This window comes from Rhipicephalus microplus, chromosome 6 (assembly GCF_043290135.1).
Source record: "Rhipicephalus microplus isolate Deutch F79 chromosome 6, USDA_Rmic, whole genome shotgun sequence".
Taxonomy (NCBI): domain Eukaryota; kingdom Metazoa; phylum Arthropoda; class Arachnida; order Ixodida; family Ixodidae; genus Rhipicephalus; species Rhipicephalus microplus.
Window position 1 is genome coordinate 159,428,754 of NC_134705.1, and position 71,942 is coordinate 159,500,695.

Below are 71,942 nucleotides of genomic sequence, written 5' to 3' on the forward strand. Positions count from 1 at the left end.
CTAGTGAGATAGATCGTTTTGTAAAGATGCAAATGCGATGGTTAGGTTAGGTTATGTTAGGTTAAGAAGCGTCATAAAACCGCACGAAACGGTGTCAGCAATCGCTAGATGGAGCTGTCACTTTCTCATTAGAAAGGCTAATTTTGTTAACGTCGAAGTGTGTGCTCTCATGACTTCTTTCTTGATCTATTCCTTTTACCCCCTGCAGCATCTCCTCACGTGTGGAATAACAAAGCGGACGTAGTCTAGTTAGCATCTCTGGTTCTCTTTTTTGTGTTTGTGTGGGGGGAGGGGGTTGCATGCGTAACGCGTACACCGACAATAGAGCACTATTAACGTTTTGCATCTGAATTTCTCGTCCTCCCAACTACGTCCCGATAACGTGGATGTCGATAAGCCCGTCAAAGTTACTTTGCATTCAGTGCATGTAAGCTGCCTGGGACGCGCCTGTAACGTTTTTCGTGTAGTGTTTTTGTTCACCGCATTCGTGAAGACAATTATGAACAATTGAATTATTATTCGCTGTTCCAAACACAAAGGCCGAAGTTTAAATGACCGTAGCAGTAAGCAAACGAGCAGGTCAAGCAGTCAATCTTGGTCTGTCATACTCGCGATGTACTTGATTGAGAGACATCCTTACAAGCACAGGTACTTGTTTCACTAGAATCGTTAACGTGCTTTTAAAATTGCAGCGTTAAAACCTGTTTCTCACTATTTCAGAAAAAACCTTACTGTCAATTGGCAAGAAGGAGATTCCCCTGACCGCCCCACCTACTATATCGACAATGGTAAGCTCACACTGGCCGTAAGATCTATCTACAGCTGTCAACACCATTGTGTTAGTGTGGACGTGTCACCATGAGATGTGTAGAAGTGTACAAGGGGATGCTCTTTTTATAGCGTGATATTGCGCTTTGTAGTCGTGCAAAAACGTTCTCCTTTTGAGCGGGGAGGATGGTAATATTCAGTTCTGAAGTGCTGAACATAGTGCGCGAAGTGAAATATAAGTGTTCATTTTTTTCCCGGTGACACGCAACATCGCTATTAGTTGCTTATCTGTGCATGTCCATGCTAGAATGTCCATGCTAGAAAGATATCGCCTCTTGCCTAGGCATGTGCAGATCACTGTCTGTGTCTACCTTCCTTTCTGCTGCTTTGTGCCCTTTTTGTTTCAGTTGTTAGCCGGCGTTTGTGGCTGTTGTCTTCTCTCTTGCGTACGTGTATCCAGGCTCGGTCTCTATCAAATTAACCTTTGCGTGGCAGACCAGGAACAAGATAAGCGATAATCTTAGTGAAGGAGGAGTAAAAAAAATCACACAATCTCCCACTAAAGGGAACCATGTGGGTGTGCGAAGCAGCGCTGGTGTGTTAAATTGTGTTTCTGTTTGTTGTTTCCATTTGTATTTTTCCGCGTATGCTTCATTTGTGTGCGGATAGTTTTGTATATGTTGTGTATCGCTTATATTATTTCTCCTGCCATTTGTGTGGATCACCATGTGTGTGCCGCAAAGTGATTGTCTAGCGCTGCTTCGCGTCCTCACATAGCCCCCTTCAGTGGGCGATGGTGTAATTATTAGGTTCTTATTATTAGAACACAAAAGCTGGTAGTACATGTTGCTGTTGCGTCTTTATTTTAGAGGCCGTCGCCAACGTGGACATCAAAAGTACCATTTTTAAGGAGAGTGCAATGGGAGCGAGCGTTACACCGCATTACATGCTAGCGCCGAGCTGTGGCGCAGAGAGAAAAACGGGAGAGGAGAAACGAAGCGTATGCAGTGATCACGCCACTTTCTCCACCCTGCCTTCTCGCACTCACGCGAGGAGAGAAGGAAGAGTTGGGGCATGCGCTGTGGGTGAAAGGACGGTCGCCGAGGGACTGACACTGCCCCAAGCAAAAGCTGCTTCGCATATAAAATAGGAGCCTTGCAGCCGCCTCACGTAGATGGTTGGGCAAATCCATATTGTCTTTATAAAGAATTGTTTGCTTAAATTCCCGGCTGAGATATGGCTGCCTGAAAGACAGCAATGCAAACGAAACATTATCCACTCATATCACAGGAGGACAATAACAACAAGACAGAAGGCAGGGAGGTTAACCAGGCGGATGCCCGGTTTGCTACCCTACGCTGGGGGAACGGGAAGGGGGCATAAAGATGAGAGAGAGAGGAAAGATAAGAGAAAGAGATATAGAAAAAAGGATTGTCAATGTGCTGACGCGTACGCAGCGATATCTATGGCGTGAATGGTTATGATCGAGCGAAGCAGTGTGCATCAGACCATGAATCATGGCCTTCTCTTTTGTCGTGGGTTATTGCTCTTCTAAGCATTTATATGTTGTTTCTTTTGATTGATGGGTGGCTGCGTGTCGGTGTTTCTATGGTGTTGTGGCCTTTTATTTTGTTTGTTCTGCTTAACAGCCTTCTCAAAACTTTTTTCTTGTTCACAGATGTTTTCGTTGGTTCGCATTCACGAGTGCTACGTCTTCTTTAGACTATAGCAGCCAGATAAAGATTGTGAGGTGTTGAGGTGCTTCGCCCCTAAAAGGACATAATGGTCACGTCGTTATCTATAGGTCGCACTCGGTTATCTATCGACTGGCATTCTAACAGGGACGCCTACGTGAACTCTCTATAATTATTTGTTAGACACAGCTCATTGATGTTAATAACGAATTTTCTTTCTGAAAATTTTCACTTCTTAGCCATGGCGTAGAAATCGGCCTATATTTCGTATTATATGCCTTGAGACATGAAGTCGCAATACCTGGCCCCGCCGTGGTGGTCTAGTGGCTAAGGTACTCGGCTGCTGACCCGCAGGTCACGGGTTCTATTCCCGGCTGCGGCGGCTGCATTTCCGATGGAGGCGGAAATGTTGTAGGCCCGTGTGCTCAGATTTGGGTGCACGTTAAAGAACCCCAGGTGGTCGAAATTTCCGGAGCCCTCCACTACGGCGCCTCTCATAATCATATGGTGGTTTTGGGACGATAAACCCCACAAATCAATCAATCAGCAATACCTGTTATTTTATTGTCTTGGAGACCTTGATAACCGGTATGTCTGCTTGCATTTCAGATCCGACGCACCATCACGTTGGTCATTGCCTCTACACCGACTACGACACATGTTTGGTGCTGAAAATGTTTGTCCTTGACTATGATCGTAAGCTGACTTTCTACAGAGCCCTACCTACAGTGCTTGATTAATCATATATCAATTCTTCCGATTATTTTTTTCGATGTATCGGTAAATCTTTTTATGTACTGTTATTGGGGAGTTTTCAAATGACGTACGCCAGTCTTATCCGCTGTGCCCGTCGCTGTGCATGCGTCATAACACTATAACTACCGCTTTCATTCGCAGTGTGCCCACAAAAAAATGAAAGAGCGTACGGCCCGCAATGCCCACAAAGCCGATTTTTGGTGACTCGAGCGTGCGTACGCGTTTGCGAAAACAAACACTATTAGAAAACTCATATGGTACCCATACGCAATCACCACACCCACAACATCCTCCAACTTAGCGTACTACTTATTATAGCACTGTAGAGCGTGGTAAGACTTCGATATATAGCATGGTGACTAAAAGGGGTTTCCGTAGAACCTAGTGGTTCCACAGGCACTTCTTCGGGGATCCGCAAGTCATTGATACGTTTTCACTGGTTACGCGCTAAGAAAGGCACGATCTGCGCAACAAATGTCACCTGCTGTTTGTATCCAGTCCGACTCCGAAAACGAGCCGCGTACTTATGTTATGACGCAGAATCTCGGAGGTCCTATTTTGTCTACTTTCACATTTTTCCTGCTTGGAGCGTGGAGCCATAGATGAGACATTGGACATGCTACAATCACTTTCAAGAGCATATACTTGTGAACAGGCATTCCCGACACTAGCCTATCTGAAAAACGAGCTCACGAGTTGGCTGAATCTAGCAGCCGACATGTGGCTGGTCCTGTGTAATAATGGGTCTCGCATTGACTTTTTTTTGTGCAAGAAATGTGAGTTCAGCCATACATTAGTAAATATTTTATTAAATCTCCTCCCTTTGCAATCATTGGTGAATGTATCGCGAACCGAATGAAAACTGTTTTCATGAGAGGGGGTAGAAGGTAGATAGAGCTTATCTGGTTTCCCTGTAACCAACAGGCCAACATGCTTGAGAATCCCAGATCTACAAACGACACTTCAGTTCACTCGAGCTCGATATGAGGAGGCTTGGCTGTAACTGAAAACGTTAAGATGGTATAACCAACCAGCGCTCAAAAAGTACTTGCGACGCTAGTGAACCCGCAATGCCATGTAAACAGTAAGTACTCTTGAGCTTCGAGCTATTAGCAGTTCTTCCTAAAGTAATGAATGTGCGAGCGCATCGGAGCACACTAACCATTCGTGTTAAACGCTCTCTTTTAATATGAGCAATCATTTGAATTAGGTTTTTTTTTCCTGCATAAAACTAACACAGGGAAGCCTGCAAGTTGCTAGCATAATCAGGGAGGGGGGTACCCAAGAATATAGAATTGAAAAACTACAGCTAACGTGAAGATTTACTTTGTTCGCATTTTTACCAGAAGAGCTTTCATTTTTAAATGCAAATAATACTATTAAGTGCGGCTATGCGTGAAGTTGTTTGATAAGGGCCATTTCGCACTTGTGTTTAAATGGCTGGCTTCGGTGTCGGCCCCGAGCGAAAGGTCCTTCCAGACAGGAGCAACCTGTACTTAACTATGCCGTTTCACAGCATTTGTTTTGTTTTTTTTGAGTAATCACTGTCTCACCACATTTCACAGCGTCTTCCAGAACTCACGTGTGCATTTTTGTTTTCATTTGCTTCTTCTTTCAGAGTGCATGCTGTGGGTAAAGCCCGAAGTCGTTGATGAAATTCCTCGACACTGCCGTCAAAACTACAAACGGTACTGCCACGTCAGACACGCGACGTACAACCGAGAACTGTGCGAGGACAACCAATAAAGACGAAAATGCCGTCCAAGCTGAACTTGAGTGTGCCTGCAAGTGTATTACGGTCGTTGTTTACGAGCATTTTATACAGGCCTAACTGCCGTGACGTCTGCCTTGTTCTCTTCGTCCCCATTCACTCACACACTAAAGTCTTTGTTTTTTGTTATTATTTCTGGGCGGTGCAGACATAAAAAGAGAACGTCAGAACAGCCATTGTCAGTTAAGTAAAGAAAAATAAGGAAACCTTTGGGCTTCGCTCAAGGAGCAAAATCATTTTTTTTTTTTCGCGTGTTAGTAGAGTCCAATTTTACAAACCCGAAAACACCACTTTTAGCGCGATATAACATTTTATAAGCGAGAAAAAGCGCGAAAAAAAAACTACGGCGGAGACGCCATTTTGAGATTCCTGCACCAAACACTGTGACGTAGGAAATTTTGAAGCCCTCTACTGGGTCTTGCGTAGCTTCTAATCAATGAAATCGAAGCACAATGTAATTTGTGGTTGCGGTAGGCTTAGCCTAAGAAGTTTCAGAAAATTTCGTCGAACCAATGTCCAGAAAATGCGAAGAACACATTGTGGAATTTTTCTTGCCCTGTGAGGAAATTGCGGAGCAAAATTTAAAAATTAAACTTCAACCTTGATTTTCTTTCCTAACTACGGACTTAAGAAAATGATACGACATAAGAGTTCAGTTTACCAATCTCAAACAAGTAATTGTTTTCCTTTGGTGTCCATTTAAGGATTGAACGTTATTGGGATATCATATCCCTATTGCGTACTTCAAAAACTTTGTGCGTGCTCTTTATTGTATAATGTTACTCAAAAAGTTTAAATCGTAGTTTCGATAAAGTTTAATGTGACTTGGGTCAGTAAAGCTTTCGCACGGGGCTGCATTTTCTGTAACAAGTAGCATGCTTTAAACGACGAGCTATTCAGCGCGTGAAATGTTTTGACTTTTCTATGCACTCACTAGGTGGCCTTGTGGGTATACGCGCAGTAATATGTGTGTGTTTTCTAACGGTTGGCTGGCTTGAAACCATGAAGTCAGTATGACAAGCACATGTTCTGACGCCCGATGGCAATGTGCGCTTGTACCGGGCAATATTAAGGCGATATGACATGTGGTATTGCAAAGCCTGCATGCAGGGTGCGCGTGTTTGCAAAGTAAAGCATGAGAGTTATTTTCGTTGCGTTTCTAAGCCTACAGAGACGGACGCGCGAAAGCTTCAGCCGTCGTCGTTTCACTGCGTTTCTAAGCGGAGAAAGTTATATTCACTGCATTTCCGAGAAGACGATTGGCTGCGTGGTAGAACAGCTGCTTGCTTTTTTGACATCTCACAATGAAGAATGCTTGCCACTCAAACGGCCTTGGTTCGATCCTCACTCGTACCCGGAAATATTTATTATTTATGATTTATTATTATCACTCTCGATTTTCCGTCATGGACCAGGTGATTGTCTTTCGCTCGCAACCAACAACGCCTACGCCAACATCGACGGCGGAATTTCCGCAAAACGAGCTCTTCAACATTATGGCTTTTATACCTTATACAAGCTTGCGCACTCTTACTGAACAGTGCACAGAGCGATCTACATGCGGCTGCAGAACTACGCTCTCCGAATAGCTTCATTTTTTGAGGCTGTAGTTTATGCAAATAGGCTTGTTGTCATTGCTATATCTTCTTGGCCTCAGCCGACGAAAACGTTTGAAACCTGAAACAAACAAAAAAGAAACACTCGCCTCCGTACCTTTGTGCGTGTAAACCTTTTGACAGGAAAGTGTTCCTTTCTGAACGTTGCTAATCACCTGCTGTAGTTGGGAGAGTTTGAGTCTGTTGTGTCTTTCTGGCAATAGAAGCGTTATTTTTCGTCGTAGTTGTCGTTATTGATTCATCCTGTGGCATCACTTGAGGCATGTTTATGAACTTCAGACGTTTCCGACTTGAAGCATTTTTTTTCATCAATCAATACGTTTTCACAGCGTTTTGCTATCTATCTATCTATCTATCTATCTATCTATCTATCTATCTATCTATCTATCTATCTATTTAGCCACCTACGTGAGGACGCTAAGCCGAGGAGGACATAAGTGTACGACAAACGCGATTATGTCGTTCCATGGAAATAATTCGGCAAATCCCACGTGCCTTGGGAATCGACGTTAGGCGAAGCATACGGAAGGAAGGTGCAATCTTTTTGAGGAACCATCATGAAATGACGCTAAGTTTACGTACGAATGTTGCACGCAGAGAAATAAGTTGGAGACTCGCAGATGTTTATACAACCAGTTGTTTGCACTTGCGCAAGGATACCAACAAGAACATAAGCATCAGCCACACCAAAAGCGATCAGCTGATATGAAGGGATGGTGCTTCGAGGATGGTAAGCCTGGACACTGCTACATCAATCAACTTCAACGCACGTATACTTGGCTACAATTGACGTTATCCCGACGTGACAGCTGTACCACAGCCCATAGGAGTACATATATAATGTTGTTTATAAAATTGGATAGCCAGCACGGAAACCAGAATTGACGTTCCACAAAAATTCGGGCCTATTAGAAAAGTAGTTCCGAGACCTGGCCTAGCTCTTTGGTAGAATACTGGACAGCGACGCGGAATGCTTGAATTTGATTCCAGCTGGAACCCTGACATTTATTCCTTGCATTCGTTGAACCAACGTTATCGATATCTGGTTCTTAACGCTCAGGCGTTAAAATTATCCATGTGTGTTCTGATCGTTTCTGGGTAGATACTAAGTGTCAATCATCTCTGGCACATACCCGCATATTAGTAGCGCATACCCGCCGCAAACAGGTATGTGCCACTATCTGGCGAGTAGTGTTTGACGACGTGCACAAGAGGATTGTGACATTAGTGATGTCTTGATCAGCGCATCATATTTGTCATAGCATCTTACCTTCCCATATTAATTTTTTGGTTCACGCCAAGTTAAGAGTGCGATCACGAGAGCTTCCCAGACGTAAGCTGCTAGATAGATAGATAGATAGATAGATAGATAGATAGATAGATAGATAGATAGATAGATAGATAGATAGATAGATAGATAGATAGATAGATAGATAGATAGATAGATAGATAGATAGATAGATAGATAGATAGATAGATAGATAGATAGATAGATAGATAGATAGATAGATAGATAGATAGATAGATAGATAGATAGATAGATAGATAGATAGATAGATAGATAGATAGATAGATAGATAGATAGATAGATAGATAGATAGATAGATAGATAGATAGATAGATAGATAGATAGATAGATAGATAGATAGATAGATAGATAGATAGATAGATAGATAGATAGATAGATAGATAGATAGATAGATAGATAGATAGATAGATAGATAGGTGTTATAAAATCAATTACCGGTATCATAAAATAGTATCTTAAAATCAATTCTCTCAATAACGCATAACACCTAACCGCACGTAAAGGCCTACCAAATGCGGGTATGCGCCACAGGTGATTCATAGCTTATCTCTATCAAGCAGCAGTGAAAACAGACCTCTGAGAATCAAAGAGAGAGAGAGAGAGAAAGCAACAATATTTATCCCATGCCATAGAAAAGGGCGATGAGAAGAAGGCGGAGTATCCTACTCGTGGTAGGCCTCGTCGGCCCACCTTAGCCCAACTCATTATACACTGCTGAAGTGCATGCTTGTAGCTGCGCATAGCAACTTCCCGCAGTTTCCGATATGTGTAGGTTTGGGGCAGGTGAGTGACAGTTGCACTACCAAATAACTTGGTTTAGGCCCACTTTGCTGATCCAACAAATTTGTATTAATAATAATAATAATATTTACTGGCGTTTAACGTTCCAAAACAGTGATATATGTATCACAGACGCCGTAGCGTAGGGCTCCGGAAATTTCGACCACGTGGAGCCCTTTAACGTGAACCTAATATAAGCACACGGAGTTCAAGCATCTTCGTCTCCATTGGAATTGCTGCCAACGCTGCCGGTATTTGATCCCGCGACCTTCGGGTTAACCGTCGAGCGCCATAACTCCTAGGAATGCCGTGGCGGGTTAACAGAAGAAGAAAACTTGCAGGCCGAGCAAGCCTACGAGTTATACACTTTGGAAGCCTTCACACGGTAGTTTTTTTTTTTTTTGTTCCTTTTCTTACGATGCAGCCAACCACTGTTACAACCTAATCCGAACGTTCTCGAAGATGCCCTACTGGCCGAAAAAAAACAGCTTCCCCCCGCACACAGAGCTGCTTCAAGAAATTCGTGTCACACCACTCCGCTATTTGTGCTGCGTCACCTATAACAGCTGCCGGCGCACCTTTCAGTGAGAGGTTGTGCGAACGAAGAAGCTTTCACAACAGAGGGTACGCGGAGAAGGGCGAACACGTTGTCTATTTATGGGAATTAAGGCAGGAATGAGAATGAGATCTATAAATACTCGTGTGTATGCCGAAACACCTAGTGATGAAGTGCTTTTGCCCGTGAATAAACAGTGAGACCTTGCGCTCTCCGCCGTACTCGCTCATGTGACCATATTTCTATTCCTCTTAGCTTTATTCTTTTCTTCTCCTTTCCCCCTCCCCCGTATAGGGTAGCAAAGCGGGTGCGACTTGGTTTGCTTCCCTGATTTTCCTTTTGCCTCTCTCAATCACTCTCTAATTGATCATGCTTTTGATTACCAATATGCATAGCCCACAGTACGCTCTCAAGCTACAGATTACTATCGAGCGTAGACATGTATTGGCACAGGGTAATTTACTAAGACCAGCAAATAAGACTTCATGCGCATGCATTCTTTCACACGGTCCACAAGCTCGTGGTATATCAAACAAAAAAATTGTTTAATATTTTGTGAAGATTTTTTCAACGCTTTGTACAGAAGAATGTGTCAAAATCAAGCGTAGGCATGCACAAAGTATCCTATAGTGAAGCACACATCTGCCTTTATTGGAATCGTAGAATAAGCGAGTTCGAAAAAGTACGTAGTCCTCAGAATACCTTCTAATGTTCTCTTGTGCAGGCCATGTCTCTCCTTTGAGCTTAGCGCCTTATTGTACGCTGGCAACGCAAAGGCAGCCTCGCTGAAAATAATAGCTTTTACTGATTGAGAATTCCTTACACTTCCACCACATCGCTTCATTTTAGGAAGCTGCGAAGGTGCCCCCAACAGTATGCGAAATGTCACTATCACTTCGCCACCAGGTTTACCATAGAGACGGACTACTTTCTCTCTCACGACGCCAGCCATCCTCATGAAGTCGTCGATGCTACAGAGACGGAAGCGTGTGACGGCTTCGGCGATCCTTTCTTGCGCCTGGCCCCTCGGGCCAGCAGCACGTTTCCGGATGATTCGAAGGTCATCCGGATGGTTGTACATCTGTTCGAAGGCTCGTGCTCCGTTCACGGAGTCTTGATCGCCGAGAACAAACTCTACCGCCGCCTGAACCAGGGATACGATCTTTGCGACGCATTCCTGCATGTATTGAAATGCCAAGAAGAGAAAGGTAACGATATAAACTCAATGTGCTGTAATCATCACTACCAGAGCACACACTTCAGATGAAGACGCCGAAAAGAGCACAACACTCCTAACATATCGTATACGTTCGACTGGCCGTTTTCGAGTGCTCCAGAACACCCTGGCAACGCGCGTTAAGAGTGGCTGGTTTAAATCAAGCGCTTCTGACACGTTGGCTTGGTTCTTTCACAGGACCGCGCTCCAACTCGGAGCGCTCAGAGGCGCTCTCACATTGACCTCGAAGCACGAGCGAGATCTGATTACGTGATCATCACGCTACATCTGCTTGCAACATAATATACGGTGACGTGTTTCCTCTTCCGTCATCAGCTCACCCTTGCGAGCTGCTCCATGATCGGCTCAGACCCGTGTTCTCCGGCTCATACCAATACAGCGGGATGCGCATTGTTGCAATCTGACTTTGAAAGCACTGACAACCAACCAAAGTACCGCTAAAGTAAGTGTTGTGTTGTTTTCCATGTCTCCGTATTGCGTGCATCCTCTTCAGTAATAACGGGCACGTACCAGCTGGCCCACATTTCTCCTTTTTAACTTCCTCTGATTTTCCATCAACAAGTTTAAGGGTCTTAAACAGGACCTATTATGTAGACAATAAGGCTAGTTGCTTTCGGTTAGAGCTATGTAACATAGCGGTGGCAAACAAGGACAGGTTTGAATAGGAGACATCAACAATGTCAGTGGGTGTCTGCTTTCGTTGTTGTCGTCTTCTGCTCGTCCATGTCCTTGAGCGCTTGCACTACGCTGTTGAAGATGCCATGCATAGTTCGTGCATGAAATTTATTATGATGCAGCTACCTGAAATGTTCCTTCAGACTTTTTCTGTTTCACCGAACGTCTTTTAGCTACAAAGGGTGTCAATTTTTTGCCTTGCAAGGATGTTTATTTATTAATACACGCTAGGTGAAAGGAAAGGGTCCTATGGTTTTTTCACAGTGCTGTACTGGCGCTGAGTACAGCCGAGTTACATTGCAGTTCTAACCTCGGTCCGCTCAGCTCAAGCGAAAAGGGTTCTCAATAAAGTTTCATCAATCTACTAAACAATCTGTTTCTGGCTTTGTACACAGGTGGTTTGGATAGGCCCGTACAGAGTTTTTCCACAGGTGGTTTGTAGGCAGGTTTTACACAGGCGAGAAAAAACAAACATCTTTTGGCAAGTTAACGTGACATTAAGTTAGGAGATGTGAAGAACGTGTATCAACTTCCTATCTTTTTTCATGTTTCGAGCCCAAACTTTCCTTTTTTTTCTGTCATTTCTTTCCCGCATTGTCCAGCCTCTTAGTTCAACCTTCCGTACCTATTGCTATAGTACACTGCAGTGGATTATTTGCGGTTTTGCTTGTCAACTACCGTACATTTTTTTCATTGACTCGTCGTCCTTGTGAGAATTGACTTGTTCACTTAGGACGCTGAAAGCCGGTTTGTTGCTGATTCTTTAGCTTACAATAGATCCTTAAAGAACTGAACACATTACCTGTATTTCAGCAAAAGCAGCATTTCTGGCATGGTGCAGTTTCGTCGGAAGATTGCGTGTGATCCAGTACCACTCCTCATCCGTGGCGCACTGAACCTAGTAAGGTTCCTAATGTGGTGAGCACCGTCCACCAGAAGTTCCATGACGTCCATGGTCTGGGTCGCTCACTTCACGTTCATACTGACAAGAGGGGTATTAGAAACTAGAGCCACCACCAGATTGGTCCGAAGTGCCGACAGTCTAGCTCTCGGAGGTTGGCAATACAAACAGCCAGGTCGACCTCGACGTCCGTGAGGGTGGTCACACTCCGTATATGCGTCGTCAAAGAATACATCAAAGGCTCATAACATAAGCCCTCACTTCGTGCTCGAATGGACTTCGCGTGAGCGCAGCGACTTAGGACTTCGTACAGTGAGCTGATTGGCTGGAGGTTTTCTTCGCCAAACCACGGAATTATCTTCCATCTAACCGTGACGCAGCTGATTTCCGGGCCCTTGGGCAGCACCCTAACGGAGTCCTTGTCGACTTCGTAGTTCAAAATGACCACGCGATCGCCCAACCTATGCTCGCGTATTGTTGGGCACATCTTTTCAACGTCGGATTCAGTGTGAACTGATTGTAGGGCAACCAATATGAGTACCGTGCTTTCTGCCACGGCTTCAAAGAAGGCGAGGTTTACGCAAAAGGGAACCTCATATCATGAAAGTAAGAAAAAAAATGTGACCCGCGTGTGCTCTACTTGCCGTGAGGCAGCACACCCAACCCACATTCCCTTTGAAATCAAGTGACGTCAGTCGGTGGGGTGGGCAAAAGCTCACTTTGCAACACGCCACCAGCACGAAAGCGGCAATGAACCCTCCCTGTCACAAGACCATAGGGCCCTTATGGTGCCAGGGCTGGTCCTTTATCCCAACAACGTGTCAGCTTGACGCCTTCGGGCTTGGTGCATGTGAGAAGTGACAGCGGGCAGTGGTTCGCGATGACGGTTACCCCTGCTACAAAACGACGTAGCTCTAATTCCTTTAAAGCCTAAATTACTGCAGATGCCTCACGCTCGCTCGTAGCCCACCGCATCTGCGTTGATGTAAAAGAGTAACTACCGAAGGTGATAGGCCTCTCGTAGCCATCGCCTTAAACTTGCGCCATGCATGCACTTTCAATTACAGTCAGTGCCTCCTTTTTACTTTCATTGTCAGGTAAAAGCATAGAGAACAATAGAACACTTCGCAAATGGAAGGTAAGCATGATGTCACCAGGCGCTGCTACCCAAACAGGGCGACGTACATGCCGGTTATACCCTGCAGTCGGCGTGGGCCTGGCACCATGCACGCTCAAAATAGAGCAATGGCTAGTAAATAATGTTCCCAAGGTACCCACACAGGCTTTATATCGCGAATACAAATCACTGAACGATGTTTTTCGTAGAACCAGCTTTAGCACGTCAACCGTAGGCGAAGAAGAGGACGCCAAAAGAGTGTTAAAAACATCGCGTTCGACAACCGACCTTTATTAGCAGACTGTGATAAGCGGAGTGCGCGTTTGAAGTGCGCGCCTTTAAAAAAAGGGTGCGTCACGGAAAAAAAATGGCAGCATATCCACGGAGTGAATGATGGGGAGAGGGGCGAAGCATTCGTCCGTCCATTCGTTCTTGCTTCCGTCCGTTCATGCGTACGTCTGTGTAACCGTCCATGCGCCCATCCACCCGTCCGTGCGTGCGTCTCTTCGTGCCTCTGTCCCTGCGTTCGTCCATGCATCCGCGCCTGCGTCCGTTCATGCGTCCATCCATGCATCTGTCTGTGTGTCCGTTCGTCCATCTATTCAGCACTCCAAGTACCACCATCTCGCATCTTTTCATCATATATTCTCCATATAGAAGCACCGCCATCCAGCGGACATTTCAAGGACTAAACGGGAGGTGGCACATGCACACTTTCTTATGGCTTGCGCTTCAGATTTACTTCCCACCTTTAACCACCTCGAGTTCATAGTATATACTACTTCACTGTATTCATGGATATGCGGCCCAACGCTCGCTGAACATTTCTAAAACCAAGGAGGTTACACCCAGCGAGTATAACGTAGCAGCCCTTTCTTTTCAAATTGTGCTCAATGTACATGCCAATAGCTGCTAATGGGGATCGCAGCGTGCGCGTTACCTAAAGGCCGAATGCTACTGTCTCTCAGTCCCCCTTAGCAGCCATTAAAATGTGCATTGAGCACTATATTTTATTGTTCAACAACGCACAAAAAAATCTCTCACCGGAACCACCTTGGAGGTCGAAATCGTAAGGACTACTGTTTAGTAGTAGTAGTAGTAGTAGTAGTAGTAGTAGTAGTAGTAGTAGTAGTAGTAGTGTTTTTATTTACAGTAAGCCGGATACAGAGCTCAGTGCAAGGGCAAAGGGCTAAAGGCGACCAGCCTGACAAAGGCCTTTGTCCCTCCGCAGTCCGTGACAGTGCAAAGCTTAAACAATATATATATTCAATACATTGGTTTCAAGCAACCTGAAATTGTAAACACAAAATTCAAACATAAATAGCATAAAAAGTTTACATAACACATTTTAAGAATTAGAGGTCACTCTCGTTATAATTCACAACTAAACAATATCAATGAAACAACTCAAAAACAGACACAAAATGCATGCGGATACAATGAATTGCGCTGTATACACTCGTATAATTGACATAGAAGTTTATGAACAATTTAAGCATTTGCAGAGGCATGAGACTCTATTACGTAGTTTCGACAGTGTAGACCGGTGGTTATGAATAAGTTCTTTATTTGTTTCTTGAAAGTCGCACTACTAGCCCTAAAGTTCAATTGATCTGCAAGGGTATTTAAAACCTGAGGAACCTGGTAAGCAATACTTTGTTTTCCATACTTGGTTCTTGTTCTAGGAGCTCGTTTCTTTTGTTCTCGCATACTGTAGTGTGGTCTTTCGGTGCAACTTTCTTCATATAGCTTAGTCTTTTGTATTAACTGAAGTAATTTAAAATGATATAATTGATCAATTCTGAGTATGGAATGTTTAATGAATAGTGGAGCAGTGCGCAAGTCTTGTAGATTCCCCCTGTAATTTTCAAAGCAGCGCAATATTTTCTTTTGTATAGTTATTAACTTATGGTAATTCCCTTGTGATGTCGTTCCCCTGACTAACATCCCATAACTTACTTTAGAATGGAAGAGTGCATAGTACGTACTTATCTTTAACCTCAATGGGATTAAGTGCTTTGTTCTAAAAAAACAACCAACTATTCGCGCTAATGCGGTGATCAGATGATTTACATGTGTATTCCAGTTTAATTCCTCCTGAAAACATACACCAAGAAACTTTTGTTCCCTAACATGTGCGATGCAATTTCCTTCGAATTTTACAGCTATGTTACTAATAGGTTTGTTTATAGGTCGGAATATCATATAGGTTGTTTTTTTTTTTTTGCATTCAAGCGCAGTCCATTTTGCCTTAACCAATTTGAAAGATTGCTTAGATAATTATTTACACTGACCTCAAGTGATATTAGATTGTCTGATGAAAAGAAAACATTCGTATCGTCAGCGTACATTATAAGTTCAGGAGAATGAGGTATATCGACAATATCATTTATATAGACAAGGAACAATAATGGCCCCAGTATAGACCCTTGGGGGACTCCTTGGTTTAACTTTATCTTTGCAGAAATAGTGTTATTCAGTTTTACATATTGATAACGATCTTCTAGGCAACTTTTAAACAGTTGTAGTGCAACTCCACACACCCCATAACATGATAATTTATGAATCAATGATTTGAATTGTATGGAGTCAAATTCCTTTTGAAGATTGAGGAAGAGCCCAAGAGTATATTTTTTGTTTTCCATATTTTCGATTATCTTATCTTTGATATACAGTAGAGCTTGTTCTGTTGATTTATTTTTTTGAAAACCATACTGACTTTTTGTTATTATTTGGTGCTTATCAAAAAAGGATGCAAGTCTATCATAAATAACCCCTTCAAATATTTTTGATATTGTTGGAAGCACGGATATAGGTCGATAGTTCGCTAAAGTATTGATATCACCACCTTTATGTACTGCAGTGACTTTTGCTACTTTTAGCTGCTCTGGAAATACACCGTTAGTGAGGGTGAGGTTGATAATATAGGCCAAGACATTAGATATCAATGGTGACACCATTTTTAACTCAACAGAACCTATCTCATCAATCCCTGATGCAACATTATTTTTAAGGTTTCTAATTATTCTTTCTACTTCAACCGGACCGGTGGGTGCGAGAAAAATAGAATACGGCAAAGGAGATTTATCAGGAGTTGGAGCATTATCTCGCTTTTCATCCGTTAAAATGAAGGAACCCGCATTTATGAAATGTTCATTCATGACATTGGCCAACCTTTCACCACTGAAAATCTGACCATTAATTGTTAGGTCCTGTGTCCTATTACAACCCTTTTTTCTGTTCGTAAGCCCATTTATGACCTCCCATAGCTTCCTCTGGTCATCGTAAATGCTTTCGAATAATTTTTCATAATAGTTCTGTTTAGCCTTCCGTATTTCTGAATTTAAGACGTTTCTGTATTTCTTGTACTCAGCTAAGGCGTCTGTGTTCCGCGAACGGATGAAATCATGATACAACTTATTCTTTATTTTTATGCGCCGGTAAAGATCACGATTTATCCAAGGCTTCCTGCATTTCTTATTTCTGCCACGTGAGCGCTCCTGAAGTGGAAATGCCGCATCATAGCTAGTACTCAATAACGTCATGAATGTGTTATAAGCATCATCAGGATTTTCTTGTCTATAAACAGTGGTCCAATCTATGTTCTGAACTAGCTGAAAAAAAATGTTCCCGAGTTTTGCTGTTTTTAATTCGGTGGAAAGATGTCTCTGTTTTCTGACCAATTTGAGAAGCAACTCGTGTAAGAAAGAAGATGGGCATATGATCACTTATGTCATACGCAAATACCCCGGATTTTATATTCTGTGAACTTAAATTTGAGGCGCATATATCAAGGAGCGTAGCACTTGTTGATGTAATTCTAGTAGGTGAACGTATAAAAGTTGTACTTCCATATGTAAGTAAGAGCGTTTCAAAATCTTTGGCATAAGGATCATTGGAACAGAGGTCAATGTTTATGTCACCCATAACTATGCAAGGAGTATTCCCGCGAACAGTGGATAACACAACATTAAGAAACTCAATAAATTTCTTTTTGTGGTCATGTGGTGGCCTATATACGCCAATTACTATAAATGGGCCAACACACATTGTAATGCATTCAACATCATCGTTCATAACAGTATACTTATCAAGCAGTTCACTCGAAAGCGTATCCTTAAAATAAATAGCAAGACCTCCACCTTTTTGCTGGTTACGACAGAGAAGTTCATGACTATAGCCTGGAAAGAACGGCGCATCTTCTTTATAAGTAATCCATGTCTCGGAGAAAACTAGCACATCAAATCCGATAGCTATAGACCATATAAAATTAGCAATGTCGTCGACCTTTCTTTTTATGCTTCTACAATTTATATGCAATGCTTTAAACAAGCCTTTTCCGGATTGAAATGCCCTATTAAAGTCTTCAACACTGTAATACTTTTGGTTATTTACAAGATCAGTCATAGTGGAATGTTTTGCAATTGGTTATGACATATGTCACATCTAATTTCTAATTTTAGCCAGGATTGTCTCATCCGCATTGTGTATCGCTCGCGATCCTTCATCTTTGCGTGCAAGGATTTTGCCACCGGATGTCCAGACAAATTTCCATGCGGCTTCTTTCTTTTTTTGTATTGCCGCTGCAAGCAATGCCTTGCCCTTCTGCGTCAAATGTTCATTTACAAAAATGGGCGTTTTTTTGTCATCCCCAAGCATAGAACTATCAAGCCTCTTCTTTCTACATTTCGCCAGTATGTCGTCACGTTTTGTTCCTTTTACAAAACGAACGATTATTTTCTTCACACCAGGCTTAGGAGTGGGAATCCTGTGGCATGCATCAATATCAGACAGATCAACTGCCGTGCCGACAGCTTCGCTTATCTTTCTTACAACATCCACTGGATCATTTCCAACCAGTGCACCCTTTATCTCAAGATTGTTTGGGCGCTGATATTGTTCGAGCTCATCGCATTTTTGTGACAGTCTCTTATTTTCCGCTTTCAATTCCCTGTTTTGTCTTATGAGCTCTTGCATTTCAGCTCTCATATTCTTAATATCAGTGGCTACATCTTTCACCTCACTGCAGGTGTCAGAGCAAAAGGCTATGCAGTCTTTAATTTCCCGAATCCCACTTCTGAAATCGCGTTTGAAATTTTCAGATGCCTTCGAAACCTCTTTTAAATCCTTTACATCTGCTGCGTCCTTTTCCGCGTCTTTCCCCGCACTTTTTGCGGAATCCTTTCCCATAGCAAAGCAAGAACACTTCACTCAAAGCAAATACACTTCACGCTGTGTTCGGCAGCAGTGCACAGGCACAGGAGCAAACTTAGACGTGAGTAACACCGTTTCTCACCTGCGAAAGCAGAAGATTTGTTACGTTGCGTCCAATTCGTGCACTGCCACCGAACTGCATGGTCCACTCGGCGATGCCGTCTTTTTAAGCGTTTTCCAGGTCCAGGTCACGTGAAACGTCCAGGTCACTTGAAACTCCAAGCGCAGGCGCAAACCACGATGACCAAAGTGGTGGCGACGCGACCCGCGTCCGTGTTGCGTCCGGTTCGTGCACTGCCGCTGAACTGCGTGGTCCACTCACGTCCAGGTCACGTGAAACTCCAAGCGCAGGCGCAGGACCACGATGACCAAAGTGGGGGCGACGCGACCCGCGTCCGCCTGCGAAAGCAGAAGATTTGTTACGTTGCGTCCGGTTCGTGCACTGCCGCCGAACTGCCACAAGTCGACAGGATGAAGACCTGGCCACCACTCATCAACCTCACATCATTCACGAAGCCACCTGCAGTACGCCTCAACTGAATATCGACCACAGAAGAGGTGATCTCAGGTGCATTCAGTTACCGGCACCATGACAGAACCATCGACTGAGCTCGACATCCCCAAGTACACCGGATCAGCGGACGACGGATCCGTACAGGACTGGTTCAACCTATTCGAGGTCCACGCCGCCGCTGCATCCTGGTCGGAACGGGAGATGATCATCAACTTCACTGACTACATCTCCGGTGAGGCATTCAAGTTTTACCTGACATACATATTCGAAAACGACGAATCATGGCAAAAAGATCAGGGAAGAGATGATTACCCGTTTCAAAGAATACGATAAAGACATGTTCATACCTCGTCAGTGGAAGGCTTTTCAACTGACCCATCACAGTTACGCGAAATCATCCCGCAGTAAGCCTATTTTCCAAACGAGATCTCAGAGAAAATATACCACCATTGTACCATCATATGACTCTTCCGAAAAAACGTCACGCATTCGAACACCGACTGGTAACGTGCACGTCGCATCAGACAAGGTAAAGCGTCCGTATACCGAAAGGAATCTAGAAAATTTCGCCAAAAAACTGAACCTAAACCCGCCTTTCCCAAGTGCAATGAAATCGGCATTTTCAATGTGTTCACTGCACCACAACACTTCAGATTTTACAGAACCACCCAAATGCCTTGATGCATCGTGTCACACACAAGTCCCAAACGGTTTCGAGCGTGTGACGGAATTTACGTGTGACGAGCTGGTGAATCCTCGCAATACCAGCTCCCACCCTGACGTTCCCGACCAGGGTCGTTCGACAGACACTGTCAGCCTAACAACGCTGCAAAAAGAAAACCATACGCCATCAAAACCACCTGAAGCCATGTCTGTTGTGCTCTCATTGTCAAGTGACAACACACATGTGAGTCAAAGCACTGCAGGAATTTCGAATCCACCAACGCCGGCGCATTGTCAACTGACAGAAGCATTTACAATCAAGGATGACTCACAACCATCTTGGGAGCGTTCTCATCAGCCTGTCACGCTGCTTTCATCGCAGGACAAGCCTAGCAGTACAGTGTCGACTACCAACGATCTACTGATCGCATCACCATCTAAAGAAAAGCAGACTCATGTTCCTGAAAGAGGCACATCTGACGAACTTTCACAAGAAGACGAGCAATTTCAACAAAGGCAACTCCACGAACTCCAAGAACTGCAACGGCTACTCGAACAAGAACAACGATCTAGTGAAACCTCCTCACGAGTACACTTGTGGCTGAAAGATCATCAGAGACAACATCAATTAAAGAAGTAAAGACGAAGTCGATGCCTAAGCCATCTTCGCAGAAAGCAACGTCGGCCATGTTTCCTGCACCAGTTCTCAACGCCGTGTTTACGATTCAACAAACTGAGAGAAGACTACAGAAAGCTACGAAAGAGACGTGCAGCTACCACGTGTACAATGAAGGAACAAAGGCATCATACCATCAGCTTCGGTTCTCGCACATGCAGGCTGCAAGCACTCGTTATGTCTCAGCAACGACACAGAAAGCAGCGTCTACGACGGAGAACTTCGTGCCTACGACATCCGACTCTCAAATGCTACAAGTACTTCGACCCTTGTTCATTCATGACAAGAATCGCTGTGTCATCAGTAATTTCTACGTTCAAGGCGTGCTTCTGTTGGCCAGAACGCAACAGTCAACCTCGCCCACCAGAGTTGTCATAAAATTCATCGGACTGCTCAATTGGCCTTGAAGATTTAGTGAAATTGTGGAACTCCGTCTGGACGTGAAACTGTGAGTTTGGGCATTGTTTTGTTCATTCACTTCTTTAATTTGTTATAGTTTGTAACCAGTGCCATCTTTCGGGGGGAGGGGGAATCGTGTGACGTATGAAGCGATGGTTGGTAGTGGCAGAGAATGAAGAAGTCGGAGATAGAATAAACTTGGCGCACAATAGTCCATTTACAACATGCATGGTCGTATTTCACCCGGCGTCATTCAGCATTTCTTCGTCGCGTTGCTTGTTGAGCAGATTTTCCGCGTCATTTTGTTGCTCACATTTCAATGTCTCACGGGTTTTCTCCTCGGCCTCGGCTGCGGTTTCTCTCACCGACTCACCCTCTGTCGAGGGTTCGGCACTAACCACAGCCTGTCGGCCGGCGTTCGCGTGTCGGCCGGCGTTTCGTCGCGATGGTGTATCGACCGTGGCCTCGTGTACCTTACTGTTCTTCGTTCGCCAGGTGGTGGAGCTTACTTGCAAGGTCCGCTGTTGATTCAGATTTAACAGGGGTGGAACTGGCTTGAATAGCTTAATTAAGTTTACCTTATTTTACTCTCTAACAATATTAGCGTGATTGGGTCAATTTTGTTTACGAACCACATCAAAGTATTGGTTGACAATAGCTTTTAGTATACGTCACAACTAATTTACTAGATATTTTACTTTTTCTCAATATATTCATTTTTTCACGTTATTCGCAGTCTTATTTTATCAAAAATACCACCTGGATCGTGGCATATTGCCCACGGCGGTCACGTGACAGCAATCTTATGGAATCATCATCGGCGATTCGTCAGCAAAAGAAGAAATCAAGAATCCTGAGGTAAGGCGTCATGGAAGCAGCTTCTTCTTGTTACATATAATAGGTGATCAAGAAGAACAAGCACCACGATGTGAGGTTGTTCCGTTCACTTGCAACATTAGGAAATTGTTTTGTTTCTTCGTGGGCTTTCAGTGAGGTGTTTCTGATAGGGACTCTTGTTGGTCAGTGGAACGTCGCTATAAAATTACCTCTCTTTTTTTAGATCGCAGCGTCCATATTGCGTTCTGGAATGCCGTCGTCAAAAGAGGAACTCGGCAAGCCCGGACCCACCAATTCGTCCTCGACGAGCATCACGAAAGTCGCGGTAACTGGCGAAGGCGTCGCTCGCGTGTGCAACGCCCTCGCCGTCAACGTGTCCAAGCAACTGCTACGCATAAAGGTCGCTTCCAGCGTTCGTTCTCCTCGCTTTCCTTCTGAGCCCAACTTCTATGCAGATGAGCTATGCGCTGACTGCCCATTGAAGGGGTCTCTCTAAACAACCTCTGAAAATGCAAAAAAAAAATAAGCGATTTATTTTCTCACGGCGTTTCCCCCTCTTCGCAGCACAAATTGTGACAACGGCCGTTTGTTCATGTGATTTCAGGATCAAACAGGCTCTTTGATTGGTCAATATATAACTGTGGTGAATTGTTTTTCTTACTTCGCTTAGCCATGCAGTTGCATGCCCTGTCTACATTGTCTCTCAAGGCTGTCGTGCGCGATAAACTGATTGCATTTTATTTCGTACGTAAGCAGAAATAACAGCATTAACATGGTTTACTATGTGTACACCAGAGGGAGCTCTGGTGCTAGCGTCTACGGGAGCTGCAACGCACGGCGCATCAGCGAGTGTGGAATTGATGGGTAGTACACGAAGTTCGTCTCATTTTCGTATATTCGGCTTCAGTTGGCTTCGCGTGGCTCGAAGTTGCTTTGTCACGATACGACAATCGGCAAAGACTCAGCAGTTGCACTTCGCTGCTTACCCTCGTATTCACAAACGCCACTCGACTCGAATTTCACCCTTCACTTGACAGAGTTGAGCACTGCGCCACCGCTCGGCTGAAAATGACGCTGCGCTACTCAAGAATCGCAGCAGATTATCGCTGATATGCAGTGACTTGCCGTACCTAGAGATGGCACTCTCATCGGCTTTCTCAAGTGAAGGCGAAGCGTTGAGTGAAGGGAGGTTCTAGAATACGGGGGTTAGGCTCTTAGGCTCATCATTTCGAATCGGGTCGCTGTGTTTATAACCGTCAGTTACTTCATGCGAAACAAAACACAAGCACAGCAATAAACAAAGCCACAATTGCGTTCAAGGCCCGTAAGCATGAGGACTATAGGCAAATCCGTGTACTATACATCATTCCCGTGGTCGCTGAACGATCGCGGCGTCAGAGTTCCATCTATATGGTTAAATTTAGGAAACTAAATGGTTGATAGGCATGAAATCCTGATTGGCTGAACGCTTAGGGGTGACATTCGACGTGTTTTACGAAGAATAAGTGGCGAGGAGGAGATACCTCCTGCATTAAAAATAGCGAAGGCGAGCAAGAAACTACTGCCTCACCATTGAACATGGTGTTATTTAAGGGCCCTTCAAGATATCTTCCGATTCAGAGGCACAGAGTAGGCGGGTTATGCAGACAGCCTATAGGTGCCCCAGTCGTCCGAACAATGAGACGCACCGGGATGAAGCCTGTATGATGTGTCGCCACCTCGAGTTGACAAAAGGAAATATACAAAAAAATAAATCAAATTGTAATTACTTTAACTCTTTTCGTCAATAAATCTATGAATAACTTAGCATGGCTTACATTACGCGCCAAGAAGAAAGCACCTACTTTTGGACAGCCGTCCACATTGGTGAAATCAGAACATTCTCGGAAACTCGGCCGTCATATTTCTTAGAGATCAAAGTAGCCAGATATGTATTCACAACTGTCCACGCGAAGCTGTGTACGGCAATGGCTACTTGAGAATTTTAATAAGGTACTATATAAAGTTGAAGACGTAGATGAAACGCTGATTCAACGTGTTCTCTGGAGCATCCGATGTCGAACGGGACTCTGATCAAAACGCCAAGAAAAACTTTTCCTTTTGTTACCGAGGGTTTGCTGTACTCATGTTTACCTGATACGTTTTTTATTATTTTTGGCTGCAATCAATATTCGTTTGTTTTTCTTGTAAAGCAAAATTCAGATTGTGCCACTTAAGTGGGTGTCCCAAAAACATCGTCAACTCCGTAGCGAGAACCTAACGTAAACATAAGCATAGTGGTGCACGGGGGGTCCACGGGGGCGGCCGCCTCCCGTGGTCACTGATGAAGGGGGTGCATGGGACTCAGGGGGGAGGGGGGGCGCAAGGTCAGCTTCATGCATTGACATAATAGGGACGGTGACCCTCCCCCTTGAAGAGTATCCCCAAGCACGCCTTCAAAAATACACATGTTGCTTGTGCAGTCGTTGCTGTTCATTGCATCCTGTTATTTTGTGGTCGTTCTTTAACTAGACAAACGAGCCACTGTGTTAATAAATAGCTTTGTGAGCAGTATCTGCCTTTACATAATGCTTCCCCTTCTTATTTAGCACAATAAAGGGTAATGTACGGCTGTACCATGTTTTTTCATGCCCCGACACACCGTTTAAGCACTATGATCACTTCAGACGTGAAATCCCAGAAGCTTTTCAAATTAGCAAGCCACGTGAATCTTGCGCCAGCTAGTCCACCGTAACGTATCAGAAAAAAATTCTCATTTATTGATGCGCGTATCACATTCTAATTATTTTCTGAATTGACCTCACTTGACAGTGTGTGTCGTTTTACAAATATAAGTTAATGTTACCTTCAAAGTTTCGGTCCTGAGTGCAGCCTAGTGTGTCATGCCTCTCGTTCTTGCCTAAACAGGCAGACAAAGAACAGGAGGTAGTCAGATCAAGGAGGTAGTTGGTGGGCCGCTCCCACGTCGGGACGTGTATGCCCAGCCAATATAATAATTTTGGGGCGTTAAACACCACATATCAATCAATCGGAAATCTGTAACAAGGGGCATTTCTCGAGCATCTCGTCTAACGTAAATGCGGCGCTACAATCTGGACGTGTTACATCAATGCCTTCAATGATGTGGGAATGAAGACAAGGATATGACTTGGTTTGAAACATGCGGAAGGTAGGTGCCTGTGCTCTAGAGAGTTTCATATTGCCACGTGGTCGTGACGCTGAGGGAGACCGAGATGCTTTGACCAAAATGAAACTGTTTGTTTGACCGAATCTGGTGGCCGGTAAATGGAAAGTCAGATTACAGCGCTACGCTTTGGCATTCATAGCGGCGAACATCGTCAGCCGTGAATCAACTGGCAAGTAGTCGGCATTTATACGTTTGCGTCGGCATTTACACGTGTGCCTTCGAATATTCCGGCGTTATCACTAGCACCCAAGTAAGTTCCAGAAGAATCTGTATTGTTCTAGTTGTGCGTGTAATCACGTTGAAATGTTCTAGGGTTATCCCACTGGGTTGTTTGTCAATTGGCGCAGTTTGCGCAAAGCAACTCGTGTAATTGTGCAATAACAAAACTCGAGAAATTAGTGTGGCAATATCAGGAAGAGGGAAGCTTCTTTTGCCCAATGTACAGTATGTATTTCTTTTTTATGCATTCTCCTTCTTGAAAAATGAATGAGCGCCAAATATACCAATTTATCTTTGTTATGCTAACAGCGATGCAGCACAATTTCTTTCTTTTTCGAGTAGGCAACGCCAACAAACACTGGTCATTCATTCGCAGGCTCCGAGTAAACCCGATGACATTCCGGTCAACATCGTCTTCTCGCCTCTGTCTGTGGGCTCGGCTCTGTCCATGGTGCTCGCCGGGACGAGCGGTTCCACGTCGGGGCAGCTGGCCTCCGCTCTCGGTGGCGCTGACGTCAGAACGGTGCACGAGCACTTTAGGTGAACCTCTCGCAGCTTTTGTCTCAAAATACTCATACATTTGCTATGCTTGGACCATTTCACGCAAGACATATGGGTGCCGCCAACTTTTGCTGTAGAAAAAATGTCATTTTGCTTTTGCGCATCCCAACGCGAATTGCTACTAAAGTCATTGAAACGTCCGACGAACTGACCCCCTTGTTTTCATGCGCACACGTTCACATAAGCATTTCGTTTTGTTGAAATATAAAAAAAAGGCAAGGTTAACGACGCTAAACCGCGGCACCTAAAACCACCCACAAAAATGGAATATATGAAGCCTGTAATGAAGTTTTTGAAATGAGGCAGAAAAACCAGATCGCGCAGCCTGTTAGTAGAAGCAGCAACATCGGGCCCCATAGACACGTGCAGGAATATTATATTTTGGGGAGGAGGGGGCATGGCGAGGGTGTGCTGTCACAGTTCCTCCCCTTTTCCTTGCTTTCGGTCAAGTCCTAAACAAAAAAAGCACGGCAAACGAGAAGGACGTATGCGGGTGTTATAATGTAGCACATCAGGTGTCCTTGGTCACCTTTATTGGGAAGAAAAAGATTTATAATTGCTTGAAGGTTCTTAGAGAGTAACAGTATAGGATGAATTACACGGTCCTTTTTAGATCGAAAAAAGGGGGTGGGGTGGCTACCCTTTCCCTCTGCCTCCACTTGACGTGCACACGCTTATGTGGGGCCTATCAGAAGCGAACACGTCGACTGCCCCGCGTTTGATAAGGTGGAATGCCCAGCTGTCTTACTGCAAGAGGCCGCATCTGCCCAGACTATTGCTCCAGAGTACAAGGGTTCACGTCGATGTGCCTGCATTTAATTCGTAGGGATTCAATCCCATAATCCCCAGCAGTATACGGCTGCAGACCATTGGCCTTCCTCGTTGATGAGTAAGCGTCTCACTTTTTTGGTATATCTGGTGGCACAGGTTGGTAATGCTACTGCGATATAGTCGCGGTACATGAGAGTTCAGTAGCTCCCTCTGGTTCACTGCAATGCGTTTAGTGAGTTTCGCTTTGTTCTAGTTTTATGCTGTTAGTGTGGACATGCTGTTATATGGCACGGGTTTCCGTACCCTGTAAACGGCACAGCGGCGAAGCTACTAGTGGCTGTCACATCTATGAGAACTACGCAGCCGGAGTAAAGGCGTCACTTATGACCTGACACCATCACCAAACATGGAAAATAATAATATTCTGTCTGGCTGTGGTTTATTGCTGTTTGTCATTGCTATTTTGGCTGACCGCACAAAAAGTATATAAGAAACCTAGCTGGTCACGTGTAAGAAATCTACACGCGCATTAACTTGGCTATCTAAGGAAGGCCAACATAATCAGCTGTTCAGCTGTTTGCACTGTTACCTTTGGTTGCGCAATACACTTGCCTTTGTATATTAAGGATGCTTCGGCTACCTCACGAGCTGTCGTATCTCAGCAACGCACCAATACAAGAGTGCAGTTACAGACGCGCTTCAGATGGGGGCCAGTCTGCCCAACTCCTTTTCTCGTGATATTGATTGATATGGGGGCTACGTTTAGCGTGCCTAAACCACTGCATGGTTATGAGAGATGCCATAGCGGCGGGATCCAGAAATTTTGACCACCTAAGTTTCTTTAACGTGCACGCAAATGTAAGCACTTACGTTTATAGCATTTTCGCCCCCATCGAAAATGCAGCTGCTGCAGCCGGGATTCGATCCCGCGAACTACGAGTCAGCAGCTGAGTGCCTTAGCCACTAGACCACTGCGGTGGGGCCATTCCATTGCGAAGTCACACCTGTCGAGTTATTAATAATTCATTTTATTACGTGAGTGGGTTCTGGAAAATTGATTGACTGTCAAGTAAGGTTTAACGTCTGAAAACTACCATGTGACTATCACAGATGCCGTAGTTGAGGGCTCCGGAAATTTCGACCACCTGGGTTTTTTTTTTATAACAGCCGCAGCAGCCGGGATTCAATCCCGTGACTTGCGGCTTGGCAGTCGAGTACCTTAGACACTAGACCACCGCAGTGTGGAGGGTTACGGAAAGGCTAACAATACAATGCAAGGTATGGTGGGATGGCTTCAATGGGCCCTTTTAATGCTTGGGTGTCGACGATGGTGGCGACTTTGGTGGGCAAGTCATTCCAGTATTGGGCTGCGTGTAAGAATAACGATTGGTGAAACGGGACGATATGGGCTTGCAGTAGATATACTACGTTACAGTGACTAATGCGGGAAACGCTATGTGCTCTTCAGATGTACGAGTTGCCTAATCGCTAAGTATAGAAAAAATTGTGAAAGTTTCGTGCTCATTGAAACGCTTATGCAAAGCATTTCATCGCAAGGCTATGGCCGTTATACAGGTTTTTGACGCCAATGGAAGCCTAGGACTTTTGACGCTACATTCTCAGTGCTATTTACATCCCACATCTGTTCCCCCGGAAGTGGAGGACGGAACTCAGGCTGTTAATGAGAAGTGCGCCGTTGCTTTATTTTCATATTTGCATTCAAGCTAAAGCTTCTTTTTCTGGCTTTAACCAACGGGCCGAGGAGATGAGGAGAGACGTGTGCCTGCTCCCTCCCAATGGCAAATTGACACGTCATTGTGATACGAACAACTTGACTCGCAGGCACGTCTTCAACGAGCTTGGTCGCACGGACGATCACATCACGATTAGCCTGGCCAACCGACTGTATGCCGATGATCGGTTTCGGCCGCTGGGCAGATACCAGACCACGCTGAACCGGTGCTACGCAAGCACCGTCGGGACAGAGAGCTTCCACGAGGACGCCGAAGCGTGCAGGTCCAGCATCAACGCTTGCGTCGAGCGTACCACGTGCCTCTGCATAAAGGAATTACTTCCGCAAGGCAGCCTCCATCCCAGCACACAACTTGCGCTTGTCAGCGCCCTCTATTTCAAAGGTGAGGTTACCTCCGGAACTCGCTTTTGCAATGGCACGTTGCAGAGCTAATCGCGGAACTCTTATCGAATGTGCTTGCGAAACTTTTATCTACCAGTACGTACTTTTCACAGCTCCCCGCCACGGTGGTATAGTGGCTAAGGTACTAAGCTGCGGACCAGCAGGTCGCGGGATCGAATCCCGGCTGCGGCGGCTGCATTTTTGATGGAGGCTAAAATGCTGTAGGCCCGTGTGCTCAGATTTGGGTGCACGTTAAAGAACCCAGGGTGGTAGAAATTTTCCGGAGCCCTCTACTGCCACGTCTCTCACAATCACATGGTGGTTTTAGGATGTTAAACCCTACATATCAGTTAAAATAAAAGTAAACAAACATTTTTCACTGCACCTGGTTCTTTATGGATGCGGCTTGTCATGGCCCATACGCAGAAACCACTGGAGTCAACGGCGTACTTGCGCAGACATTTCGCTCACATAACGCAGCACATAACGCCTTACCATTTCCGTCATGGTTGGGAGAGTTCGGCGTGCAACACCCTCTCGCAGCGGAATAGCTGTCAATGCGCCTAATCACATGGGCTGTACGTAGTACAATGCAACACATAACGCACTTGCTACCACATCTATCGCGACCAAACGGTAACATGGCATCAGAACCAAAGAAGCGCTGCATAATATTCTCTGGAGCGGCAAGAATAACAACAGCGGATGTGAACCGCGCTTGACCTGCCCGGAATCTGTGGAGCATTATCGGCATCTTCTGCGTGGTGTTGGCATCTCCGCAGTTCAAATGAACCACCTACCACCACCTGATGACGCTTGACCAATAGCGTTCCTGAAATCGTCGAAGGCCCCGTCAGCGGCACCCGGAAAACAGTGGCGCAGTGCAACTCTGCTAGCTAAAGGTAGCATGAATGAATTCTAGCCGCCGGGTGTATTTATCGCCACCTAGCGGGTGCAATGCTCGACCGCGTCAGCACACAGAACTGTGAAGCACTTCCGCCCGGTCCGCATCAAGAAGTCCGTTCGAGCAGGAAATGGGCCAGCACTGTCGCCAAGCACAAAACTTTTAACACGTGCGCCGCAGCCATGGACTCGCCAGCAGCCGCTGCGTTATAATCTGCTGCAGCAAACATGCAAACATGGCACAAAGACAAATGGTGGATGTTACGTCATCATAGCTTCTACTGACCGCAATGGGCCGACTTGGGGAAACTCTGGGGGTCCCCATGGGTCCCCTCATAGGGGTGGTGCTCGATCACGCAGGCAAGCTTCAAAATTCATCTGAAATATCTTTTCCAGCTATTTTCGCTGTTTATATTTTGCTGATGTATACGCATATTCTCGGGATCAATCTCACAGGCTATTTTGGCCACGACTTTTTGTGTCAGTACCCCTTTAAGCTTGGTGCCTCGGGCTATAATTTCTCAGAGCATCACTTCAGCGTCGGGCTAAAAGGCCACGGCCGTAAGCAAATGCATTCAAAATAACCTAGTGATTTTTTTTCTGCAGTGCACGTAGTGTGTAGCTGTGTGTGGGTTCAGTTGGGTCATGAAAACGCGTGGCGATTGCCAACATGCAGCACGATGGAACACCCCGTTCGACCCGTGCCGCACCGTCCCTGGCGACTTCCACGAGTGTCGCACACGGGTTGTGCGCACTCGAATGATGTCGGGTGACGCGCCCGCACGTCTCAACCGCTACTGCGACGGCCTCGTGGGACACGCTCTTGATGTGGCCTACAAGGGCAGCGGCGGCCGCTTTTCGATGACGCTAATAGTACCGGACCAGGTGGACGGGCTCGACGAACTCGTCAACTCGTTGACGACCGAGCACCTGGACGGGATTCTGCGAGGGTTCGATCCCGAACAGGACATGCAGCTGGAGCTTCCGCGCTTCAAGGTACACGTACGGCCAGTCAAATATTTGACTATGGTGCTCGAGTGGCAACTTTTCTGTGCGTAAGAGCCGTATGGCGGAGCCGAGTTGCTCTCGCACGACAGCTATAGATCTGGGCGGCTGTACACATGTGCTGACAACGCATGGCACTGACTAGGGCAGCAATCAGCGATCTGAGTCAAGTTGCATAGATATGATTCCATTTTACCGCACCGCGTAGCTATTCTCACTCGTTCCGCTTTAGCTGCTCCTAACTGTAGTAAAACCACCCCAAATTGCATTTTTTCTGAGATATTACTCTAGGGGTTTCACGCCTCCATGTTGCCTCTCAGCCTACGAATGGTAGACGAGGGACTAGTCGTTCGGGTTAGGCACGGTCACTTGACCTGGCAGTGAATAAAGCACAAAAAGTGAGAATGGAGATGCTGTAACTTATTTTGCGAAAAGACGCAACTATCCTTCTGGTATCCATACCCCCAATCCCGTTATAGCTTCGTCTTTATGCATCCCTTCCACCATTTTCTATACAGCATTTGGAAAGGAGGGGGAGATGAGCCACACGAGACTGGGATCATTTATCACTCTAATTGTTTTCAGTATCCACTGGACGAGCATGGCTTATAATTGGTAATTCACGTTCGTAAGTCGCCACCAGAGTGCGAAAGGGCCAGCTAGTACAGAAAGCCATTTGGGCTTGTGCATGTATGACCTTCCCAGACAGAACACTCAACATTTTTTTTCCTTGGGGTTTAGTATTCAATCTCGGTGGCGGAGTCAATTTTTCTGATGAACAAACTCAGTTCAGAAAGATGAAAAGCCGCCCAAGTGGTACTCTGTTGTCTCTTCACAACCGCCAAAGTCACGGGCTTTGTTTCGACAAGTACACGTAACGTTCCCAAATCCCACTGAGAAGGGCACGCTAGCCTTCCTAGCTACTCCATATTTAGTCATTTCGCAGGAACGCGCTTTTACACGGTAACCACACTCAGGCCTAATTGTATCGTGCAGGTAGAAGATACGACAGATCTGAAGGCGGTCCTACGGGCAATGGGCGTCAATGACCTGTTTGATCCACTCGTGGCCGAATTTCCCGGCTTCGCGATGAGGGGGGACACCTCCAAGGAGAGCAGCACCGGCATCGTGCCGGTCAAGGCACTAGCCCTCTCGGTTGCCGTTCACAAGGCCTTCATCGACGTCAACGAAGAAGGCACCGAGACCGCCCCGCCAAAGGACGTCCGGGTAACGCCTGGAAGTTTCATCACGGACCCGCATCGGTTCCGGGTCGACCGACCCTTCTACTTCCTGATACGGTGCCACAATCCAGAAGCGATCATGTTCACCGGTTGCGTGCGCCACGTTCAGCCGCTTTAGCGGCAATTTTTTCTTGAGTGAAAAAGTAAAGCCAACGAACTTAATTTCGAACATTTGCATATGTTTTTATACTACGGCATGAAACTCGGAACACTTTTACTAGAGCTTCAAGTGTCGTTGGCTGTCTGAAGTCACTTTTCTTTTCTTTTTTTAAGAGGTGAAGCTTTTAGGCCCAGACGTTGCGATTGCCATAACCGCCGTCAAAGCACCCTACCCCGTCACGACTCGCACCACTCTTCCACCTGCCTTTTTTTTTACTTGCGCTGCCCCAGCTGCCCGCGCCACACACTCATCGTCACCGAGTGCGCCAGACGCCCTCCCCACCCGCTCCTCATCCTCATGCCTTCATGAAAGCCCGCAGCGAAAAACTTGGTTCGAAATCTGCATGTTACGCCACAAATGTCGTCGAAATGCGATAGTCTCGCGTCTGGAGAGAGTGAACATAACGTTTATTTGATGCTCTGCGCAAGAAAATCGGTGAATGGTATTCTGCAGGCGCTGCGTTAGAGTGCCTCTAGCTTGTAGCATAGGTGAACGAGCGCATGCCATTTGGCAGTTATCTTCGAAAACGAAGGCGTGCAGCCCGCGGAGAAAGATGCACGCCTGTCTCGGAGGTGATAAGGTGTAGAACGCAAAGCGACGGGCAGGTGCCACCACCGTGACGTCGTAGCAAAGCGTTGGAAATGTCTTTTAGATGCGGAGCATCTAATACTCGAGGCTTGTAGTGCGGCGCCGTCCGCAAGCTTCCTCCTCCTTCTTCCACCATCTGTGCATCCCTTCTTCCTCTCCACACCGCGCGCGCTTCTCTCCTCCACCATCTGTGCATCCTTCCTCCTCTACACACCACGTGTGCTTCTCCTCTTCACGAACATTCGCCAGCTGTATGATGATGCGCGCATGCGCCGTCGCGCTTCGAGAACATCGGCAGCTGACGCGCGCGCATGCGCCGTCGCGCTTCTCCCCTTCGATAACCTTCGAGTACATTCTCCATCTTATGCGCGCGCATGCGCTGTCGCGCTTCGAGAACATAGGCAGCTGACGCGCGCGCATGCGCCGTTGCACTTCTCCCCCTTCTCGAACATTCGACAGCTGACGCGCGAATGCGCCGTCGCGCCGTCGCCCACCATCTGTGCCGCGCGCGCTTCTCCCATTCGAGAACAATCTACAATTCTCCAGATTCTCCAGCGGACGCGCATGCGCCGTCGCGCTTCGCGAACATTCGACAGCTGACGCGCGCATGCGCCGTCGCGCTTCGAGAACATTCAACAGCTGACAGCGCATGCGCCGTCGCGCTGTATATATACTCAAGGTCGGCGCTCGCTTGCTCAGTTGCCGCTTGTCGGTTGGTTTGTACGGCGCGTCGACGTCCGAGGTCACGGTGAAATGAATGCCGACGAATCCACAAATACAATGATCGACGTCCCTTCGACCAGCGCCGCCCTTTCGCATACGTGTCGTACGTGTTCACTCATTTAACACCCCCTCCTACAACCACGTTAACCAATTTAGCCATCGACCCAAGTAAGTCGCAATTTAACACCCCGTTAACCAATTATATGCTCCGCATCCTCCTCAGTGTTCCCTCGAGGGAAGCTGCGGGCAATCTTTTTGAGCATCGCGTTGCACGGTCAGTGCAGCGCGATTAAACGCTACATTCCTTAGAGTTACTTGTGTGTGCCTCTTCTAGTATAAAAGCAGACATACAATACATCGAAGCGTTGTTGTGGCGCCTCAGATATGCGCAATCATTGCGTTTTAATTGACAATCGCACAACTATAAACGCTAAACCTTGAGCAATATTGCTGGGCGCTGCGAATGGGGTTGGTCGTTTGGTGCCGTTTGAGGTATTGTTAGGGCAGACAAACAGACAAATGTACAGACAGACAAACCAAAATTTTTTTGTCGAAGGTCCCCAGAAAAGACTATCGTCTTTAATAACGTGCGTAGTCCCATTTCTAAGGAGCTTCGTTCATCGGTTGTATACGTACACAAAACTGTTAGTTTTTGTTTTTGCACTTGGCTATTAGCAGTCATTAAGCGAGAACCTTCATTAGTTTCAACATTACTTTCTTGCGCGAAGCGTAGTTCAATTTCTTTATATCTCGCCATCGTATCGACGGGTCTCATCCTGCGCATCTAAAAACGTTAAGTATGTGGGTACTTGAACTAAATGCAAGGTTGAAGCTCTGGACGACTCCCAGTCAGTTAGTCCTGTTTCGTTACTCCTTTCATCGACCTCTTTTTCCACCCATTTGTTTGAATTTTTTCTCTGAAGCTCACTCGGTGTGTTGACCTTCTAGAACTTTTCTCATGTATTTTAATTTCGAATATAAAGCTGCCCACTTCAAGAGAAGGTCTCAACGTTTATTATTTCTCAAAATGGTATGGCAGTGCTAGTCTCACTTCCACCCTAAGTGGGAGGTCTCCCCTTTCCAGGAATCATCTGGCCTTTAATTCCTCCTCAGCCCTGGCGACGAAGCGACATCGTTGGTCCCGGTCATCTGAGACGAGATTGGCCTCCCGCGCTTCGAGTAGGTCCTCGCTTTTTTAGCTGGCGTTACAGGCATTCGGCAAAGCCGCTGTGTTTTTGTGCATATTGCACGAAAACTTGTGGATCACATTGGGTGAGGTGTTAGGTACGCCGCAATTTCAGCAGATATATTTGTAATGTTAGGTAGAGCATATGCATTTGTGTAATGTTGGGTAAAATTTTTTCATTACTGTTGGCCGCACATCGTGTGATATGGCTGCCTGGGGGCTACCGGCTAAAGCGGACTGAGTGTGGAATTTTTGTACCTACGTCATCTGCTAGCTAGACCATGTAAGGTCCATTCGTTTTACCTGCACTAGATTCCCGTCTTTAGAGCATCGGCTAATGTAGAGACTTATGTGCGTGTCCTACACCAACCGAGACAGTGTGTGCAGTGACTCATTGTGCTATACCAAAATCACCCCTCATCATACCCTCCTTTTCTTTCTCTTTTCCCCTTACCCCCGTGATGAGTAGCAGGCTAGAAACCCGCTTTCCAGGCTGACCTCTCCTCCTTTTTTTAATTAAACCCCTCCTCATTCTTCTACTTCTTCGTGAACCGGTTCATGGAGGTGCTGCACTTCGGCAATCGCTTCACAAGTTCTACATGGTGGCAGCGGCACCGCAGTATACGTTTCGAACAAGCACAGCTGTCGTGCAAGGCAAGTTCACAAACTCCCTGCGGCATAGTGTCGCAGGAAAATTGTGAGGTAGTGCAGAGACCGTGCCGCACAAGATGGCTGTAGCTGCAGCAGACGACACAGTCGATTGCACTTGTGTCTGTTTTAATGGCGTCCAACAAGTACGAAAGTCAACATTTTCCGGTAGACACATGCCAAGCAACGCAAGCGGCGCCGTCTCTTAAGAATCACAGCCTCCACAACCAGTGAGGCGGGCGACGAGTAGCATAGGGCCTTGCACGACATCTGCACTCTCATATTCATTTCCGCGTCTCGCACCTCACGTGGAAATCACATGTGTGCGCACGTCAAGCACGTCCTCAGACGGCATAGCATAGTTCAAGGTAGTTTTGTTATGTTAGCGCAAGCTTAACTGCTTGTATACGTGCGCCTAACACGATGTATTAAAGGATTTGGCCCTGGTCAGCTGCAGTGAGTGAGTGAGTGATTGATTGATTGATTGATTGATTGATTGATTGATTGATTGATTGATTGATTGATTGATTGATTGATTGATTGATTGATTGATTGATTTGGTGAGTGAGTGAGCATTCACTGGGTTCATAAACCACGATAAAACGACCACCAGGTTGATGCAATGACAGAACGCTCATGAACCCCAAGGTGCACAGGTTAGCACTGTGACAGCGATCACGAGTGACACCATGGATAGTTTACTGTAACCCTATCTCCATTGACCTAGTTCCAAGGATTTTGCGCCTGGGGAAGCGCCTTTTAAAATCATTTATTCCTATGTTTTCATACAATATAATGAAATTATTGATACGTAATTTTGTAATATCTTGGATCCAAAACCGACTTTCAGTCAACGAGTGCAAGTGGGAATTTGTGCAAGTAGGAGGCTAGGTTCGGGATTCTGTTCTAGAACGCAGTCCGCCAGAGCACCAATTTTAATGGCTGACTACCGTAGTGGGTACACCTCAATCAAGTCGCAAAAAAGCACTCAGCCAGCAGTGGGGACACTTTCGTCTTTTAGATGCTCTATTTAGGGGTTCTCCAATGTGAAGGTTTGCGTGGCTGTGTACATTTATCCTAATGTAACCAATCGGTTAAGTAGCTAATTATTATTATTATCCTTTTGCGTCGACGCATGTATACTTCATTCTTTAAAAGCCGTTTTGATTTATTTTGTTGTCTGTAACACATAAAAAAGCAGTCCTTTCTGTTTTATCTATTTGCTCTACCACCAAAGTTTTATGAAGATTTGTAAATTTATTATATAACATCTCTTATAATAAAGTTCTACAACATGGTATGAAACCATGCCAATCTCGGCCAATTCCCCACCGTGGGTGCGAGCCACAGTAGAAGGCGAACAAGATCTACGTAGCCATGAATAAAACCAACAGGGGCAAGAAGCTGTCGTCGCCTTCCTCTCGTAAGATGCGAGTGGAAACGCCTTCGGTGGCTTACAAGACCAATCCAGACGCCGCAGAGTCCACCGTTCCCACCTCTTCGTCGGAGCTCGAGACGCTGGGTTGCCGCAGTCGTCGTGCCGCACGCCGCAAAGCAAAGTGAGTGTGTGCCATGGGCCTGTAAAATAGCTTCGGCCTAAGTCTAGAAAAGAGGTTAAGCTTTTGCTGCGAAGGTCACGGGTTCGACTCGAATTGTGGCACTTGCAGAAGGAAAATAGGTAAAGGCCCGTGTACTGTGCTGTGCAGCTTAAACGACACCAGATGGTCACAACTTCCGGAGCTTTCAACTGCGGCGTCCTTCATCATATCGTGCTTTTAGGGGCGAAGCTCCTTAAAGCGGCACCCGTTTGTCCCTCGTAGTCGTAGTCGTAGTCGTAGTGTGTAACCAGTGTTACATCTCGACCTGCAAGGTGGTGCCGGTGGGAGATTTCTCCTGTGCTTTGTTGAACAATAAAATGTTCGTGGCGTGCGCGTTAACTAAAAGCCGGATGCTCCTGTCTCTCATTCCCCATTAGCAGCCATTGGCATGTACATTGAGCACTATCTGATAAGAAAGGGTTGCTACGTTATACTCGCTGGGTGTAACCTCCTTGGTTTTAGAAAGGTTTAGCGAGCGTTGGGCCGCAGTGCCATGAATACAGTGAACTAGTATATACCATGAACTCGAGGTGGTAAAAGGTGGGAAGTAGACCCAAAGCGCAAGCCGTAAGAAAGTGTGCATGTGCCACCTCTCGTTTAGTCCTTGGAATGCCCGCTGGATGGTGGTGCTTCTATATGGGGAATATATGATGAAAAGATGCGAGATGGTGGTACTTGGAGTGTTAACTTGAATAGATGGACGAATGGACACACAGACAGATGCATGGATGGACGCATGAACGGACGCAGGGGCGGATGAATGGACGAACGAATGCTTCGCCTCACTCTCCATCATTCACTCCGTGGATATATTGCCATTTTTTATTTGAAAGTGAGATCTAAGCTAGTACTATTAAACTTTTACTCGATACAATACTGAAATACACGCTCACTATTGAAAAAAAGGAAGTAAAGTCACATCGAGCAGGGAGCATCAAGCGATAACGTTGAAGTCTTGTCAATAAATAAATACGGAAAATTATAGTGCGAAACTGGCCTTCACTACGTGGTTCCATAACGGTAAATTCTAGGCGTCTAGTACGCAGAGACCGAATTCTAGTATGTAGGTGTGAGGCTCGGCGGCTGACCCAAAGGTCATGAGATCGAATCTCGGCTGCAGTGGCCGATTGTTCGACTGTACTGGTAATGGGCCCGAACATTTCGGTTGCATCGGAGCTAGGGTAGACTAGACCACTCGTCCTCAGCAGAGAGACGAGCAGGGGCGGCACTAGCGCGGGATATTGGGGGCCTAGAGCCACCCCGGAATTTTCGCCTCTCTGTGCCACCCCCCTCCGCAAGGTCAAACATAGTTGAAAAATAACGCATGAGTAACGCATTCCTGCCCCCCTGCATGAACTCGCTTGTCGCTGGTGCCCTCCCTCCCCCAGTGACAAAATCCTGCCCCCCTCCCCAGTAGCCAAGCTGTCCCTGTGGAGAACAATCCTGTTTGTTTGTGAATGCGTGCCAGTCCTCCAAGATCGGCCGACAGGCATCCGGCGTCCGCATCTTAGGAGTGTAGTTGAGTGCTCCTGGAACAATCTAAAGCATTTCAAAGCTGATAAAGATGGCCGCTTTGTCGTCATGTCTTCCCAAAAGTATCGCACGAATGTCGACACAGCCCTACGGCGCAAATTTGGGCAGGGAAAGAACCTCCAACCAGCCAAAGTGAGAAATCTAGCCCTACCAAATGCCAGGAACTGCCGAACATTTCCTTTTCAATTTAGAGAACTTGGCCTCCGAGCGTTCTTCGCCGTGAAAGTGCATAAAAAAGGTTGCCCCTTCCGGGGGATTCTGTCAAAAGTCGTCAGCTGGCACCCATTCTTGCGCAGCTGCTTGCAGAAGGACCTCACGCAACTCGACATTGATGACCCCTCCCTCATCTGCAAGCCATCTGGAAATATTGAGCTTCTGAAAGTTTCTAGTCCTGCGAGCGTGCATGTCACTCGACATTAAGGATCTCTATTACTCTCTGCCCCAAGCCGCCTTTTCAGTGTTCGTGTGAGACGATATGGAAACGTACGTGCCAGCACGCTTCCAAAATTGTGTTGGCATAAGCCTTTCCAGGTTTCTGAACTTGCTTTCGCTGTACCTATGCTCGACCATCGTCACACAAGACGAGTACTTGTATGTGCAGAAAGGAGGCGTCTGCATCGAACCGATTCTAAGCGACCTGCTTCAGACCCGCTATAGACCTGCAGCTGCTAAATTCAGTCAGCTCGACTAATTGGCGAAAAACTTTTCGGCATGTCAACAACCTTCCAAGCTCTTTATCATGAGAACTCTGTGCAGAGCTGCAACAGGGTCAGCACCGTTTTTAGTGATTCTCTGCCAATTTTTGGACTTTTATTGCCGAGGGATCTGCCCAGGATTGTCAACTGCGCTTCCTAAACCTCAAGACGAAGTTGAGTGCAAAGTAAACCTGTTGGCAGTATATTGACCTTGTTCAAAGGGATGATTGCTTCCATTTTTATCACATCATCGTAAACGGACTATTGCGCTGTGCGCTATGAAAAACCCTTTTGTAAGATAATGTTTGCATCGAATCGTTTCTAGCTCCACAAACCAAATTTGCATACTGAAGAAGTCTAGCTTCTCTGACCAGTTATTTACAGGATTAGCCGAAGCCATCCTGAAAGACAGCGAAACCTCATGCTGTAGATTACATGACAAGAATGGCGATCATACTCAATCTGCATGGTGTTTCGAACAAGACAAAAGTACTGCTGCACATGGCAGCATGAGGTAGGTGTTCGCGGTGCCAGTCAAGCTGCGAGTCACCATGCAAGAAAATGAACTACCCTCGCCCTAATCATTCCGCTTGCAGGAAGCAACATGCGATGTGGCTTGCACCCTGCGTGACAGAAATTCTCTATGACATAGCAACGTCTTGCGGTGGTCGCAGTGTTGGAGGATCAGGTGTGACAGCACAACGAGAGCACACGAATTTGTTTATCACAATTACCGGCTGTGAGTGCACAAGAACAATGAGAAGGCAAAAACTGAAAGCAATCCGGCAGTTCACTGTGCCGAGTGCGGCTGCATGCACTACGAGTTACGAACATAAGCGCATCCTGCGCATAAATCGTAATTGTCGTTCCAGGGAAGTTTGCGAAGCATTCACAAATCACAATACATTACATTGGACCCTGTAAGTGGAATGATTAATTATACTATTATTATCCATTATACCATTATACTAACCACCGTAATGTAAATGAGTTCTGCAGAGGTGGTGGAAGGGCTGAGAAAGGCAAAATAGACAACTACCCATTTGTGGCTCGAAGCCACAAGGAAACCCGTACGGATATCCTTATGGCTTCGAGCCACAAACGGGTGGTTGTCTATTTTCTCGTTCTTACTAACCACCCTGATACTGACCGACATTGATATAAGTTATCTCAGTTACTGAAATTTGCATTTTCATGAACGATACGAGACGCGTGCGTAGAGGAGACGAGACGCACGCCTTCACCCTTGCTTCTTTTTTTCGGTTTTTTCGATTGTCTTTTTTTTTTCAAAGAATTACCTACATTTAATTCACGCGACATACAAGCTTCATGTTGTCAGCTAGTGCTCAGCCGCGTACTTTTCTTCTCCCGTTTTCCCGTGCTGTTTCCTGATTGATTTATGGGGTTTAACGTCCCAAAACCACCATATGATTATGAGAGACGCCGTAGTGGAGGGCTCCGGAAATTTCGACCATCTGGGGTTCTTTAACGTGCACCCAAATCTGAGCACACGAGCCTACAACATTTCCGCCTCCATCGTAAATGCAGCCGCCACCGGCGGGATTCGATCCCGCGACCTGCTGGTCAGCAGCCGAGTACCTTAGCCACTAGACCACCGTGGCGGGGCCCGTGCTGTTTCCTATGATGGAGCCATGCTAAAACACTCAAGTTGACGCCATTCCACAACGAGCTCATGCTTATCTATCTTTGTACCAGGGCAAAACAAAGCATTGTTCATGATGCACACTTTCCTATTGCTGCGTCTAGGTTACTGCAAGGCGAAAACGACATCAACGACGCCATGCTCCAGTTTGCCGTGGATGTGTACATGGAGCTGAGAGCAGCCACCGGGGCCGCCACTGGAGATCCGTGCAACGTGATCTTCTCTCCTCTCGCCGTGCAGACAGTGATGGCCATGATGATGGCTCTGTCGGGTGGGACCACTGCCGAGCAACTGGCCGAAGCCCTGCACCTGCAGAACATACAGGACGAAGATTTCAAGGTGAAAGTCGTTGAACACACCACCGCGCAGCAATTTCGTTAACATTTGCACCTTCTGAGGTTAATATTGTCTGCGAATGGCGACCTTCACCTGTCGTGCATTCATTGGCATTAAGGGGAGGGGGAGGATTATACACGATGGCACAGGTTAGGGTGTCTTGTCGTTTCGTTTCTGAGCCGTGGTGTGCACGGTGAGAAGCCAAGTTATCCAACGCTCCAGATCTCGGCCTTGGAGGTCGCATATCGATGGACGCGAATTGCTACGTGCCCGCGTATACTGTACGATGTAAGTGCATGTTAAAGGGACACTAAAAGCAAATTTTAAGCTAACATAGATTGCTGAAGTAGTTAATCAGAGACCTAGTATGGTGTTATTTACGTGCCAAGAACATGCTTTTTTTTTAGTGTGACGTATTATTGGTCCGCAGTGACTTTTTGCACTTTAAATCACCCGCCTTAAAGTGAACCTTTAGACGTCACACTTATCATGCCTAAGTTGTCCGCTTTGTGGTCAGGGGGTACCCGAGCTAAAGGGTACCCCTTAATTACAATACACGCCTAAAAACAGTGAAAAAAAGTTGAGCTCCTTATCACCCACGATAAGACTCAACTTTCGTTTGACGTTAGACTTCTCCACGACACGCCTAATATACGTATTTTCTGAGTTAAAGATTGCCTGATAGGTTGGGTTCCCCACACCTATTTCATAAAACCAGTTGAAAAAGTTGAGGCGCTTATCAACCTTGATAAGACTCAAGTTTTTGTCTGACGTCACACTTCGCAACAATGCGCCTAGTATGCGTATTTTTCGAGCTAAAGGTTGCCTGATAGGTCGGCTTCACCACACTGATTACCTAAAAACACTCGAAAAAGTTCAGGCCCTTATCACTAATGATAAAGCTCAACTTTTGTCTGACGTCAAACTTCACAACGATGCGCCTTGTATGCGTATTTTTCAAATTGAATGTTGCCTGAAACGTTCGCTTCGCCACACCAATTGCTTAAAAGCAGTCGAAGAAATTGAGCCTTATCAAGGGCGATAATAGCCTCAACTTTTTTTACTGCTTTTCGGCAACAGCGCATTTCCGTATTACTGAAGAGTTCCTTGGCCGGAATGAATTTGGCCCATATGAATGTATCGTATTTGCGATGCGAAAAGTTTACAACTTTAATTGCAACACTGCCATTCGAACCTATGGTCCCTCACTCTCCAAAGGCGAGCTTCTTGACAACTGAGCTTAGCTTTTCATATTATTCTTCTTTATGGCCACATGACAGAGTAAGGGAAAGGGAGTGAGAACTTTATTATGGTCCAGTGCAGGCGCAGAAGTTGCCCCGCACCGCCCGGCTACCCCCACATGGGGACCGGCAGGTCTAGGCTTGCGGCCTTGTTGCGGACGCACTGGACGGCCAGGATTTGGTCCTGAACGTCTGGGCTGCACCCAATTCGCAACATTCACGACATTGTGGAACCAGCAAAACTGAAAACAATAGGCGCGCCAGGATTCGGTCCTGAACGTCTGGGCTGCACCGAATTCGCAACATTCACGACATTGTGGAACCAGCAAAACTGAAAGCCATAGGCGCGCCAGGATTCGGTCCTGAACGTCTGGGCTGCACCCAATTCACAACATTCACGACATTGTGGAACCAGCAAAACTGAAAACAATAGGCGCGCCAGGATTCGGTCCTGAACGTCTGGGCTGCACCCAATTCGCAACATTCACGACATTGTGGAACCAGCAAAACTGAAAACAATAGGCGCGCCAGGATTCGGTCCTGAACGTCTGGGCTGCACCCAATTCGCAACATTCACGACATTGTGGAACCAGCAAAACTGAAAACCATAGGCGCGCCAGGATTTGGTCCTGAACGTCTGGGCTGCACCCAATTTGCAACATTCACGACATTGTGGAACCAGCAAAACTGAAAGCCATAGGCGCGCCAGGATTCGGTCCTGAACGTCTGGGCTGCGCCCAATTCGCAACATTCACGACATTGTGGAACCAGCAAAACTGAAAGCCATAGGCGCGCCAGGATTCGGTCCTGAACGTCTGGGCTGCACCCAATTCGCAACATTCACGACATTGTGGAACCAGCAAAACTGAAAACAATAGGCGCGCCAGGATTCGGTCCTGAACGTCTGGGCTGCGCCCAACTCGCAACATTCACGACATCGTGGAACCAGCAAAACTGAAAACCATAGGCGCGTTCAAACTTCTACGTAACCATTTGCAAACATTTTAGAGAGACACAAAAGGCGAATTTTAAGTGGACGTTTATTGTTTTAATAGCCCTTCAGAAACCTTTTAGTGCTACCTTTGTGCAAAATAAGCGCCTATATCGACATAAAATCATTCTTGAATGGTCCGCATCGCGTTCACGCACTTCAAAACACCCGTATTTTTTAAAGGAAAGCGGCCTTTTGGCGTCTCTGTTGCCGTGCCGAACATTGTCCGCCTTTACGGTGCGGCCGCCGACTCCAGTATTACACTGTAGTACTAGTAAACTGCAGTAGCAAACTGCTGTTGATAACTTGGAAGCGTTAGATATTCCCGAAAATTGTTCCTTCATTCTCACCTCAATTGCTATTTGCCTTTTATGTTTCTCTAAAGAACGCCATATGGTCGAAATTTCTCGACTCTCCGGCGTGCCTCACCATCTTGCCGTTTCCGCTTGTATAATTCCGCGTATTGCTATCAGTTTTCTCTGTGTTAGCCACGAGGCAGTACCAAGAGTGCCAACTAGAACTATTCCCATTTCTTTCCTTTAATCCAGCGTGTCAGAAAGAGCGAGAATTGTTACCTCTTAACTGAATTTACCCATTCTGGAACAAAGAATGCAGCATGTTATGCTATGAACAGTACATTTCTCTCGTCTCACACAACACTGCCCCAAAACTTTGCCTGTCTCATCCAAAGGGGATGTCGCGGTCTCATCAAACACCTTGTTTGCTTCTTCATGCGCAGCTGTACATGCAGCGTCGCGCGTACAAGCTCACCTGCCTGGCGGGAGGCTTCAGCTACTTCTGCTTCAACAACAAGACGCAGCTCATAACGGGCAGTCACGTGGTCCCTCGTACCGCTCCGGGCCACCCTCTACGCACGGTCACCGACTGCCTGCTCGTGGAGCACCGGCACGTTGATTTCGCACAAGGTGACAACAACCCTTGAAACTACAAACAAGCGAAACTACACAGTGCGAGATTACTTGATTTTCAATGGAAGCTCTACTGAGAAGTCATAAAAAACTTTGTGTACACACCCACGGACACGTAAGAGCACTCGTCTGCACTTGGTAATGTGGACTACGGTTGGACCTGAAGTTTGAGGGCTCACGTCATCCCAGCCGCGACGGTCGCACTTAGATTGAGTCGAAACGGTAGAGGCGCATGTACTGTTCGACGTCAATGCACGTTGAATAACACCAGATTGTCGAAGTTTCCGGAGCCCTCCACCACAGCGTTCTTGATAATCATGTCAAGGTTCTCACACGTTCAGCCCCTGGTGTTATAATAATTATTATTATTATTGTATCATAATTGTTGTTGTTGTTGTTGTTGTTGTTGTTGTTGTTGTTGTTGTTGTTGTTGTTGTTGTTGTTGTTGTTGTTGTTGTTGTTGTTGTTGTTGTTGTTGTTGTTGTTGTTGTTGTTGTTGTTGTTGTTCATTAAACCATGCCCTTATCAGCAAAGCGTGCCACAGCGGCTATGTGTACAAGGTGCGCGTGCTATGAATTCCGCCGTATAGTAGCACTCGTGAGTGCGAACTGAGAGAAAGAGGTGGAAAGCCTGTTTCACATGTGAGTGATTTTGCTCCAAGAGCGGAACGGCAGTTGCCGCGCGAGGCCAGAACAGGTTTCTATGGCGGTGACAGGACGCCCTTGTACAGAAGGTGGCCTCCGTTGGCACTCGCAGGGTAGCGGGGCGTTGTTTGTTGGTCGATGCCTCCTCTAGGAAGAGGCCTGCGACGTGGCTCGGTTTTTCATTGGGGCCTGAGGTCGCTCGTAGCGTGATGTTTCTCGTCTTGCTTTCGGAGGGAGCGCTCGCAGATTCCTGAAAGGAATATTAAAGTGAAGTAATGAACAAGTTTAGAAGTATAAATTATACTTCGAAATGTCCACTACTCTGAAGTTGTTGAAGGTTCATTTAACAGAAGGGAAAATTCAGGGTGAAATTTTCAGTCCTCCGATTTGTGCAAAAATCTTCGTGTGTGACGTCATATATTTCAGTGGTTTTTAGTTTGTTTATGTTTTGTATCTTGATGAGAAAAGCTTCTTAAAACTCGGCATGTTAGGAACCATAACTCTCCCAGGGTGCAATGTGCTTATTATATACCTATTATGAAATGCCCAAGCCCTACCACATACGTCACCAAACCCTATGATGTCTCGATGATTGTTGCTGAAGCAGCTAGTTCCATCCCCACTTTAATTTCTTTGTTCTACGTTTTCTTGTTTCGTAAGCGTCTTCCTGCAGCAAGAACGGTGCTTTTGGTATTATGAAAGAGTAATTTACTAAAATTTGAGAGAAATCGTTCTGCTACTTGGCCTCTCTTTAAAATCATAAAGATCGACAAATCACGCACAAGACTGTCGATTTGCGACTCGCACGTGTCGCTCGCAGATGGTGAGAGTGTGAGGGAAAACGTCAACGAGTGGCTGCACGTGATGTCGGCCTTCGAGTGCGAGAACGCCATCCCCCAGGGAACCCTCGACGAGACCACATCCCTCCTGGTGGCCAGCGTGACGTCACTGCGAACGGCTGACTGGAAATGGAAGTTCCATCTCAGGGACACCACTTCTGGAATTTTCTACGAGTCTTCCGGAGTCCAGAAAGAGGGTTCGTATCTGACCTCCTCAGAAATCTTTTTATTGCAGTAAGGAAGAGCCCAGTCGCGGAGAAGCTGGGCAAATTCTTGTCGGTGTAGTTGTCGATGATGCCGTGATGTTCGCTACACCATTAATCCTGCCGTGGTTACCTTGGGGCCATATCCAGGAAACCAGAAGAAAAATGTCTGGTTTCCTGGCTATATTGAGCAATATGAGCGGGACTTGCAAAGTGTGTACATATGTCACTTTCTTGTCTTGTGATACGGTGCACTTGAACGAAGTTGTTTTATTTCGACGGAAAACCGTGTAAACCGTGTACGAAAGCTCAACGAGGTGTTCAGCACCCTGTGACATCGACAGTACAGTAACGTGCCAGATGTGCACACGTACCACGCCTCCTGAGGGACATGTTGAAGCAATACTTTTTTGCAGACTAGTTGGTTCATACTTGAAAAATTGAATTGCTGCACAAACTTGAAGAAAAAACAAGAGAGACAGGAAAGAGTGCAGTTTTCCTGAGGGACGGTACGTCAAAAGCGATGACGTCCACGATCTCATTCTTTTTATTGTGGCAATGACTTGAGCCGACGGCCGGAAGCGATCTCAGTTCCTGTGGCTCGCCCCACTCCTCCTGCCTGATCTTCGCCGCACCTTTTTGAATGGTTTACAACGCAGGTGCCCATCCCTCAGCATGTCTGAGAACCGTTGCGCCGCTTAGGTTCTTCTCTTTGAAACGGGGTAAATGAAGAAGCAGTGGATTGTTTGTTTACACATATGGTACATGCTACTGCATGACCACAATATATCAAGTTGATGTCATCGGCAACAAGAACACGCCGACAACATTAGTAGCGAGCTTTAATGTGTCCGAAGCCGCCAAAGCGAGAGACTGTATGGGTAGAGCTACCTGTTGGGCCAATGAGCCCGTCATGCACAGACTTTTCATACAAACATGGTGTAGGCCTGTGCTAGTTCTGTGCTGATGTACATTTGTGGCAGTGGCCTAATTCCGAATGAGTTGCCTTTTTATATCCTTTATAATTTTTTAAATCATGCACATTGGGCAGAAACTGGGAGACACGTGTCGATAACTGTAGTTGTCCAAAGAGTCAAAAAATGTCGATATCAGTATACATCCCCCTCCCCACTATTTCGTAAACACCTGTGCGTATGCCTTAATACCGTTCATGCTAAATTTATCCGGAGCAACATTCATAGCTAAACATGACTCAATCATGCATCCTCAGGCGCCTCCTCGTCGCTGTTCAGAACGACCTCCATCCTTGATACGCACTTTACAAGAAGTCGAAGCTGAAATGAATCGCGAGATGGCGTATCCGATTAGTCCCAATTGCAGGATGTTGCCTACATCGCTTCTCAGTGCTCTTGACGGCAAAGATGGTCGTGCTCAATGAAGACAACTACCAGACAAAATGTCAGCTGAGCCTGTCCTCACTTTTCGCTGTTCAGTGTGAGAGTACATAGTCAAGTGGTGGTCGCAAGGCAGCGCTGCCAACGCTACAAATTGGCAGGCTTTCCACTCGCTAACAATCTTGCTCTATACTGCTCATATCAATGAATATAAAATATAGTTATTAGTCCCTTGGTTGCATTCCTAGTCAGTCGTGAGTTGCTACCACGGGTTCGATAATTACTTGAGAAATCGAAAATAGTGGTGCAGGTAAATTTGATGCCAGTGATCTTTTATTGCATGCCTCACAACTTCCATTATCTCCCCTTCCGACCCAGTCAGTATGATGTACCAACGGGGTCGCTTTCCTACGGCCGACTGCGATGACGAACTGGATGCCACGGTCCTAGAGCTCCGATACCGGCGCTACAAGAAGTCCATGGTGCTTCTACTGCCACACAAACGCAACGGACTAAGCACCCTGGAGACAGCGCTGACGGGGCCCAGGCTGCAGAGCTGCCTTGACCGCCTCCAAGACCGAGGTAGCGTGGACGTCCGGCTGCCCAAGTTCGCCGTCAAGCAGACGTTCGACCTCAAGGACGTGCTGCCCGGATTGGGAGTCTTGGACGTGTTTGTGCCGGGCATCGCCGACATGTCGAGTTTGGCGTCAGACGAAGTCGACCCTTCTAGTTTCTCCGAAGGAGGTCCCCATCTGTCGATTGCCGTGCAGTGCGTCTCATTACAGACCAAAGAGAAAGGCCACAAGGTTGGCCCATGGGAGGATAAGGAGGCTAGCATCACGTTCACTGTTGATCACCCCTTCATGTTCGTCGTCCTTAGCAGAGATCCTGAAGCGATACTCCTGATGGGATCGGTGAGGGAAGTCTGTCTTCCCTACATTTAGCCGACATTCCCAGATAGGGCGTACATTATCATGTCGACATATATTGTTACGCTTACTTGCTTTATTCCTCATCGTGGCCGCGTGTCATTAGCCACACAAGCTCTGTCACTTAGGGCAGGCCACGAGAGTGTCTACGGAAGCATTCGCGATTCTCGTGATAAGATTACGAGCACGATGATAGTATTTATTTTTATCCTGGAAGTATAACGAGAGTGCCACGCAGTGATTACGCTGGCATATTTCGACCACGCCGACGTGTCCCAGCGACGATGATATTGTCGTCGACCATGCTCGTCTCGGTAATTTTACATACAAGTGTTGATTTCTTGTGCCTCGATTTTTCATTCTGATGGATACAACTTCACCCAATAAACCAAATAATTCCCGCAATCATGTAAGAGATTACTTATATGGTTCACGAAAAGCTTTTCCGTTGAATGTCGACACTCTTATTGTCAGAGGACTGGCAAGAAACGAAAACAAAGCCAGCTTTACCGCCTCGTAACGGAGCGCGACGTTGACGTGTTAGCGATACAGGAAACGAAAGTCGATGGCGATGCAGAGACCGGCAGCGTGGTGCAACGCTTTGCGTCAAAGTTTTTTGTTGTAGCTAACCACGCGTTGGGCACATTGACTGGCTGCGTACTTTTTGTTAAAAAGTTGCCTGGGCTGAAAGTGAACGCCCAATTTTTGTGTGACGCGGGTCGATGTGCTGTTCTTGACTTCGCTCTGAATAACACCGAGTGACCTGTCGTATGCGTGTACGCGCCGAACAGGGTTGAAGAAAGGGCACAGTTTTTCTCGGCCTTGAGCAACGTCTCTGTGTGGGAAAGAAATTAGCAATGCTGGGCGACTTTAGTTGCGTCCTGAGCGCACACGACAAAACAAACACTCGGGGTTACAGAGATAAGAGTACCGACCTCTTGGCTAGTATTGTCGCAAAATGGGACGTCGAGGATGTATCGTATTGTATTACAGGCACAAGTGCGGTCAAGTACACGCGTTTTAAAGGCCCTATCCACGCAAGCTTTGACCGCATTTACGTTTACGGCGGCATCCTACCCGAATACACTAGTTATGATGTCACCCCTGTGTCTTTTTCCGATCACTTCCTAGTCCTCCACTCTATCGTAATTTCGAAGCGAAATAAGTCATTCTCATGGGAACTGTGGAAATTCAATAATAACCTTCTGCATGACGATATTTATAATCCGGAAGTGAAAGAAGAAATTTGCAAAATAAGCCCCAGCGAAAAGGTTCACCTTTGACAACAGTGAGAACTTTGCAAAAAAAAAGCTAAAACTTAAAGCAATAAACAGAGCCACGAGCATTCGGTACGATGTAAAAAAAAGGATACTGAGTTGAGGGTGTTACTCGACAAGTTACTCATGCAGGAATGCCGAGCTCCAGGAAAGTGCAGGGAAGATATTAGAAAAGTAAAACAAAAGTTAGAGCAGCTGGATGAAGAGCGTTATCGAGGCCCGCTGGTGAGGGCAAAGGCTGAGGACACTGCAGCAGGTAAAGTGCTGTCGAAACGTGCTGCAGGCTTGGGAAAAGAACGCGCGTAACAAAACTGCGTACGCTAGATAGAGCGGGGCGGCACCGTATTAACTGATACTGAAGGCATCACAAGAGCTTTCACGGACCATTATCGCCAATTGTTCCCATTGCACGACGCTAATTCAGTGGGCTTCCAGAATAAATTTCTGCCGTTGTTACCCCGTCTGGATGACGAAAAAAAAGAGAGCTTGGAGCGTGCGATAACTGTGACCGAAGTAGAGGACACCATTGACAAGTTAAACCCAGGGGAGCCGCCTGGTCCCGATGGTTTCACGGCCACCTTTTATAAAGAGTTTGAGCACAAAATTAGCCCTATTTTGACAGAAATATTTATTGAAGCATACAAATTAAATACTTTGCCGCCATCTCACAGGACGTCCCATACGGTTCCCACACTGAAAACAGCGGATTCACGTAAACTGAAATCTGTCTCAGCGTATCGTCCTATAGCCCTAACAAACGTAGACTATAGAATCTACATGAAGGCAGTGATTACAGGCAGTGATAAAGGACATCGTGGGGCCTCACCAAACGTGCGGCACCAAAGGGCGCACCGTCACCTTAAACATTCATAAAGCACTCAGCGTTCTATATTTCTGTGATTATTTTGATAAAAAAGTTGCCATGTTATAGATTAATCTAGAAAATGTATTTGATTGTGCTGACCACCAAATTTTGTTTTCTGTGTTAAATCATGTTAACGTCGGTTCTGTTATTTGCGAGGGAGCGGCCCTGCCGTACCGGGACTGCACGACGAGGTTGATTGTAAATAAGAATCTGGGGTCCCCCATTAACGTGCAGCATTTGGTTCGTCAGGGTTGCCTCTCAGCCCTTTGTTATTTTGTATTATATAGAAACGCTGTGCTTATAAATAATCAGTGAGAAAATAATTCATGGTTTTGAGTTTCAGGCAGCCGAAGCTAAGCTGCTCTCTTATGCAGATGATGTGGCTATTTTTTCAAGGGATCGAGACAGTATTAAACGGGCTGTTGGTACTGTGCGTGCTTTCAGTTAAGCTACTGGGAGCGGTGTTAACTGGTCAAAGTGTTTGGGGCTCTGGCATGGTTCGTGGCCAATGAAGCCAGACCACTTCGCTAACGTGCCCTGGGCAGCGATACCGGGCCAGTACTTAGGTGTCCCGCTTGACGCATATCGCGACAGCGACCAGTTTTGGAAAGGCCAAATTAAGGACACACAGGAAAAACAGAAGTGGAAAGGAGGCGCGTTGTCGATTTTTGCCAGAGCCATTGTCTGCAACATTTTTTTTTTGAAAAGCAAGCTCTGGTACGGCATGCAGGTAATACATTGTTCAAGGACGAATGTGCAAAAGTTCCCGAAAATATTTGCCGTCTTTTTGTGGGCCTCAGAATGGGAACGCCGCAGCCGTACTAACTTGTTCCGAAGAGTAAAAGACGGAGTGCTTAGGTTAGGTCACCTATTTATACGGCAGCTAGTTAATCGGTTTTGTTTTTTTCGATACGTCACCGATCCCTTCCTGCGCAACCTCCGTCGATTGTGACTAGGCAGACATCTGCCGAAATATGTTGTGTCCACCGAAAAGTCTGAAGGAGGAATAGGGGGCTATTACAAAGAAATCGTGTATAGTAGGAGGTGTATAGTAGTAGGTGTACGGTTTTTAAGAGAATACCTTTCAAGAGTTTTTGAAGAGAATTGTTAAACGAAAAGAACTGTATATCGCTTTATGCGACATTGTCTTTCTTGTGCCGTTGTACAGGTCATTGTACAGCAAAGGCCCAGGCACAAACGCTTTGAAAAGAGTGAAGAAAATGTATGTGCAGCCCGGAAAAAACTTTTTTTCTTTAAGGTGCATTCTGGTACATTGCCTGTGAAAAACATTTTTTGGGGGAAAAGGATGCTATATTCCTTGGGGCACAAATTGCCTAATTTGTAAGATCCCAGAAACCATAGACCATATGTTTTTACATTGCTGGGAAGGGGTTTATTTTTGGAATGTACTGCAAAGGGCTCTTAAGAAAGAATTCCCGTTGAACCCACGCGGGATTCGGTTCTTCACTCTAAGGAAACATTACCCGAAAAAAGGAGTAACGGAGCCCAATAGGCGCGCGCGATGAACGGGTAGACCGTCGAGGAGCAACCACAGAGGGAAGCGTGCCGCGTGCAAACCACTTAGTCTCCAAACGTGCTCCAAAGGGATGAACCACCCGGGGAATGCAGGCAGTGTGCAAAGCGTTGCCGACGTCACTATCCATCCTCCTCCTCTCCTGGCTCAGTCTTTCCCCGTATTTTGCTGGCGACGGTTCGCGTTGCGTCGCGCTCGGAGTGCTCAACCACGGCTGCCTGGATTCGACGATCTAGGAACTACGACGTCGTGCTTAAGTGTACGCTTGGATGAGCCTGGACTGCTGCTTGCACGTTTTGCTGCACCCATGAAGTCTTGAGCAAGCCTCGACACGTCACCACGCCGCGCTCTGTATCTCTGGCTTCAGCCACGATCAACACACGACAGCAACACTTGGGAAGGCCAACATGACAGCTGAGAAGACAGCAGGCCTATCGGACATATACTTCAGTCCGACTCAAGGCAGAAATCAGCGCTTGATTCTTTCGCAAGTAGGGTATCATTCTTTATTCTACTCTACTTCTCGCGTGTGCGTTACGTATCACGCTTGCCGGCAACGGGCTCTGTCGTGTTGTATATCGCACGCACGAAATGCACCGCGAAGGTCAGCCTAGGCGTCTGCAGTTCGCCTGTGCTGTGCGACCGCCTGGAAATTGGCCGCCATTACCGTCGGCCTCCCGTACGCTCGCTCATCGAGTGCTCACCTGTCTTCGCCGCCGCGATGAGCTCCGGGCTGACGATATTGGGCTGAGACCTCATCGCTGTGTTGTGAGTCGTCGAAAACACGTTGCGAGTTCTCGTAACGAGCTTGGTTATAGTATGTCGCGTGCTGTAAGCGCACCAGCATGGGCTGGCGGGGCTTTCGCTAGCGTCGGAACTCAGCGCAAATTGGTCGCCATTACAGTTGGCTTTCCCGTCAGTCGGTTGCAAGCAGCTTGGCGCCGTCCTTTGGCCGCGGCGGCGGACTCGCGTTTGCACGCTGCACTCGCTCGAGTTTGTGGAAAAGAGCAGCATTACCGTCGATTTCTTCGGCGCTAGCTCCAAAGCAGCTCGGCGCTGTTCGTGGTGGCGGCCAAGCGTACGCTCGCTCTCCTGTTCGAAGTTCGCTGGCGGCAGACACTCCACGTGCAGCACTGTGTTTGGTCTCGTTCGCTTGCGTTCGCTTGCTCGAGCTGAATGACGTCACTCGCTTAGGACTCGCCTAATTGTTGGCGGCACGGTGTTTCGCGGAGTTGTGGCCGTGACCGCCGCTTCTAAGCTGTTGCGCTACGGGGATCGAAATGAGTCTTTGGCGATGTGTGACATCACGGTGAAATTGTTAGCATGTCATATCTCACGTATGTTTTTATTTCACCTTGCACGTATTTTTCATATGCATTCGTATTCATCCTCTGTCACGTGTGACTCACTATATCACATACTTATTGTGCAGCCGTGGGCACAGACCGTGCTGAAGGCTGTGTGCGCTGGCGTCTGCGATGCCTGTCATCCATCTCTTTCGTCAGAGCAGCTTTTGAAGGACTGTGCGAGATGTGAAGGTAAAGTTTTGTGTGTCATAATTTACACGCATGTTTTTATATTAACTTGCACGTACTTGTCATAGGCGTGCATCTCGATCTTCTGTCACGTGTGTCTAACTATTTTTACTATCTTATTGTACCTACAGCCGTGGAAACACAATAGCACTGGCGTTTGCAATGTCTGTCATCTGTCGCTTCCGTCAGAGGAGCTCCACAAAAAGAGAACAAGATGTGACAACGAGACTGGGCTTGTACACTTCACCATAAATTCACTTAAAAGAAAGAAGATACATCATGTGTATGTAGAAAAATAAAAGATTTTGATGGCTCACTTTTCTCTTTCATTGTTGCCGTGGAGTGACACATAAATGAGTGACACATAAATAACTCAATACTTTTTCACGTGTTCTTTTCTGTGCTATTTGTTGCTCACTGCGCAGAAAAAATAGGCGAAAAAATATTAGGCCTGGTGGAAAATAAACAAAAAGCAATGTTTGAACTGGGGATAAAAAGTTCATCCTATTGGAGTATTTGAGTGGATCGACCGTTCGTCCGGTGAAGTGCAACTGTGAGGACTAACGGTATCCCGGTAAGGTGTAAATATGGGGATTAATATTGCCCTATAAGGTTCGAATGTGAGGACTGAATGTTAGTCCTTTAAGGTGAATTGTATGACTAATGGTTACTCGCTAAGGCGTAAATGTGAGGACTTAATGTTAGTCCATTGAGCTCGTCTATGGGGACTAACTGTTGGACCCGGCGCCGTTAGTCCTTAAAGAGATTAATAGCTGTGGCAGCCCCATTAGTCCCCAAAAGGACGAACCATACACCCTTTTAACACCCTTTTACCTTGGAGTGTTGAGTGTAGAGAATGAAAATGGACTGCCATTCGACGCAATTATGCTTATGGGCTCCACTCATTGTGGCGTTCAAGAATGGCAGGCTATCATTTTCTTTCTTTCTTTTTTTTTTTATTCAATACTGCAGACCTTGTACAGATCCAAGCAGGGTGGGGGAAGAATAAAACAACAACAAAACGGAGCAAACAAGTATAGTCATGCAATTAGCAATGAGCAATGATCCCAATGCGCTTAAATGCTACAATGAATCATTCCAGTCTGTTACGGTGCGGGGAAAAAAAGAAAATTTGAATAAATCTGTTCTCGAAAAATAAGGTGTCAAAGAATTAGGATGATGGTGGCGAGTAAGTCTTGATGTAGAAGATGAAAGATATGGTGAGGGGTTAATCGCTAGTTTATGATTCCAAAGGAGGTAAAGAAATTCCAAACGTGCAGCTTTCCGTCTCAGTGCAAGGTATGGAATGTTGTTAGCCTGCATCAGTTCAGTGGGTGAGTCATACGGTGAAAATTTGGAATAAATAAACCTGACTGCTTTTCTTTGCACATTTTCTAGGTGATTAATGTTGGTTTTAGTAAAGGGGTCCCATACTACACATGCATATTCGAGTTTTGGCCTAATTAGTGTGTTATAAGCAAGTAATTTAACAGCTGGAGGAGACTGTTTGAGCTTATGTCTTAAAAAATATAACTTGCGGTATGCAGAAGAACAAATGCTATTTATATGTGTATTCCACGACAAAGTATTAGTAAGAGTTACACCTAAGTACTTGTATGCCGTTTCCTCATGCAATGGTAATGAGCCTAGCCTATATTCAAAGGAAAGTGGAGCTTTTCTGCGAGAGAAATGAAGATATACTGTCTTACCAATATTAAGTTTCATGTCCCATGTGTTACACCATTCGGAAATGTTAGCAAGAGCAGTGTTAAGGAGGTGCTGATCGTTAGGTGAAGTGATTTCATGGAACAACACGCAGTCATCTGCAAACAATCTAATTTCAATGCTAGGATCAATGACTGTAACGATATCATTAATGTATATCAAGAACAACAATGGCCCTAATACACTCCCTTGAGGAACCCCGGAACCAACCGGAAGATAGCCAGACCGCCGCCCATTAACTTCCACACACTGGGATCGATTAGTCAAATAACTCCTAATCCATGTAATTAAAATTTCCGGAAGTTTGATTTTTCTGAGTTTTAAGATCAGTTTGTCATGCGGAACCCTATCAAAGGCTTTGCTGAAATCTAGAAATATTGCATCGATTTGACCATTTTTATCAAAACATGAAGCGAGTGAATGAATAACGGTAACTAATTGTGTAACTGTCGAGTAGCCTTTTCTAAACCCATGTTGATGATTAGAGAGAACTGAATGTTCATCTAAGAATTCATTAATTTGATTGGCGATAATGTGCTCAAGAAGTTTACAACAGGATGATGTAAGTGATATCGGTCGATAATTTTCTAATAAAGATCGATCACCTTTCTTGTGTATGGGAACGACTCTGGCTACCCTCCAGTCATCCGGTAGTTTACCATGAAGTAAAGAATTACGGTAAATTATAACAAGAAACTTTGCAATAGACTCAGCATATCGCTTCAGAAACATGTTAGGAAGGTTGTCAGGACCACATGAAGATTTCGTTTTCAAGTTCAATAGCATAGAAACCACGCCAGGGTAAGAGATGAAACTGACATCAGAGGGATGAAATGTTGTGTGATTGGCTGGACAAACACCAGACTTACTAAAAACACTCTGGAAGTACTCATTCAAATGACATGCGATGTCACCAGGATCATTAACAATTGAGCCATTAATAGAAATTTGAGACACTGGCTTCTTTTTTTCGCTTATATAATTCCAAAACTTTTTAGGATCTTCTGAAATAAAGTTTGGTAGCACCGTCTTAAAATAGTGATCTTTCGAAGAGCTTACCGCACGTGCAAGGTTATCTTTTAGTTCTTTTAGATTGCCGATAGATATGCATTGTTTTTTTTTAATCTCTTTATTTTTCGCTTCAGGTGGATGATTTCACGCGTCATCCATGGTGTCTGCCTATTAACTAGTTTATGTTTGGTTGGTACAAACGTATCTGTACAGAAATTACATATATCTTTGAAACGGCACCAAAGTGAGATGACATCAGTGTCGGTGAAATCAGTTAGACATGTTTCCAAATGTTCTATTATGGATGCATCGTCTGCACGTGAGTAGTCTTTGAAAGAACGCTTCACAGAATTATTTGATTTCATAGGAGCAACAATGTGTAAGCAAACACTGACAAGAAGATGATCAGAAATACCTTCCACAACTTGAACTGTGCACTCTGATAATTGTCTGGGTAAAAAAAACCAAATCCAGTACTGATTTCGAAGTACCTTGAACACGTGTTGGTTCCCGCACTATCTGCACTAGGTCGTGAGTTAACATTATACTCAGTATACTATTGAAATGACTGTTGCTTTCAGAAAGTGATTGAAAGCGTTCCCAATTAACGCCTGGTAAGTTAAGGTCCCCTATTAAGAGTATTTTATGTTTGTGGAATTGAGACAGGTGTTTTTCTAGTTTATCCAGATACTCAGGGGTGGCATCAGGAGGCCTATAAATGGCACACAGCAAAAAGTTATGGCCCCAGCATGTGATTTTTACGCATAAACATTCTAGGCCGGGGATGTCTTGCAAAAGAACAGCATCTAACGGGTTTTTAATGAGGACAGCCACGCCGCCTCCTCTAGAAGCCCTATCCTTACGAAATATTTGATAACAAGGTGGAAAAACGTCCTCGTCACATATTTCAGTCCGTAGCCACGTTTCAGTTATGACGGCAATGTGGGGGTCTTGTTCTAGTAAGGAGACTTCCAAAGGTACTGTTTTATTTATTACACTACGAGCGTTTAGGTTGATTATACGTAAACTCTTGTCATACTCATTGAAAACGGGTCATATGTCAGACTGCTGAGATCGCTGGTTCGTTATTTTGACACGCATGTTTTTTGTCTCATCCCAAAAGTATAGCTCTTTATCGACCTTTAGCTTGTCATGAAGCAAGTGCACTTTCTTACCTTGTAGTTTTTCTGCTTTCGCGCTTTCCCACAGAAACTTCCGTTTCTTCAAAGTCGCTTGCGAATAGTCATTTTGAATAGATATGCCTGATCCTCTAAGTTTGCGACAGCTATCGAGTATCAGTTTCTTTTCATTGAAATTTTGAAGATAGACAATGACCGGGCGTTTGCTGCCAAGGCGTCCAAGCCTGTGGATGCGGCCGATAGATTCACATTGTACGTTCATCTTATCCCGCATTATCGTCGTTAGAACTTTTTCTTTAAGAAGCGCTTCCGTTTCCTCGGGGCATTCAGAAACGCCATGAATTATTATGTTTGACCGCCTGTTTCTGTCCTCAAGATCAGTTAGTTTCTTTGACTGGAATGTGATAACGTGTTCTATGGATTTAAGCGTATTTTGAACTCCGTCTTCCGGTGATGAAGGTAGTTCAGACAGCCTTTTTTCAATATGACTGACCATCTGCTGAAGGCTACTGATCTGCCCTTCGACATTAAGTAATTGCGCTTTCATTTCTGCAATGTCATTGCGGATTACAGTTTGACCTTCAAGCAACTGCTCAAACAATTCTTTCTGCGTGGGACCTGGGTTAGTTTCAATGTCCCCGCATAGAAGCAACTTGCAGACGAAAAGACATTCATAGGCAAGGTTAAGGCACTTCCGTGGGCACGGCAGGACAATAATACCACGACAATCACTACGAAGAGAATAATTGTTATAACTGACCTGCAGAACGCAGAACAGAGATCTGGTTAGCGTCATGGCCAAGCCGCGTCCTTCGTGCCCACAAAAGGCAAATCGGTGAGGCGTTTCTTTTATAGCATTTTCTTCGAATGACGTCACGCAGCAACTGCCGATTGGTGTCGCCAGCGGAGTCAAACTGCCAGGGTGGAACCACAGCGGAATTTGTCCGGCGGCGATATCTGGCGGAAGTTGATACTTGTCGATGATGCCGTCGTTTTCCCAGCACGTGTGGCCTCTCACAGCTGAAGATGCGCTAAACTGGAAAATGCCCTGCAGAACGCAGAACAGAGATCTGGTTAGATTTTGATAAAGATGCATGGCCTGCTCGAGCCTACTTCAGAGAGACGGTCCATTGGTATGTTGAGATTCACAAAGCGGTACTGGAACCACCCGACTGGCTCTCAAAATAGAGCCACTGGTCACGTTACCAGAATTTTAATCCGACGATACCAGCACCAGGCTGGTTGACTGCAATGTCACCGTATGTACGTGGTTCATGGAGTGGTTTTACCATGAATGTTGTTTGCATTGTATGTTATGTACCAAGGACAGGTATTAAAGAAAAATTTGTGAAAGTAGCTGAGAGGCTACGTCTTTGGTTCATGACCACAAGGTCGGTGGTTCGAATCTAGCTGTCATCCACAAAGCTACTTATGTTTCGTTATTCATTATTTTGCGAATGTTTTGTAGCACTCCACACCCGGTGATGACTTAGTGACTCACCTCGGTTACCATTTCGCGAAGTCGGCACTAGGTAGAGCGCGAGAGAGCTTGCGCTACACGTGGTGGTGACTTGGTGACTCACCTGGGTTCTCATTTCGCCAAGTCGGCACGAGGTGCACCGCGACACAGATTCAAAACACAAAAATTATTGATAAAGAAACCTACAGCGAGGTTCGAACCACCGATTTTCCGGTTTTCAAACAGTAAACTCGACCTCTCAGCTACTGTCCCATACCAAACTGACGCTACAATCTTAGGCTGAACCTTCGCCTTGTAGATCTTTCGAAGCTGATAACCACTTATGACATTCAGAAAACGCTACGATTTACCCGTTCATGTAAAGAATAAGATTTTCTGAATTTTATTGAACGTCATTCGCGTTTATCAGTTTCAGAAGATCTAAATGGGAAAGGATCAGCCTAACATTGTAGGTCGACTGCTGGCAAGTGACAGTGGCTGAGAGGCTTGGTGGTTGGAATCCACGTGTCGTCCACAAAGCTACTTATATTTCGTTAATAAATATTTTTTTTCAAAATTTGTAGCGCTCCACACTTGGTGATGACTTAGTGACTCACCTTGGTTCCCATTTCGCAAAGTTTGCACTAGATGGAGCGTGAGAGAGCTTGCGCTACACCTGGCAGCTACTTGAAGACTCACCTGAGTTCTCAATTTGCCAAGTCGGCACGAGGTGGAGCGTGACAGCAGAACTTCAGTTCGGACTGTTCAGTTCGGACTGTCACGGTGGACGGACGTGTTTTTGAGCGCTCCCGATCGGCTGCGCAGATAATTTATTTTGCATGTTTTGAGCTTGTCTTTATAATTATAGGGCAGCAGCTAAAATTCCTGTAGCACTTATTTGATTGTACGGCTTTTTCGGAGGTCAGCCACCAGGTATGTAATACTTTGTGCGAGTGTGTTTTGAATCTTTTGCTTTTGGTTGTTTTTCGTTTTCTTTTGCCACGCCGTGGGGGAGGTGCACGTACATTGAACACGCAAAGGTCAAGGAAAAAATGGAGAAAATGATGGTTACCCAGAATGACGTGCCGATGAGAATCACCGAGCTCGAGAGTGCGTTGGCGACAGAGCAAGAGAAAACGAGGGCTACGGGGGAAAAGCTGAAGTCCGCCAAGGAAGCACCAGCCAAGGTAAACAGAGGAGCGGCCTACGGAGATAACAGTAGGGAACCAGCAACCAGAACTGCGGAGAAGAAAAGGCAATTTGGGAAAAACAGGTTCAGCTGGTTCATTTGTCGCAAGGCCCAGCTTCAGCGAAATAGTGGTGGGGCTGGGAGGGGACAAAGCGAACGGCGTCACAGGTGCAAGTAACCCCCAGCTGAAAAGTCACGGCATGTGATAATCGACGGGTACTAGAATTTAAATCGATGCACACAAGCCATCAAAGAGAGGGTAAAAGGTGACAAGAGGGTTGAAGAAGGGCGTTCCCAGAACGCAAGCTGGAAGCAGTCATGAGGCAAGCAAGCGCAAAACTCAAAACTACAGCTCATAGACGAAACCTCGTGATAATTTCAGGTGGTTTAAATGATGTCTTAAATGAAGATGCAGCAAGACTAGCAACTACACTGGCGAAAGGTGTCGACGACATGCGCCCCACTTCTCCTCAGGTACAGGTAGCGATATGCACGATACCGGAGGTACCAGTGCGTGAGAGAAACCTGCAAAGAACGGTTGTCAACGCAAACAAAGAGATATGGCGGATGAGTCGAGAGAAAGGTTTTGAGGTGGTGGAAATAAACAGACAGGTGCATAGGTGGGGTGCTTTTCAACGAGACAGAATTCACTTCGATGGGCGGCTAGGTCATGAGGTGGGTTGGCGACTTGCAGGACGCACAGTAGCTTTTTAGGGGGCCAAGCGGGCCCTTCGGGGTGCAGGATAGCTAGTAACGAGGAAAACAACCAGGGAGACTCTTTGACAGGTGGTACAGACAGATACGATTCAAAAGTGGCACCAGTGGAGTAGATAGGTAGAGTCTGTGGCAGAAATAGACGTAGCCACGAGCGCCGAGCCAATTCAGCCATACTGTATATTACAATCAGGGTGGTAGGAACAGGCTGAAGTGGGAAGAGATAGAAGAATAGCCAAGGGAGGAGAGGCCGAAGGTATAGGGTTTTGTAGAAACACATCTCAGGGACATAAAACAACCTCCTAACAATGCGGACTACGCGTGGAAATATAGTAATCGAACAGAAGGCAGCGGAAAGGGGGGTGGTATTGGGGCATTCATTCATAAAATTACAGACTGGCAAAGGGTCAAGCAGGAGTGCAAGGAACATTTATGGCTAAAAGGGAAAGTGGCAGGGCAAATGACACTCCTTGGTGTGCTGTACTTGTGGATGGGAGCAAAGACAAGAGAGGAAAATGAGATAATGATAGAGTGTATATCAAAGAACATTAAGCAATCAGGAGGAGAGTGCGAGATATATATAATAGGAGATATGAATGCGCATATAGAAGATATAGATGGGTATACCGACCCAACTTGCAAATTGATCAAGGCTATGTGTGAAAGGCATGATTTGATCATTTGCAACAGCACTGAGAAGTGGGCAGGGCAAATAACATTGGAAGTAGGAAGGCTGCAGTCGACGATAGATTATGCACTCATGATACATAGGATGTATGATAGGCTCAGGGGAATGCACATAGATGAATGTGGCTCCAGAAGTCTGGGTAGTGATCACAAACGTATCAAGCTAAGTTTTAGAAGAGCAGTGATAGTGACAAGGACACAAGATGAGCAACTACAAGAAAATTTTTATTCAGATAGACAAATTGAAATAGCAACTAAACAAATTGAGAAAGTAATCACTGAGGATAATAAAACAGTGTGGACATACACGAATCTAATTTAACTGTTTGAGCTAGAGCTTGCTAAGGCACGTGACAAGTCACCCCGGAAAAGAAGACACAAACCTAAAAGTTGGTGGGATGAAGAAGTTAAGAGAGCCATAGCAAAACGTCAGGAAGCCTCTAGGGAACACAGATATGCTAAGAAGCGGGTTGAACCGACAGATGTTGAAAGAAAATGGGACATTTTTCTAAGCTGTAGAAGAGAAGCATCCCTTCTGATCAATGAAAAGATTAGAAGAAAGGGTGCTCAGTGATTGGCAGAATTACATAAAAATTATTAATGCAGCTGCGAAATTTTGGAGCCATTTAAACTCCCTAAGAAATGAGACAAGCCTAGAACAGTGGTTTATTATTACTGATCAAGGTGCTAGGCTAAGAGGGCGCGAAGCGATTGAATATATAAGAACAAGGGTGACAAAAAAAGTTCAAGAAAGAAGTGCCTTATGCACCACAATAGACAAGGATTGATCAAGTGGTGCAATGTCTCCATTTTCACCACAAGAGTGTGAAAGGGCTGAGAAGAGGGTTCCTAGTACAACAGGCCCAGATGGCATTCCAATTATGCTGATAAAGACATTAGGTCCGAAGTCTAAGGAGGCTTTGAGAGAGGCAGTGAACAAAATAATATTCGATGGTGATAATATTCAATGGCGATAATATTCGATGGATGGAAATCGAGCAGGATGAGCATGGTCTATAAAAAAGAGGGACAGAGCTGACATAAACAACTACGGTCCTATAACAGTGACATCAGTGGTCTACAGGCTGGCGAAGCAGATTCTAAAGAAAAGACTGCAGGCATGGATAGAGGATGAGGGGGTGCTAGGGGTCCTGCAGAATGGGTTTCGGAAACACAGGAGGTTGGAAGACAATCTCTTCTCACTGACGCAGTGCATTAAAATAGCAGAAAAGGGACCGAGGCCCCTGTGGCTAGCATTTTTGGCTACCAAGGGAGCATACGATAGAGTAGTTCAAAAGGACTTGAAGGGAATACAGAACACACTGGGTGTGGAAGATGGAATCACTAATCTTTTAAAGATATCTATAAAGGTAACAAGGTAGCTATAAAGTGGAAAAAACAGGTATCCAAGCCTGCAGAGGTAAAATTGGGGCTTAGGCAGGGGTGTCCCCTGTCACCACTATTATTCATGATGTACCTACAAGGACTAGAGGCCAAATTAGAAGGAAGTGGACTGGGTTTCCACCTCTCTTTCGTCAAACAAGGAAAACTCATTGAACAGGCACTACCGGCATTGATGTACGCAGATGATATGGTGCTAATGGCCGACAACAAAAAAGATTTGCAGAGCTTGGTGGACATCTGCGATAATGAGGGAGATAGGTTAGATTTCAGATTCAGTAAGGAAAAATCAGCAGTCATGATATTTATTGACAATCAAAGTAGTGAGCTTAGAATACTGGAGGTCATGCTAGAGATAACAGATAAATACAATTATCTGGGCGTATAGATAAGCAATGGGACCGAATACCTAAGGGAACACGAAATAATTGCGACGACTAAAGGTAACAGGAATGCAGCGGTGATGAAAACAGGGCACTGTGAAATTTTAATAAGTATGATGTCGTGAGAGGCATATGAAAAGGGGTAATGGTTCCTGGTATGACGTTCGGCAATGCGGTCTTGTGCATGAGATCAGAAGTTCAAGCAAGATTAGAAATTAATCAACGTGGAATAGGTTGGCTTGCCTTAAGAGCTCACAGGAATACACCAAATCAGGGAGTACAAGGTGGTATGGGATGGACATCATTTGAGGGGAGGGAAGCTATCAGCAAGATAAAATTTCAGAAGCGATTGATAGAAACGTGTGAGGATCATTGGGCTAGGAAGGTATTCATCTACTTGTAGAGGAAGAATGTCGATACAAATTGGAGGAATCGAACCAGAAAATTGACTGGTAAATACTTAGAAAAGAGCAGGGGGCCAAACCAAAATGAATTATAAATTAAGAAGAAGGTGAAGGAAGCTGTGACCTATATGTGGAGAATTGGCATGATTAAGAAGTTCGCACTAGAGATCTATCAAACTTTTAAGCAGGAAATTGCCAAGGAAACGATTTATATATGATAATACTCGGGGTATCTCTCTACTGTTTGAGGCCAGGACGGGAGTATTGCGAACAAATACATATCTGACCAAATACGAAGGGGTAAACACGGTATGCAGTGCGTGTGGAGAGGAAGAGGAAACTTTCGAACACTTGGTAATATGCTGTGAAGGGCTTCACTCTATAGTTCAGGATGATGGCGCAGAGTTTTTCAAAGCACTGGGGTTTAGGGACAGGGAGGGCAAAATAGACTTTAAGCGGGTAGAATTAACTAAAAGGAGGTTATCTGATTGGTGTCTAAAGTCAAGGCACGAGTGAAAATAAACCCTTCACTGCAAAGTACGAGTCCTCAACCTCACTATATAACGGTAAAAAATAAATCTAGTTTTGGTTCACTAAGTATTACGGCTTGGTGGCGTTAGCCACCACCTGATCTAAAGGGTACAGCCATATCAATCCATTCATGCATCTACATCTGGTGGCGACTTCGCGACTCACCTCGGTTCTCAATTCACCAAGTCGGCACGAGGTGGAGCGCGACCGAGCTCCAAAACATAAAACTTTTTTACAAAGAAAGCGACAGTGAGATTTGAACCGCCGATTTCCCGGTTTTGAAACAGACACTCGTCCTCTCAGCTACTGCCCCATACTAAGACTGACACCATAATCTTAGGCTGAAACTTCGCCTTGTAGATCTTTCGAAACTGATAACTACCTATCACCTTCAGAAAACACTACGATTTACCCATTCATGTAAAGATTTTCTGAATCTTATTGAAGGTCATTCGCGGTTATCTGTTTCAGAAGATCTAAAAAGGAAAGGATCAGCCTAACATTGTAGATCGACTACTGGCATGCGACGGTGGCTGAGCGGCTACGTCTTCGCATCTTAATCAGGAGGGCGGTGGTTCGAATACAGCTGCTGTCCACAAATGTACTTATATTTCGTTAGTCATTATTTTTCTCAAGTTTTGTTGTGCTCCACACCTGGTGATTACCTAGTGCCTCACCTGAGTTCCCATATCGCAAAGTCGGCACTAGGTGAAAGAGAGAGAATAAAATATTTATTTGCGACCGAGGAAGAAATGTCGGTGAGTGGGCTCCTTAGTCGGGGATCCCATTGTCACGGGCCGCTGTCCTCGCTCATCTCACGAGGGCCTCTTGGGTCTTTGGATCCGAGCTGGACAGAGCTGCATTCACCCTACAGTGTTGTGCTGTGCTCTGAGTTGTAGATGTGGATTGTGTGGGCATTTCCATACCATGTGGTACAGGGTGACTGCTTCAGTGACGCAGAACCTGCACTGTGGTGCATATGTGTCGGGATCTATCTTGGACAGTACGTATGGATTGGGGTAAGACAAGGTCTGCAGGCCACGCCACGCTACCTGAGATTCTTTACTGAATCTCAGGTAGCGTGGGCGGAACAGAAGGTATGATCGAGAATATCTGTGTATGTTAGGAACGGGTCCATACGCATAGCCGAGGGGGGGGGGGGTGCGATATGCCGGGGTCGGAGGTCCGGAAGAGTAATTCTCGGGCCGAGGCCTGGGCGAGCTGAATGCCTCTAACTCCGCAGTGGCAGGGTATCCATATCAGCTGTTTCCATTGGTCTTCTGAGCGTGAGAACGAGAGTTGTGTAAGAAGTTGATGCGCAATGGGGCCAATGTAGTCTGCAAAAATTTCGGTAGGGTGCTCTTGAATCTGTTAGAACGAAGGTGGACCTTGAGTTTCGTAGGGCGAGAGCAATTCCTGCTTCTTCCATACTAGTTGTGTCTGTTCCCTGGGCTGATATACAATCAACCTGTTCTACACAATGAATGACGCTTGCTGTATATTTGTTTTTCACTGGTACAGCTGCATCGACAAAAAAGGCGGCCTCAGTACCTGAGTAGTTGTTAACTTTTGCACGTGCCCGACGTCGATGTTCGTGGAACTGAGGATGCATGTTGCGTGGAAGTGGTTTGATGATGAAGTCCTGCTTCCATTCATGTGGGATACGTTGTTTTCCCCTTCTCTCAATGGGAGCCTCGATGCCATGTTCTGATAGTGTTTTCCGTCTCGTTTTAGTGATGGCGAAGGCGCATAACTTGATTCGTGTGGTGTGTATAGAATAGTTCTGATACGGTATTGTGGAGCCCCATTCAAAGCAGACGTTCCGTGAGTGTCCACGGGGCTAGGTTTAGAGCCTTCTTGAGAGCCACACGTATGACTCGGTCTACTTTGTGCTTGTGTGCTTTCAAGATCCTCAGGTAAGAAAAGCTATAGGTTATGCGATTGATAACAAATGCCCGAGCACCAGAGAGCTTGCGCTACACCTGGTGGCGACTTGGCGACTTACCTGGGTTCTCAGTTCGCCAAGTCGGCACGAGGTGGAACGCGACACAGCTTTATAACATAAAAATTATTAATAAAGAAACCAACAGCGAGATTTGACCAGACACTCGACCTCTCAGCTACAGCCCCATACCAAGACTGACACTACAATCTTAGGCTTAATCTTTACCTTGTAGATCTTTCTAAACAGATAACCACTTATGACCATCAAAAACGCGCTACGATTTACTTATTCATGGTAAGACTTTTTGAATATCACTGAAGGCCATTCTTGGTTATCAGTTTCAGAAGATCTAAAAGGACAAGGTTTAGCCTAACATTGTAGGCCGACTGCTGGCATGTGACGGTGGCTGAGAGGCTACGTGTTTGTTTCATGGTCAGGAGGGTGGTGGTTTGAATCCAGCTGTTTTAAGCATTGCCACTTATGTTTTGTTAGAGATATTACTTTTTCAAGTTTTGTGGCGCTCCGCCTGGTGATGACTTAGTGACTCAGCTGGGTTCCCATTTCGCCAAGTCGACACCAGGTGGAGGTCGACAGAGCTTGCGCTCCACCTTGTGCCGATTTGGTGACTCACCTGGGTTCTCATTTCCCCAAGTCGGCATGAGGTGGAGTGCGACAGAGCTTCAAAACACAAAAATTATTAATAAAGAAACCGACAGCGAGATACAAACCACCGACTTCCCTGTTTTGAAACAGACACTTGACCTCTTAGCTACTGCCCCATACTGTAATTGACGCTTTATTTTTAGGCTGAACCTTCGCCTTGTAGATCTTAGGAAATAGATAACCATATATGAATTTCAAAAAACGCTACGATTTACCCATTCATGTAAAGATTTTCTGAATTTTATTGAAGGTCATTCGCGGTTATTAATTTCAGAAGATCTGAAAGGGGAAGGATAAGCCTAACATTGTAGGTCAACTGCTGGCATGTGGCAGTGGCTGATTCGCTGTCTTCTTTAGCTTTGTTTTGTCTATTTTCCCCTTTGCTTTCTTTTTGTAGATTACTGGTCTTGGTCAACTTCCTCAAGTTAATTTCCTCAGGGGTAGTTTGCTAAGGGGGCGTGTCCTCTACTTTCGCCTTCTGTGTGTCCCCAGGACACACTCCTTCAACATCGTCTTTGTCCATTAGGTGTTCCACCATTTCTTCCTTTGCAGCAGGGCCTGTTACGTTCGCATACGTTCTAACGCATTGCGACTCGTCGTGTCCATAGCGTCGACAGAGTGTGCAACATGGAACAAGACATTCACGGAATGTCTTCATGGAACAGACATTCCGTTTTTCTGCATCGTAGACAGAGCGCAGCCCTGCCGGGGGCGACAACCAACTCCTGCTCGCCAGCGACGCGTAAGAAGTGGGGCACGTCATCTACGGTTAGTCCTTTCCTTAGCACAAGGCTGACAATTCGTGTCAAAGAATCCTTGTCTTGTAGGCCATAAACACGCCACTGCTCCCGCGAAATCTCTTTAACAGTGCCGTAGGGTGCTAAGGCCTCGCACACATCCTCGTGGAGTATGTTGTGAAGCAACCAATGCACTTTTAAGCCTATAGCTTGGTTACTTGATCAATGACCAGGCAGTGGTGCTCTTTCGCGTTGACGTTTTTTGCTCGCAACACTTCTTTCACCGCATCACCGTTCTTGAATGTCACGGCCCATACACGGCTCATCTGATACGCCCCTAGCGCCACCACTTCAAAAAGCAACTTAAATTCGCCAACATGTCCCTGAAATGTTCTACGCGATATGGCCTTGCACTCAACGTTACTAGATTTTTCTTCAGTTTGCAAACTCCGCTGGGAGGAGGCGACGAAACGCAGCCCCTTTCGTGTCCCGCTCCACAAGTGGCGCTTCCGATGCCATTTGACCAGTCGCCGTGACGTATTGGATCCTATGCACAGTGTTAAACGGAGTTCTTGCCGTTAATTTGGCTTTGCGGGAGTTATTTGCCGTGATAGTTCACCAAGGTTATTACGAGTGGGCAATTAAAGCACCAGTTGTGCGGCTAATGTGGTGCCACATGGCGGAGATGTGAGCGCGATGCCTGAATCTTGCGGGCATTATATTAATTTAGCCGTATTGCGTTCTTGTTCTTTAAAATTTAACCGTATATATTAAAGAACCGTAGCAGTTGGCTTAAGGGTAAATGCTGGAGGACTATGCACTTGAATTCAGGTACATGTTGGAGAAACCACAGGTGGCAAAATTTTTCAAACTCTTCAACACGACGTGCCTCATAATCGTATAACCTTAGTTATTATTATATGATGAGGCACACACCACATTCATCTGATGCCGCCGGAGATATTGGAAGTGTAAAGCTTAGAACAAATTGTTAGTTCAAGATAACTTAAATTTACGACCCAAACGTTTTTTTTTTTTTTTGAAGGAAATATAGCACACGAATACAATGAATGCGTGTCCCTTATAGGGCTATTAGATGCAAAATACAATGAGTTCAGCAAAGTCTTATTTAACACAATTTATTGAACGCTACAACAAACTGGGAGTCACTTTTGTTCACGCGGTATCAAAACTACTTCACCGTGAACATGATTGATTGATTTGTGGGGTTCAAAGTCCCAAGACCATCATATGATTATGAGAGACGCTGTAGTGGAGGGCTCCAGAAATTTCGACCACCTGGGGCTCTTTGACGTGCACTCAAATCTGAGTACACGGGTCTACAACATTTCCGCCTCCATCGGAAATACAGCCGCCACAACCGGGATTTGATCCCGCGATCTGCGGGTCAGCAGCCGAGTACCTTAGCCACTAGACCACCGTGGTAGGGCTTCACATTGAACATTGCGCACGTAGTTCTTCAAGATATTTTCCTTCTGGAAGTGGAGGTCACACACAGCGCAAGATCTCAATAGTTCCTTATCCAATCTAGGTATTGCTCGTTGCCACTGTTGAAGACCCACTTCATCAACGGGTGGCTTGGAAAAATGCCTTTTTTCGGTCGCAGATTTCGCTGAGTCGTAGCCGCTTCGGCAACCACTGACATAGCAGCGAGGCATGTTTTATAACATCAAAAAACTGTCACACGACGCACGAGAGCTATGCAGCTAACAACCGGCACGATAACAGGACAGAGCTGACAGCAAGTGAGACACAACGTCAATTGTCACCATGATATCGCAGTGAGCAGCAGTGGGAGCACAAACTGCGCGAGTGTCGGTGATCTCGCTCAGACACACAATGATAGCGATTGCCACGGAATACGCCTGCACTATACTTGCTCGCTACGACGAAGCACCTGCTGTTTTGCTTCGCCGGCGTGACCTGTGGTGTGCGCCTAACCGCCGTGAGCCTCGTCAGACCGGTTGGATGGATGGATGGATGGATGGATATGGCTGCACCCTTTAGATCGGGTGGTGGCTAGTGCCACCAAGCCGTAATACTTAATGAACCAAAAACTATATTTATTTTTTCCCTTTATATAGTGACGTTGAGGATTCGTACTTTGCAGTGAAGGGTTTATTTTCACTCGTGCTATGACTTTAGCCACCAATCAGATAACCCCCTTCTAGTTAATTCTAGTTAATTTGTTGTGTTCTGCGTTACCCACTTTGTTGTGTTCTGCGTTACCCACTTTGTTGTGTTCTGCGTTACCCACTTTGTCCCACTGAAAACAAAAAGGCAAAAAAAACATAATCCTTGGATAACCCGCGAAGTTTTACACGCAAAGCGAAAAGTTAAGAGGCTACGCCGAGCAATCAAAAAGAAAGGCAAGAATCCAGTAACCGTATCTAACCTAGCACGTGCTATTACAGACTTCAAACAAAAAGCTAGCTTCGCCAAAAGGCAATATTTTACTACAACGCTTCCGTGTTACATAAAAAACAACCCTCAACGATTCTGGAAACATTTTCGCTCTGCCGCTGAAACAAAGACGTGTTTAAGCGATAGCGATAAAACAAACCAGGCCAATATTTTCAACGATTATTTTCAATCTGTCTTTACTGATGACAATGGCACCACTCCTGCGGCCTTGCCCACAGCTCGAATTCCCATTGAACCATTAGTTATAAGCGACCCCGGGATTCTTAACCTACTTTTGAATCTAGACACGAAGAAAGCCAGTGGCCCCGATGATATTGCAAATGAATTTCTTTTTCGATACGCAGAACCGTGTAGTAAATACCTCGGCATAATTTATCGCAAATCAATAGAAACAGCAAAACTGCCATCAGAATGGAAAGTAGCAAAGGTGATACCCATACACAAAACCGGAGATACTGCTGTTCCTTCCAATTTTAGACCTATATCCCTCACCAGTACGTCATGTAAGATACTAGAGCATATAATCGCTAAGCATTTAACTATTTTTCTAGAAAACAACAATCTCCTGTCCCCCCATCAACATGGCTTCCGGAAAGGTTTATCAACAATCACGCAGCTTACCGAGGTTGTCCACGACCTTGCACTCAGTATAAACAACCGTGGCCAAACTGACGTAATTCTACTTGATTTAGCAAAAGCGTTCGATCGAGTGTGTCATACTAAACTGATTTCGAAATTGCAGAACATTATTGGGGATGGGGAAATTACGAACTGGGTAAGAGACTTTCTTATAAACCGGTCACAGTTCGTGGTTTTCGAAGGAGTATCGTCGTGGACAGCCCAAGTTAAGTCAGGTGTTCCCCAAGGCTCCGTCCTAGGGCCATTATTATTTCTAATTTACATAAATGACATCACTGATAACATAGACTGCAAAATTAAACTTTTCGCAGACGACTGCATTATTTATAGAGCAATTAACAGTTCGGATGATCATTTATCTTTAAATAATTCATTGAGTAAGATTGCTCACTGGTGTGAGCAGTGGCAAATGTTAATTAACCAAACAAAAACAGTTTGCATGACGGTAACTAGGAAAAAAGAACCCTCCGACTTTACCTATACAATTAACGGCGTACCTTTACAAAGAGTTACGCAGCAGAAGTATCTTGGCGTCACCTTGACTTCCGAATTGAGATGGGATGCGCACATTAACAATGTTACAGCATCGGCTTTGCGTAAACTGTTTTTTCTACGAAGGCGTTTACCCTTCGCGCCGACAGATACTAGGCTCCTAACTTACACCACATTCGTGCGACCAATCTTGGAGTACGCTAACACTGTGTGGTTCCCGCAAGGTGTTACTAATATAGCAAAAGTTGAACGGGTTCAAAGGAAGGCCATTAGGTTTATACATAATAAGTACAAACGCACCGACTCACCCACACACCTTTTAGAAACCTCCGGTCTACCCACTCTTGCAACAAGAGCAAAAATCGCGCGTCTCAAATTTTTACACCACATTCTGCATAACCACAGCCGGATCGATGCATCCAGGTACATATCTTTGGCAGAATCACGAACACTACGACATAAACATGCATACACTATCAAAGAATACTCTTCCAACAACGACTGTTTCAAGCAATCCTTTTTCCCCCTGTCAATCAGCGAATGGAATAGGTTAGATCCCTCCATTACTAACGTAACATCACTGGCAGAATTCACTTCAAAAATTGAGAGTATACTTTGAGACAACGGCTTTCTTCAACCATGACCTCCAATATTGTTTTCCAGTAGTATTTATTTGGATGTATAAGTTTACACAATGCCTTCTCTGTATAAAACTGTATTGATTTTTTTTTTATGCAGCAAAGATTTAGATTGCTGCTTCCGAAGTGTGAATATTTGGAGTGCATAAATACCTATGTCTAATGTTTCTATGTAACTAGGATTATTATTACTAATTTTAAAATAACTACAGTTCTGTATGCCGCCTGTAAGAAAGTACTTAGCATTCATTGTATTTTGATACTCATGCCCTCCTGCTTTGGTCTCGTAAGAGACTGGCAGTATTGTAAATAAATAAATAAATAAATAAATAAATAAATAAATAAATAAATAAAATTCTACCCACTTAAAGTATATTTTGCCCTCCCTGTCCCTAAACCCCAGTGCTTTGAAAAACTCTGCACCATCATCCTGAACTATAGGGTGAAGCCCTTTACAGAACATTATCAAGTGTTCGAAAGTTTCCTCTTCCTCTCCACACGCACTGCATACCGTGTTTACCCCTTCGTATTTGGTCAGATGTGTATTTGTTCGCAATACTCCCGTCCTGGCCTCAAACAGTAGAGAGATACCCCGAGTATTATCATAGATACTTTCCTTGGCAATTTCCTGCTTAAAGGTTTCATGATCTCTAGTGCGGACTTCTTAATCATGCCAATTCTCCACATATAGGTCACAGCTTCCTTCACCTTCTTCTTAACCAATAATTTTTTTTGCCCTCTTGCTCTTTTCTAAGTATTTACCA

At 45.6% G+C, this 71,942-nt stretch overlaps 3 protein-coding genes across 3 annotated transcripts in view; all 3 read left to right on the forward strand.

The window, feature by feature from the left end:
* Positions 1-4,989, forward strand: part of LOC142765617 (uncharacterized) — a 13,830-nt gene extending 8,841 nt beyond the window's left edge. Inside the window, exons 3-5 of the mRNA XM_075866879.1 lie at positions 721-788; positions 3,072-3,158; positions 4,837-4,989. Coding sequence (XP_075722994.1) covers positions 721-788; positions 3,072-3,158; positions 4,837-4,964 — 283 coding nt within the window. The 3' untranslated portion in view covers positions 4,965-4,989. The remainder of the gene's footprint in view (positions 1-720; positions 789-3,071; positions 3,159-4,836) is intronic.
* A 16,679-nt stretch (positions 4,990-21,668) lies between these two features.
* On the forward strand, positions 21,669-31,652 carry LOC119168387 (iris-like). Its single transcript, XM_037419793.2, has 5 exons — positions 21,669-21,883; positions 25,266-25,429; positions 28,064-28,356; positions 29,935-30,254; positions 31,260-31,652. Exons 1-5 carry the CDS (start codon positions 21,734-21,736, stop codon positions 31,620-31,622), a joined length of 1,290 nt encoding a protein of 429 aa, XP_037275690.2. The 5' UTR covers positions 21,669-21,733; the 3' UTR covers positions 31,623-31,652.
* Positions 31,653-45,272: 13,620 nt separating this feature from the next.
* Positions 45,273-47,855, forward strand: LOC119168386 (iris). The gene is made up of 2 exons (XM_037419792.2): positions 45,273-45,475; positions 47,215-47,855. The coding sequence occupies exons 1-2, from the start codon at positions 45,304-45,306 to the stop codon at positions 47,778-47,780; spliced, it is 738 nt and encodes a 245-aa protein (XP_037275689.2). The 5' UTR covers positions 45,273-45,303; the 3' UTR covers positions 47,781-47,855.
* Positions 47,856-71,942: the final 24,087 nt, after the last annotated feature.

Excerpts from the sequence above, each read along its gene's own strand:
- LOC119168386 (XM_037419792.2), top strand. The coding sequence starts at position 45,304 with ATGTCGGCCTTCGAGTGCGAGAACGCCATCCCCCAGGGAACCCTCGAC. Across the intron at positions 45,476-47,214 it reads TTCCGGAGTCCAGAAAGAGG|TCAGTATGATGTACCAACGG; the intron begins GTTCGTATCTGA and ends CTTCCGACCCAG.
- LOC119168387 (XM_037419793.2), top strand. The coding sequence starts at position 21,734 with ATGCCGTCGTCAAAAGAGGAACTCGGCAAGCCCGGACCCACCAATTCG. Across the intron at positions 25,430-28,063 it reads ACGGTGCACGAGCACTTTAG|GCACGTCTTCAACGAGCTTG; the intron begins GTGAACCTCTCG and ends CTTGACTCGCAG. Across the intron at positions 28,357-29,934 it reads CAGCGCCCTCTATTTCAAAG|CACGATGGAACACCCCGTTC; the intron begins GTGAGGTTACCT and ends GCCAACATGCAG.